At 41.2% G+C, this 72,089-nt stretch overlaps 1 long non-coding RNA gene across 1 annotated transcript; it reads right to left on the reverse strand.

Moving 5' to 3' along the window:
• Window positions 1–26,472: 26,472 nt before the first annotated feature.
• LOC142172810 (uncharacterized) lies at window positions 26,473–29,818 on the reverse strand. Its single transcript, XR_012701781.1, has 2 exons — window positions 29,280–29,818; window positions 26,473–26,848 (listed from the first exon to the last, which is right to left on the reverse strand). It is a non-coding gene; the product is annotated as an uncharacterized LOC142172810 (long non-coding RNA).
• Window positions 29,819–72,089: the final 42,271 nt, after the last annotated feature.

A 72,089-nucleotide genomic window follows, 5' to 3' on the forward strand; every position in this document is an offset into this window, starting at 1 on the left:
TCTTCCTTTGCTAACCAGTCCCACTGCTCTTGGGATGACTTGGCGAAATCTTCGAGATAAGGTCTTTTAGCCGGTCTCCCACATGCCACGTCACCTCTGAACCACTCGTGATACCCTGGAGCAATTTCCCCTTTGACCCTATCAGACACACAAATGTTTGCTATCAGATATTGACACTCACTCCAAATTTGACGAACTTCTTCCTCGGGGAATCGACCGTCAGGACTAATTTCGACCACCTGGGTACTTAGATATTCATCTCTTGGTAATACTTGATATCTCCCGAGTTGCCTCAGAATCCGATATAGTGCATAGGGCTGTATGCTTTTGAGTCCCATCAACAGAAAATGCGGTCGGGCTGCTGGCATATATATGACCTCTTCGACAGACAACCATCCAAGCACCCACTGTATCTGGCTAGCCTTGAGGTTCCAAAATAATAATGCCCAAGCCGTGACTCCTTCAGGTAGACTAGCCCCTTTGATTCTCGTACAAATTCTCCTATACAAGTTTTCTCAACCGAACCATAACTCAATAACTGAGAGCGTGGGCACAAATGCTCAGTCATCCACATTTGTAACAACACGTTACATCCCTCAAAAAATTTGCCCCCAGCTTTGCACGCAGTGAGAGCTCGGAAAATGTCAGCCACGATCATAGGTGCTAAAGTACTTTTCCCCATGGTTTGCAAAGTACTGACGACGCCCGCTACTTTCAAATCAATATTACCATCTTTCCCCGGGAATATTACGAGGACCAAAAAAGCTATCATAAATGCCACTCGTCTGTGTTCCTCCCATTTTTGTCGGCTATTTCTGCTGCAAAGCTTAAAGTCTGGATTATTGAACCTGCCCACATGGCCATATCTATCGTACACGAAGCGGAAGCTGTAGAAACCCTTTGCAAAATCTGGGTGATGAAATGTTCGGGGTATTTTCAAGGAATCCAGGAATCGGTGTATGGTAATGGCCCTAGGAGCAATCAAGTATTTGAATCTCAATGGAGCTTGATCACTTCCAATGTACCCCGCTATTTCTTCCAATGTTGGGGTGAGTTCAAAGTCTGAAAAATGAAATACATTATGTGCCGAATCCCAATGGGCGACCAATGCCCTGATAATATCCCCCCGAGGCTGAATGTTTAATAAATCCGGAAGGTCTTTCAAATATTTTCTCAATTCATCTTGCCCCTCTTTGCCTAAGTCATTCCACCATAATTGCAGCTCAAAAGGGACTTTGGTCATTATTGAAAAGGGCTCATTCACCATTGTGCTCATCCTGCACATTTATTAAAGTGTTTTAAGCAAAAGAAAACTTTTGTTTGACACAAAAAATAAACTGTCTATATTTGCGACTCAAGATTGCCTATTTATTGTCAAGCGAGGAACTTGACTTTCGAACATGGTCTTTCAGTGCTCCGGGAAAAGATTTTAAGGCTATTTATGACAAGACGACTATACTTAGCCTTTTTCATTTCGAGACAAAATATGAAAAAACGAAAACATAGGACCAAAGGTGGCTATTTACGCAGAATCAGCCTTCCAGCGTCCCGTTTGGGAACATTTTGCTAGTTTTGACAAAAACGGCATTATCTGGTTTATTCATGACAAATTTAAAATTTTGATACGTTCTGGTTATTTTTGCAAAAAGGGAAAGTTGGACCCGATGAGGGTTGCCTACGTATCTCACGCCCTGTGAGAATCAAACTGTGCGTAGTTCGGGTAAATTAACCGAACTATTTTAAACAGACTCTTTTCCATGTTTTTTTAGCGTAAGCGAATAGCAACTATTAAAAACAAAACCTTTTTTCAACAACTAAAACAACTTACGCTAAAAAAAACATGGAAACTAAAACAAGTTATTTCTGAGTTAAAAAAACGGACTCTCATTTTATTATTTTCAACAGAATAATGAAACAACTGATGCTTTCCAAGACTCTTTTTCTATAAATGATTCCTTTTTTTTTTTTTGAAAATTTCGGCAAAGTTTCGTCCGTAATTGGTCATTGATTTCTTATTTCTAAAATAATCAATTAACTCTCCAACTGCTATTTATTTCATTCTCTCTTTTTTTCCAATTTTCCAACACCCGAGATTCCGAAACCGGTCAACATGCAGGTTTGGAGCAAATAAATGCACAGCACAAGAGAATGCATCAGGATTGTCTTTTCATTTCAGGTTGCTAGTCCTAGACGGACCCAACCCCTGTGTTGAGTCCCTTAAGTCAAAATGCAACGTGATGCAAATAAGCATTCCTACTAGGGATCCAGCATAAAGTTATGTTATTCTATGTTCAAAACCTGGGTCAGTGTTCTAGACTGTGTACCCGAGCGGACAACTCGGATCGAGGAGGGGCAACTTACCGGGAACCAAAAGGCCATCCGGCTTCGTAACTTGTCCGACCTCTTTCTTATTTCAAGGTATGACACTAACAGAATAGGGAGTCTCAACCAGTAAGCACATCCTCGGAGGTGAAGAGAAAGGGTGTCGGCACAATTTATATACAGTTCAGATAATATCGAAGCGGTAACATTTAGCACACAACAAAAACATGTAAGAAAATCAGATATAATTAAATACAACAATTTTCTAAGCTCGAATTCTGAACCCTGAACCCGAGATTTTGGGTTCGCTCCCCAGCATAGTCGCCAGAGATGACACACCTCCTTTTTCTACCTACACCCCCGGAAGGGCGTAAAGGAGTTTTTCCATTTAAAGGACAATCGGAACGGAATTTAATTATTAATTATTCAGAGTCGCCACTTGGGAGATTAATGGTGTCCCAAGTCACCGGTTGAATCCCGAACCGGGAAAAAATATGACTCTGTTAACAGTCCGCGAACCAGAAATCCGAGTAAGGAATTCTATTAACCCGGGAGAAGGTGTTAGGCATTCCCCGGTTCCGTGGTTCTAGCACGGTCGCTTAATTATCGTATTTGATTTTATCTAATTTCAATACATGCTAGCTTATGTGCATTTTATTTTGAACCGCTTTTATTATAATTATTATTTTTTTAAAAAAAGAAAGAATTGCGACGTCGTGAAAACGCGATTCAATCCATGTCACAATCAATGCACCCGTGATTGTCCACGCATTTTGACTTCGTCAAGATTTGGATTTGGGTCGCATCAATGCGCACCCGAGTTTAAGAAGGTACTTTAAGTAAGTCGTGCTTAAAGATTCTAACGTATTGTTATTTTGGGGAAGGTGGTGAAATTCACTAAACAACCTTTCCAAATCTAAATTGTTATTGATTAAAGCCAGCACTTTGTCGAATTGGAATTTGAACACCCAGGAAGAAATGCTAATCAAGTGGGCTTTGAGCCCCTAAGGCCCAAAATCTTGCCATTGCACATGCTGCAGGCACAGGCCTTTAGAACGCTAGGCGTCAGGTATAAGGCAGGCCCAAAATTTTAATTAGCAGTCGTACAGCCCAGAGATCAAATCCTTGGGCACCCTTTGATTAAACTAATTTCTCAAGCCTTGATGCAACTAGGCCCTAGTTCGATTTATCATCTAACCCAAATCTGGGCTGCCTGCTAGTACGCCTGGCCCAAAAATGGCCCAGTATGAAGCTGTTGGTTGTACAATTCATATTAGTCCAAAATTAAAAGCAGTCATGTGTATTGAACTCAAAATCAATTACAACTTTGCAGTTTTACTTCAGCAGACTGTGGAACTTAAACAAACTGAAAACTACAATTTCATAAACATGAAGTGCACAGTCTAAACAGTCCACAGCCCTGACTACATACATGAATTTAAATACCAAGTGCTCCCTTACTAATTAAAATGATCAAACTCATGCTTGACAGTTCATCAGTCTCAATTATACAAATTAGTTATTGGCTCGAATCAACACCAACTAAATCAATTATTAACAGTCAGACAATTTAAACAAACTAAACTATGAAAAGGCAATCATCAGACAATGTTTCCAAAGGCAACAGAATTCCAGTAGCATTCTCATTTTCTCCACTTCAACTTGGAGTTACATAGATGCCAGTCAAGGAAATGTACCTGGGAAGTGAAATGGAAATAGGGAAAAGGAGAGGAATCAGCTACTTTCAACAGCAGCAGCAACAAACCCAGCAATGTTATCCCACAGAAATACAGGCAGATTGCTTTGAAAAACTAGAAATATAAGCAGACTCCCACAGATCAGTTTAACATACTTCAAACATACCCCTGACCCTCACATCTACACCTAAGCACCTTGGGAGTAAGGCTAAACCCAAAACCCAAAATTGAAATCCAAGACTAGTGATGAAACTGTGAAGTTATTTCGGATTTCTCCATTGTTGATGTTTTTGTTTTTCTGAATAATCTTAGAATTAAAATGCTAACTGAAATAAAAAAAAGCAAGGAAGAACTGAAATTGAAAACTCAGTGCTCAAGGCAGAAAATGGAGAGAAGACCCTTTTTCCCAAGACATTTCATACCCTTTTATAAGCAACCCCAAAGAGAATAGATTAGGTTCTGATTTGCCAATCAGTCCCTCCCTATTTTTAGTTTGGTCCCTCTAGTTTTATCTTGCTAAATAAGTAACTGCACTACAATTATTAAAATCTATACTTGTACCCCATTCTAGAAGGCCCTAAGGTATTCCTCTACCCATACAATACCTATACTGCTCTTCCCTATACCTTGATATTACTATTCCTATCAGAACTACCCTTTTCCATACCCAGATTACCCCTGAAAGCCTTTCAAAATCACTGAACCTACCCTCATCCTTAACAGCTATACCCAATACCCTAACCGAATCTGAAACTAACTAAAATTAATTAACTAGCATTCAGAAACTAACTAATTAGACTAACCAAAACCAATTCTGTTCAATTATACCAACTCAAACAGGCTAAACGAAATTAAACTGAGCTTAAGCTACCATGATTAATATTAAGTGAACTTTAAACTAATTCTTAAACCATGAACTTACAATCATTCAACCAAATATCAAACTCAGAATCAACAGTAATTAACAGAACTTAAGCTAATACAATTAAACCATAATATTAACAGAACAATTAATGAAACAAAACCGTAAAGAATACTTCAAACATGCGAGTAAAAAGAAGCAGTAAAAAAAACTCACAGAGGCAATAGGGACTCCGGCCAGTCAGAAATATCTGAATCCGTTCAGATTTTTGACACGTAACATCCCTAACCATGTGTTCTTACAAGAGAACACATGGTTAAGGATACTACAGTTCGAAATCAAAAGGATTTGGTTTTAGGGTTTGGCCAGAAATTCTTAGATCTAAGATTCGGGTCGTTTTACAGTGATTTGAAAGAAAACAACCATGGGTTAGTGTTGAGGAAGGGTCGGGGGTTGTGGGGTATGATTTTGGGCTGATTTGGACGAACTTGTTACTTGGCCGGAAAACTTCAAATTAAGATTCGAGGAGTTCCGGCCTTGTTCGAGGTGAACCAATGGGTGCAATGGAAAGAGGAGAGTGAGGGGGATCTGTGGTGTCAACCTCGGAGTGAACAGCGTAGTTTGTGTTCACCGCCGGCGAGGGATTTAGGGGCGGTGTGGATTAGGGTTTGAGGAGAAGGGGTGGGGTGAGGAAGATGAGGCAAAAGGGGGTAGGGGGGAAAAGGTTCGGACACTTAAATACTAAGAACCTCGTTAGTTCCAGACCGTTGGATTGATGAGATCCAACGGTCCTAATCCAGGGACCCCGAAACGACGCCGTTTCGTCTAGAAGGGGGCAGACCGGGTAGGGACTTGGGCTGGACTGAATTGAAATGTTTTTGAGGCGTTTGGGCCTGAAATGTTTCAATACATTTGGCCCAAATTTTGGGTCTTAAATAAGACCACTTTTTATACTCTTATTTTCTTTTTCATTTTCTTTTCTTGCTTTTACAATTTTTATAAATTTTTTTTAAATTTTTATACAGATGTAAAACTAACATGAAATCCTGATTGTTTTAAAACAAAGATTAATTAATTCCTAAAATTGTTCAAAAACTATTTCGTGACAAATTCACAATAAAAATCCTTAAAAATGCAAAAGTGAACTATTTTTTTGTGATTTTCATGCTTTGTTCTAAACAAATTATCCCTTAATTGATATTAAATATAAAAATTAAAACATAAATGCAAATGCATACTCTTTGTATTTTATATGAATTAACATGCGCAAATAAGATGCCAATAATTAATCACATGCCAATAAAAAATGCCACCAAAATTCACAAGAATTGTAAAAATAAAGAAAAATTATTCTGTTGGAATTTTGGGAATTATTCATATATAGGGCAAAAATCACGTGCTCACAACAACCAGTTGGGTCGTTACATCCTACCCCATTTAAACATATGTTCGTCCTCTAACGTGCCAAGAGTCGTTCCAAAGCCATCAAATTGCCGTGTAACCTTACCACGCACATACCCAGGGGTGATCCCACGTAACCCAATTTCATATAGGTCTGACAAAACAACATAACTGAAGATCATTACTTCAACCTTAGCCCGTAAACCACATACTTCAATTTCCAATATTCGGAATTTCTTATAAGATCTGAATCTCACCTCTACACACAGTATAAGTCTGAACAAGCTGCATCAAGCCATAACCATAACCCAAGATGTAATCACATGATATACCACATAACTCGTGTACTTGTAGCAATAACTTCTGACCATAATAACTACTCAAAACTGACGCGATGCCGGTAATAAACATCATATCAACATAATCTTGTTCTAAACCTTCGTACACTGCCGATGATGAAAGAAACACGCAGAAACTCATAACCACTTATCATATCAACAAGTCATGGAGCTCCCTCTCCTTCGACAAGAACTATAACCAATTTCTAAGCCGGTCAGCAACATTATCATTCCCAATATACTGCAAACAAATCCGATTGCACCCATTCTAGGTCCAATGACCTTAATTTATTAAGACCAACTATCCTATTGACATGCCACATCAATACTACCTAGAATCACAACCTGTGCAATCCGTGCACCAAATAAGCAATAACTTAAATGTATCCAAAATGAAAAATTGACTCAATTGAAAGAACCGCCCCGCAAACTTAACAAGTACCACCACAACCGCAATGATATGAACCCATCATACATGGTAGGACCAAGACTAACGAATCTAACACAAAGGATCATATCCCAACTTAACTTCGCTGTAACGCGTGACCCCATCCAAATACTGGTCCACATGAAATACCTCAAGCCATAATGTTCAAAATCAATAACCACACGCAATTTGTCATAAGTACCCAATGTGCATGACCATAACTACGGAGAAACGAATAACACAATATACCATAGTCCGGAGAGAACATAACCAAGATGCAGTCAACCATTTAACACCTTAATATCCATCTTGCTCGAATTCCTCTATAAGGCCCAAATATGACCGCACCTATAACCAACAGATCCCAACCCCTCATAGCATAGAAGGGTAACTCATAGAACATCTCAGAACATGAATAAGCTCAACTCTAACCGAATGACACATCCCTCAATAACAGTAGTATTGAGTCAACTAGTCCGACTCGGTGTAGAATACCACATCCTTATTGGGCATACCAATGGACCCCAAATCCACTCTGGTCACCCACAAATACACACATAACCATTCGAAATCCCACAATGACTTAACCATAACATATACTATCATCTAGCTAGCTTCGGCCACATCTTCACATTCCACAACCATGAAACAATATACTCCTGAGAACTCTAAGTCTCCAAATCCATAAAGCACACGAATCACCCTATTTGATCCCAACTCCATCGCCCGAATGTCTAACATATCTCTCATACACGATCATCCCACTAGGAATACTTTGATAATTCTTCCATGCCACATAGCAAAATTTGAATATGAGGAGTAGATTAACCAGGCGAGTACTTCAATACCAATGAAGCATCTGTAAGTCAAAACAAAATGCACCTTCTGAAATGCGCACCCATCTCAGGAAATACCAAGTAGTAATAACATTCATCTATACATCTGAAACCGTTCATGTTGTCTAAGAATTCACGATCTTCCCTTCAAAACTGAATTGTGACCTTACACATGCAAATATCTATCCTACACAACGCACTGCATCTATCATGGCATCATATGAAAAGAGCGAGAGTCTCATAATCAACACTGAGTCGCCAGGAGAATACATACCCGATCAATCAAAAACCTTCCATTTGACCTCATCCAATAGAAAATCCCATTACGCAATATGTTCATCACTCCAGTAGGAACTATCCACCTCGAACCATGGTAAAAATCATCGAGAACACTTTGGAATCCATTTGCATATAACCAAACCATCAGAACTGAATCTCTCTAACTCAACCAAGCCATGCAGGTTGCCAAAACCCAAGAGTATTGCCTCAAAATACCTGTAGAAACCTCACCATATCAAACATACCCAAAGAACCAATCATATCCATTACTGTGCTGATCCAACCTACTACTAAGATTTCCTACTTCTCCGAGTTTCTATTGGATCGCCTTCAAGTTGACACTTCTCCTTGCCAGAACACCACGATCCTTACCCAAAGCTCACCACAAGAGGTCTTATCGTAAACCACACTCCTTAAAACCCATAAGCAGCTATATTCCCCTTTAAGCAGCCCATAAGTACCACAATTGAGACACCCACACTGAAGAGACCTTTTGTGAGTCTAATGTCGTTTCCTTCACCTTTCTGATACTGAAATGTATAATCCACAATGATATAGAAATACTACGAGTCTCGATGCCATCCAATATTAATCCTAGATTCTAGCCATATACAAATCCGAAAAATTCTCAATTGCCACATATAAATCTTGAACCCATTAGAACCCTATCCGGAGTCATCCACTCGAAATTCCCTTACTCGATTAATCCTCGATCTTAACCTCTACAAGTCATAACTGATTCACCAGTATGCCTCCAACCGAAACTAATGCAACACATAACCTTGCAATCAAATCGTCGGTAGCAGATTCTCACATTTGGCTCAAATCCATAGAACAAAACACTCGATAACACATAATAACCATACTGTATTACTGCAATAATCCTGCACCAAAGTTTAACTTAATCCTTCATAAGCTCAAGTAACACAAACCTCTAATACCTCAAATCATCTGCAAATATCGCATTCATCTTCGTGATGGTCAGGTCAACTATCACCACCGATCGAAACTCAGACCAAACAAATATAACCCACTGGTAGAAAAGGAAGCCTCCACACAACATCATAAGAATCACACATTCGTAGATTACCTTGCAGGTTATAGCCCACATGCTTAGCCTCAAACTAACATCTCTTTAAACCCTTTCGCAGCCAAAACTACTACGCCATCACTTAATCTTCCTAAGTCTGAACTTATTAATAGGACATGAGTATCTAGTTCTTTCCACAAATGAAATAACATGAAAGAATCTCTCATAAATCTTCATAACTCAAGACTGTATGACATATCTATAGAAATCAAGCACTCAATAGTCCTTTTCACATCCCAAGCAAACTCTTTTCGTCATATCCAAACCATTTGAGCACATCTCGCAGTCACATCATACTCATCATGTAGACATCCAACCACTCATCGAGCCACAAATTCCACTAATAGTGACACTACCGGACATATAAGTCCAAAAACATGTGCTTACACAACTGAAATCCCCGTGCTCAAGCTACAGTCAAAACCCAACCTCAAATCCTCCAGATTGGCCCATCATTAGCACACAAAAATTGCATCTCGCACCTCATCCATGGAATCACAAGTCATCAATGTACAGCTGAGATCGGGCGCTCATATGCGTATACCAATGCAGGGAAGGAATTCAAAGAGTTACGCTTCAAACTGAATCAACGCCACACGATAAGGAGAGAAAGATGAGAAGTTTATCCTAAATGCCATGTAACCTCTCGAAGATAGATATGAACGTCATCATATCGATCTGCAAGACTCTTCTAGACACTTACTTATGACTTGTAGAACCTATGAACCTATAGCTCTGATACCAACTTGTCACGACCCAAAATCCAACTAGCCAGAACCTAACCCAACCCGCTAGGTAAGCCCATTTAACAACAATCCAATTTAATGATATTGATTAAGAGAAGAAATGACAATACAACTGCTTTTATACAAGCATTTTCCAAGGACTGATAGTACAAATCATGAGCATCTAAGATTTAGAGTTTACAAAGTTGGTATGAGTTAAAATACATCATCTGTTTAAAATATACATGAACCAATTAAAATTCTAAAGCTGCCAATATCAAGAGGCAGCTATGACCGGAACATAGGTACATCTTCAAATCCAGCTCCCTCCGTACATAGCAACATCAACATCTAACATCTGTATGCAAGGTGCAAAAGTGTAGTACGAGTACAACCGACCCCATATACTCAATAAGTAACAAACCTAACCTTAGGTTGAAAGTAGTAACGAGCTGGAATATAGGTTGAAGTCCAACACCAATAGCCAACAACAGTTCATAATATAATAATAACAGTGCTAAAAGAAGTAACTTAGAGATAAAATGCTCAGCTCTTTCACAGTTTCGAAAAATAGGCATGCTTTTCAAGTATATCAGTGAAAACCCAAATCTTTTACCGAAATCACAAAAATATGAGTAAGTTTCTAAAATTGTGGTTTTTCCCAAAGCTTTCAACAATAAATAAGATGTTTTATTTTTCAGATAGCATGAAGAAGGTACAATTCTATGCCTACATGACACTATGCAGGTGGAATCATGAATGTCACCAAAATCGGGTAGCATGAGGAAATGCATCTCCATGCTTGTATCTCAAATTCACATGCCAAACATAATACATCTTAGTGATGAACTCATGTACTCATATTCTCAGAGTACTGAATCTCATGGTCTCAATCTCTCACTCATCACGCTCGATACTCAACACCGTATAGGGTAGATCCATCCCAACCAAACATAAATAAAGCTCACGCTTAGTACTATATATGGCTAATCCAGCCTAGGGAAGATCCATCCCAAATATATATATCAGCTGACACTCAGTCACTCAGTACTGTATAAGGCCAATCTAGCCCAGGGAAAATCCATCCCTAAATATAAATGATTTGGGCAAGATCCATGCCCAGGGAAGATCCATCCCTCAATATAAATGTTAATTGTGCTCACTGGGGGTGTACAGACTCCAGAGGGGCTCCTTCAGTCCAATTGCTATAATAAGCAAAATCCATGCATATATCAATAAAACATGCTGCGACATACAACCCGATCCCATAAATATCACTCATAATCAGCCCTTCGGCCTCACTCAGTCATGAATCTCTTCAGTTTCTCGGGCTCACAATATCATGAAATTAACCCAAAAATGATGATGTGATGTATCAATAAATAGCAACAGAGACTGAGATATGATATGCAATGAATAAGTATGACTGAGTACAAAACTTCAATTTTAAATATATAATTCAATAGCAGAAATGAACTTAGTGGTTCCCAATAATACCAACATATTCCTAAGTGTGATTTCTAGCATGGGTCACAGCTCAGTTTCTCTAACACAGGGAAAACATAGAAAAATACAAGTTAATTGACCGCACAGCTCTACGGAGTCGATTAAGTCACAATTACTACGGTGCACGACCACACACCTATCTACTAGCATGTGCGACATCTCCAAAAAAATCACATAACACGTATAATCTGGGTTCATACCTTCAACTTAAAGTTTAGAAATGTTACTTACCTCGAACAAGCTAAATCTAATACCGAGCAAGCCAAACGATGCTCCAAAATGCCATCCTACACGTACCGACCTTCGAACGACTCAAAACTAGCTAAAAGCAACTCAAATACATTAATTAATGCATAAGAAAACAATTCCAAATGATAAATGTCGAATCCTTAATCAAAAGCCCAAAATTAGCAAAAAAGTCAAACCTGAGCCCGCACCTCAGAACCTGACAAAATTTATACAATCCGACTACCCATTCAATTACGAGTTCAACCATACTAGTTTCATTCAATTTTTTCTCTAAATTGGTGTTCAAAACTCAAAAATTTACTTTGTGAAACTTTAGACAAAACCCCCCAATTATTCTCTTGAAATCCTCAATCAAATGCCAAAAACAAAGATAGATTCATGAAATATAATCAAAACCGAGTAGAGAACGCATACCCCAATTCATATGGTGAAAATTGCCTCCAAAATCGCCCAAATCTAAGCTCCCCAACTCAAAATGTGTTATATCAACAAAATCCTCAATTTAATATTTTTCTACCTCGTTTCTTGTGTCAAACAATCATGAAACTCGCTTTTGATGCTTTCAATGGATTCCTTATTAAATTCCAGTCAAGTTATGCTCTTGACTCACTCTATCTGACCTTATATTGAAGGAGATATGTTGGTTTTAATATTTGGAAATAGTGCAGATTTTTAAATACGAATTCAATGACAATTTCGTAATTAATTTGAAAAAAATCTAGCAACCCAATTCTTAGTAAAATGATCATAAATTCCTCATACGATGTCGAAACTTGATGATTCCAGCTCTTATGGTTCCAAAATTATAATACGGATCTAATGCTTCAATCAAAACAGAGATTAGAGCTCATTGGCTTAATGCGGTACCATTATGCTTGAAGAAATGACGTCGAAACATAAAAAACGAGCGCAACACAACTCAAACCTATCCGAAGCTCATTCAAGCCCCTTGGGACCCCGTCCGAACATACCAAAAAGTCCTATAATAAAACACAGACTTACTCGAGGCCTCAAATCACGCATAACAACATCAAAACCACGAATCGCACCTCAAATCAAACTTAATGGACTTTGAATCTTTCAACTTCAATAACTCGTGTCGAACCTTATCAAATCAACTCGGAACGAACTCAAATTTTGCACACAAATTTCAAATGAAATAACAGAGCTATTCTAATTTCCGTAACCACAATCCAAATCTTATACCCTTAAAATCAACTCTCGGTCAAACTTATGAACTTTTCATTCCTTCAAATTTTCAATTTTTGCCAATTAGTGCCGAATCCTTCTAGAAATATCTAAATGCAAATTCGAGCATACGTCCGAGTCCAAAATTGCCATCCAGACTTAACAGAACCATCAAAACTTCGTTCTGAGGTCAAATTCACAAAAGTCAAACTTAATCACCTTTTCCAATTTAAAGCCTAAATCATGAAATTCATTCTTCCAAATCAATTCCAAATAACCTGAAAACTAAAACCGATGTTTCACACAAGTCATAATACATTATACAGAGCTACTCATGCTCTCAAGCTACCGAGTGAAGTGAAATGCTTGAAACAACCGGTCGGATCGTTACACTATATGCCACATATGCATGTCAAATGAATAATTTCAGGATGATATTCCGACGTACTCTCTTTCTCTCAACATACTCAAGTTGTCTGTCTCAAATGCCCTTTTCAGCACACACACACACCATCACTTAGCACTGTGCAGGTGTGTGGCATCAAAGCCCCCCACCAAAGCACATGTATGTATATCATTGCTCGCTGCTGTATGTCAGACTCCGGAGGGTGGATCCTGCCCAAGCGCTAATCAAAAGCCAATATTGCCTGTTGCGGCATGTAGCCTAATCAACAATAATAATAAAGCCAATAAGGTCTGCTGCGGCGTGTAGCCCGATCCACAATAATAATAATAATAATAATAATAATAATAATAATAATAATAATAATAATAATAATAATAATAATAATAATAATAATAATAATAATAATAATAGCAGCAGCAGTAGCAACAGTAGCAGCAGAAGCAGCAGCGGCAACAACAACAACATTAGTAGTAGTATTTGGAGTAGTAGTAGGAATAGTAGTAGGAGTAGTAGGAGTAGTAGTAGTAGGAGTAGTAGGAGTAGGAGTAGTAGTAGTAGTAGCAGCAGCAGCAGTAGTAGCAGCAACAACAACAGTAGCAGTAGCAGCAGTAGTAGCAGCAGTAGCAGTAGCAGTAGCAGCAGTAGCAGTAGCAGTAGCAGTAGCAATAGGAGTAGCAGTAGCAGTAGCAGTAGCTGTAGCAACAACAACAACAACAACAACAGTAGTAGTAGTAGTAGTAGTAGTAGTAGTAGTAGTAGTAGTAGTAGTAGTAGTAGTAGTAGTAGTAGTAGTAGTAGTAGTAGTAGTAGTAGTAGTAGTAGTAGTAGTAGCAGTAGTAGCAGTAGTAGTAGCAGCAACAACAGCAGTAGCAGTAGTAGCAGTAGTAGCAGTAGCAGTAGCAGTGGAGTTGCAGTAATAACAATAATAATAACAATAACAATAACAATAACAATAACAATAACAATAATAATAATAATAATAATAATAATAATAATAATAATAATAATAATAATAATAATAATAATAATAATAATAATAATAATAATAATAATAATAATAATAATAATAATAATAATAATAATAATAATGAAGGCAATATAGCGTGCTGCGGCATGCAGCCCAATCCACAACAACACTCTTAATACGGCTCAAAGGCCCACCTCAGTCATCAACATCTCAAGTCTCAAGGGCTTACAATCTCATATCACTCAGCCCAACAATACCAGATATGAGAGACAATGATAACATGCGATGTAACAATAAATGATGAACAGAGACTGTGATATGATACGCAAATGAATAATCATGACTGAGTGTATAATTACAGTTAAATCAGATAACCCAAAACAATAGAAATAGCCTCATCAGGTCTTAACCATATAATCACATAGCCTAAATATGCTTTATAACATGAATCATAGCTCAAATCAAACAAGTAGGAAAATACGGATAAAATAAGACATGATAGCAATATAATACAAAAGCCAACCAAGATCATAATTACTTCGGTGCACGCCCGTTATCTAGCATGTGCATCATCTCAACATATCACAAGTAAAATGGTTCCTAGGGATAATCACCCTTAATTCAAAGTTTAGAGATGTTATATACCTCGAGCAAGCCAAATCAAACACCGAGCAAGCCGAACAGTATCAAAAAATACCATTACACACGAATCAACCTCTGAATGACTCAAAACTTGCCAAAAACAACTCAAATACATCAAATAATGCCAAAGGAAATAAACTCAAATGATAAAGGTCGAATCTTTAATTAATTACTCAAAATCAACCAAAAGGTTAACCCCGGGCCCATACCTCGGAACCCGACAAAACTTATAAATTCTGATAACCCATGAGAATACGAGTCCAACCTAATTTTACTCGGATCCGACCCCGAATCGATATTCAAATCTCAAATATTCAATTTAGAAAAGTTTAGATAAAAACTCCCAATTTCTCTTTTGAAATCATCAATCGAATGGCAAAAATCAAAGATGGAATCATGGAATATAATCAAAACCAAGTAGAAATATTTACCGCAATCCATGTGGTGAAAATCCCCTCCAAAATCGCCCAAATCTGGGCTCTAAATCCCAAAATGTGATAAAATGAACCATGCCTCAAATATATTATGTTCTGCCCAGGAATTTCCGCATTTACGATTAAATTGCCATACCTGCAGCGTCGCTTTTACGACCATGACTTCGCTTCTACGGCAACCACTGAAACCCTAACTAATCACATCTACAGAAAACACCTCGCATCTGTGAGCCCCCAGATCTGGAAAAACCACCGCATCTGCGCACGCATCTAATTTCCTCCTACATTGCATATGCGGACAATCTAGTTCATCTGCGCTTCTACTTCTGTGGTCAATCTCCACATTTGCGGACACCGAACCCAGGCATCTTATTCTACCTTTGCGCCCCCATTACCGCTTCTACAGCTCCGCATCTGTGCCCAGATTTCCGCAGGTGGTCACACCGGGTATCAAAATCTTAGCAATGCTAACATGACCCGAAATGGTCTGAATCAATCTGAAACACCGAAAATATCCCCACTCATTGGTCCGTGATCTACATCTATGAATTGAAAGGTCCGAATGATCTACTTTAGGCCACTCGGGACCCCATTCGAACATACCAAAAAGTTTCAAAATATTTCACGGACCTATTTGAGGCCTCAAATCACACAAAACAACATCAAAAGCACAAATCACACCTCAAATCACACTTAATTAACTTTTGAACTTCCAACTTTCAAACTCGTGGCAAACCACATCAAATCAACTTGGAATAACCTCAAATTTTGCACACAAGTTCCAAAAAGCATAACAAATATATTCCAACTCCCGAAATAATGATTTGAACCCAATATCATCAAAGTCAAATCCTAATCGAACTTAAGAAAATTCTAAACATTCAAATTGCCAACTTTTGCCAAATAGTACTGAAACCTTCTAGAAACATCCAAATACAAATCCAGGCATATGCCTTATCCAAAATCACCATCCGTACCTAACAGAACCATCAAAATTCTGGTTCGGGGTCAAACATAAAAAAGTCAAACTTGGTCAACTCTTTCAACTTAAAGCTTTCTAGTTGAGAATCATTCTTCCAAATCAATTCCGAATCACCCGAAAACCAGAACGACGATACACACATGTAATAATAGATCATACAAAGTTACTCATGACCTCAAACCACATAAATGAGGGCAAATACTCAAAACGATCGGTCGGGTCATTACAAACATATAGCAACTAATTGACAGATTACAAGTAAGCATTAATAACAAGTAAGGAATAAATAATAAGTAAGGACATTTAGAAAATCAAAGAATGTATGAAATATACCATAGAATAAATAAAGATATAAAGTAAATAGCCAACCCGTATGCTTGAACTTATGGCAACACATATGCACTCGTCACCTCGCACATACGTCATCCCAACACTTAGTTCACGCAACAAATAGACCAAACAAGTTCAAATTCTCTCAAGTCAAAGTTAAACACGACAGTTATCTCTTTCCACAACCGAATCAATAATCCACCATGACTTTTCCTTTAGAATAAGCCTCCAAACCAGCCGAATCTAGCCAAAATACCCAAAATAAGCTTTAGAAACTACCCACGAGTGAAAAAATTCAATCTTTAACTAAATTAAAAAAGTCAACAAAAGTCAACCACAGACTCGCATGGTCAAAATATGAGATTCGGACCAAAACCATATTACACATTTGCCCCCGAACCCAATTATGTGATTTATTTCGAAATTCGACCTCAATTTGAGGTCTAAATCTCAATTTTACAAAATTCCTAAATTCTTCCAAAAACTCCTAACTTCTACCATGAAATTCATAGATTTAAGGTTAAAAATCAATGAGTGATTATGAAAATACATCAAAACTAGTGAAAACGCACTTACCAATGAAGTTGGGATGAAAATCTCTTCAAAAACCTCTCTAGTCCGAGCTCTAGGTTTCATAAATGGTGTAGAATGACAAATCCCGAATTAGAGTTTATTTAAGTAGGCGTCAGGTGTTCTCCATGTTTGCGAAGCACACATGCCCATTGGCTTTCGCATTCGCGAAGTCCTCAATGCATTCATGAAGGCATTTACTCAACTAAGCCTTCGCGTTTGCGACCTAGGGATCGCATTCGCGATGAAGAACTCCCCAGCTTTCCCTAGCCATCCAGATGCTACACGTTCCTGAGGGTTTGGTTGCATGCGCAAAAGGTAATCCCCCCAAAACTATGCATTCACGATCAATCTCACACGTTCCCCAATACTAACTAGTGCCCAACCCAAAATTCACTTTCTCGATCGCGATAGAGACTTTGCGATCGCGAAGCACTGAACACCAGCAAAAAAACTTTACAAAGGCACAAGACAAAAATGATCCAAAACTCACCTGAGCCCCCGAGCTCCAATCCGAACATGCACAAAATTGTAATAACATGATATAAACTCTTACTCTACCTCAAATCATCAAAATAACATCAAATAACAAGAATCGGTCATCAAAACACCTATTTTCAACTTGAAAACTCATTTTTAACAATCTTTCATGTAATGCGCCGAAACGCGCTCGAGTCACCCGGGGCCCCAACTAAACATGCATACAAGTCCAAAAATATCATGTGTACCTACCAAAATCGTCAAAATACCGATCCAAGGTCATTTTACCAAGAATAATGTCTGTGGTCAACTCAAGTTATTTTTAAAGCCAAAAATCACATTTTCTTTAAAATTCCATGTAAGAACTTTTCGAAAAACAACACAGACTATGCGTGAAAGTCATATAACATCAAATAAAGCTATGATAGGTCTCGAAACACGGAAATAAAGGCTAGTTCTCAAAATGACCTATCAGGTTGTTACTTTCTCCACCTCTAAAGGAAACATTCGTCCTCGAACAGATATGGAAAAGTACATGTACTGGTAAAAAGGAGTAGGTATACACTCTGCATATCATACTAGGACTCCTACGTAGTCTCCTCGATCGACTGACCCCTCCATTGCACATTCACAGAAGGAAAACTCTTGGATCTTAACTTTCAAACCTGCTAGTCTAGAATAGCCACCAGCTCCTCCTCATAGGCCAAACTCTAATCAAACTAAATCCAATACATGTTACATGTCTTCATGGTACTTTCAAAAAGTAGAGACGTGAAAGACTGGACGTCCTGCTAGACTGGGGGCAATGCAATCCTATAAACAACCTCCCCAACTCCCTCGAAGATCTTGAAGGGGAGAATAAACCTCAAGCTAAACTTTCTCTTCTTCCGAAATTGCATCACGTCCTTTATAGGCGTTACTCGGAGAAGAACCTTCTCACCCACCATGTAAGCTACATCTAGAACCAATCAGTCTATATAACTCTTTTGCCTAGACTGAGCTGTACATAGTCGCTCCTGAATCACCTTAACCTTTTTCATAACATCATGGACCAAATCAGTGCCCAACAATCTAACCTCTCTAGGCTCAAACCAATCAATCAGTGAACGAGATCGCCTCCCATATAGCACCTCGACTGGAGCCATTTGAATACTCGACTGATAACTGTTGTTGTAGGAAAACTCTGCGAGCGGTAGAAACTTGTCACATTAACCTCTAAAATTAATAACACAAGCACGTAACATGTCCTCTAAGATCTAATAGTGTGCTCGGACTTCATGTCCGTATGAGGATGAAATGCGGTACTCCAGCTTGACCCGTGTGCCCAAATCGAGCCAACCGCTCTGAAGAATGGGAAGTCATTATCGGAATGAAGTGTGCGGACTTAATCAACCGCTCTATAATAACCCAAAACTGTGTCATATTTCCTCAAGGTCCATGGTAATCCTACCATAATATTCTTAATAATGCACTCCCACTTCAACCTCGGTATCTCTAATCTCTGAGTCATTCCACCCGGTTTCTGATGCTTGTACTTCACTTGATGACAATTCAAACACTGAGATATATAAGCAACAATGTCTTTCTTCATTCTCCGCTACCAGTAATGCTTGTCCCAAGTCACGATACATCTTCGTGACACTCAGATGAATGGAATAGCATGAAATGTGAGCCTACTCAAGGATCAACTCTCTCAACCTATCAATATTCAGAGCACAAATCCGGCCCTGAAGACGCATAACACCATCATCTCCAATCACAACCTCCTTAGCACCTCCCTGTTTCAACGTTTCTTTCAATACCAAAAATGGAGGATCATCAAACAGGCACGCCTTGATACGCTCCAACAATGATGACTGTGCCATAACACAAACAAGAATCCTGCTTGGCTTTGAAACATCCAATCTCACAAACTGATTGGCCAAAGCCTGGACATTCATAGCTAGTGATCTCTCCACTAGCGGTAAATATACCAAATTGTCCATGTTCTCAGCCTTCCTACTCAATGCATCGGCCACTATATTGGCCTTCCTTGGATGATATAATATAGTGATTTCATATTCTTTCAACAACTCGAACCATCTCCGTTGTCGCAAATTAAGGTCCTTCTGCTTGAACGTGTGCTGGAGACTCTGATGGTCAGTATAGACCTCATAGGGAATGTCGTATAGATAATGCCTCCAAATCCTCAGTGCGAGAATAATGGTTGAGAACTCTAAATCATACACAAAATAACTCTTCTCATGAACCTTCAACTGTCAATGAAATTTTGATCTTCTGAAAGCTCATCTCACACTCGTCAGACTATCTGAAAAGAGCACCCTACTAGGTCAACTTGGTCAATGGGGCTGCGATAGATGAAAACCCTTCCACGAGTCGTCGATAATAACCCGCCAAACTCAAGAAGCTCTGAATCTCTATAGAAAAAGTAGGTCTAGGCTAGTTCTGAACTTCCTTTCTTCTTAGGGTCTACCTTAATTCCCTCGGAAGATACAACATGACCCAAAAAGGCAACCAAGTCAAACTAGAGCTCAAACTTTGAAAACTTGGCATATAACTGATGATCCCTTAAAGTCTCAAGTACAATCTGTAGCTGTTGCTCATGCTCCTCTCGACTGCGGGAGTAAATCAAAATATTATCAATAAAAACAGTAACAAAAGAATCCAGATAGGTCTTGAACACCCGGTTCATCAAATCCATGAAGGTTGTTGGGGCGTTAGTCATGACATCACTAAGAACCCGTAGTGACCATATCGAGTCCGAAAAAAGTTGTCTTAGGGACATCCAATGCTATAATCTTCACCTGATGGTAGCCAGATCTCAAGGCAATTTTGGAAAATACCTTGGCACCCTGAAGCCGGTCAAATAAGTTATCAACCCTCGGCAATAGATATTTGTTCTTGATAGTGACCTTGTTCAACTTCTAATAATCTATACACATCCTCATCAATACATCATTCTTCTTCACAAATAACACAAATGCACCCCAAGGCGAGACACTCGATCTAATAAATCCTTTGTCAAGAAAATACTATAACTACTCCTTCAATTCCTTCAACACAACTGGGGCCATAGGATATGGTAGAATAGAAATGGTTGAGTGCCCATACCCAAGTCAATGCAGAAATTGACATCTCTATCGGGTGGTATCCACGGAAAATATATAAAAAGCACCTCAGGGAACTCTCACACAACTGGTACCGAATCTATGAAAGGAACCTCCGCAATAGAATCACGGATATAGGACAAATATGCCAGACAACCCTTTCCAACCATACGCGGAGCTTTCACGTATGAAATAACCCTGCTAGTGGAATGACCAGAAGTCCCTCTCCATTCCAATCGAGGCAGCCCCGGCATGGCTAATGTCACAGTCTTCGCGTGACAATCAAAAATAGCATGATAAGGTGAGAATCAATCCATGCCTAAGATCATGTCAAAATCCACCATATCAAGTAATAAAAGGTCAACCCTAGTCTCATAGCTCGTGATAGTTACCAAACAAACACGATAGACCCGATCTACCACAATAGAATCCCCAACATGCATATACATATAAACATGAGCACTCAAAGAATTTCGAGACATATCCAAATATGAAGCAAAATAGGACGACATATATGAATAAGTGGAAATCGGATCAAAATAGAACTGAAGCATCTCTATGGAAAACTGGAACAATACATGTGATGACCGCATCTAACGACTCTATCTCAGGTCTAGTTGGGAATGCATAAAAATGGGGATGAGCACCACCATTATGACCTCCACCTATCGGATTACTTATAACTAGATGGCCTCTACCTGTAATAGCCTGACCACCACCTCGAGTTGCCTGACCATCCACCTCCAGGAGACAAAGCAGGTGATGAAGCAACTGGTGCTAGAATCATGGCACGAGTATCCTGTTGTGGTCTATTGCTCCTCAATCTAGGATAGTACCTCCTGATATGACCTATATCGCTACACTCAAAACAACCCCACAACAGGTATAACTGCTGAGTTTGAGACAATCCCTGATGACCTGGATGACCACCGTAGTAACTTTGTAGTGGTGGTGCACTGAGAGATGAATGTGCACTGAATACTAGCTACTCTGAACGAGACCCATATGCAGTGTGACCACCTAAATAACCATGAGACACTTGAAGTGCTGAATGAACATTCCTGATAGGATGGCCTCTACCAAATGAACCATTTCCTTCAGATGAGACACAACTGAAACACAAGAAAGACGAGGTCTTCTTAGATACTGCCTCTCTGCCCTGACTATGAATCCTCTCGATCTGCCTCGCAATCTCTACAACCTGAGTGAAAGAAATATCATCCTCAGTCTCTCTGGCAGTCTGCAACCTGATACCATAAGTAAGGCAATCTATAAATCGCCTCACCTTATCCCTATTAGTAGGGATCAAGATAGCTCCATGGTATGATAGATCCACAAATCTAGTCATGTACTAGGTAACTCTCATGCTACCCTACTGTAGGCGTTCAAACTAGGTGCGTAGATATTCTCTCTGAGTAAAAATGATAAACTTCTCCAAATATTGCTGTGAGAATTGCTCCTAAGTAAGAGATGGTGAACCTGATGGTCTACCTCGAACATACTCCTGCCACCATCTCTTGGAAGAGCCAGTCATCTAAAACACTACGAAGTCAACTCCATTGGACTCCATTATGCCCATGTTGCGCAACATCTCATGGAAATGGTCCAAGAAATCCTTTAGGTCCTCAGAAGGTGTACCACCAAAATAAATAAGGAATAGCTTGGTGAACATGTCCAACATCTTCAACCCCTCTGTTGATATAGTGGATCCCTTTCCGGACTGTATATCAATAATGGGTTAAACTACTCCTACTGTTGGAGCTGCCAAAGTGTGATCTATGGGAGCCATCTGCTCTAGAATGTGAGTAGCGAGTGTCTAGGCTCCTCCCCTAGCCTGAGAGATGGCTGGTGCTACAAAAATTCACCAGCCTGTGCCACGCTCTCCATAAGACCTACTAGGAGGACTAGAGCATCCTGAAGTACGGGAGTGGTAGTGAACCCCTCTAGGACCTGAGCTGGTCCAACTGGAAGGGCTGGAATAGGGACCTCCTCCTCATGCTCGATCTATGTCTATACAAGAGGCATTGTTATACATGATCTAGGTTGAGCTATGCCTTTGTCCCTACTTCGGACTCAGCCCTGGTCAATACCCCTAGTAGCGGTAGCAACCTGGGGCTCCGGGGCCTGACCAACTGTGGATATTGTGCATGTTCTCACCATCTGTGAGAGAACAAGAATAGAATAATTTAAACTTCAGTGATAGAATAAATTCGCACGATAAAGCAAGAAAGAAGTGACATTTCCTAAAGCACTATAACATGTAAAAGATAAGTACAGACGTATGCGTACTGATCCTCCACACTCTACTAAGTTTGCTCATGACTTATGAGACCTAGGAATTTCTAGTGCTCTGATACCAACTTGTCACTATCCAAAATCCCAACCACATGGCCGTGATGGTGTCTAACATTCACTTTCTAGGAAAGTCAACATAAGCTAAATAATTAACAATTTTAATAGTTTAAAAGAAGAATAATAATGATTAACAATTGATATAATCTGAAATACATATGATAAATCAATTAATAACACAGTCAATACTAATCCCAGAACCCGGAGTTACAAGTGCATGAGCAACTAGAATACTACAAATATGGTTTGAATGAAATACAACTGTTTGAAGAAAAATAAACAGCAAAGACATAATAAAAGGGGAATTCATGGACTACAAACACCAATCAGCTCTACCTCAAGTTTCCTAAGCAATTCAGAACCGAGCGAACTCCTCTACGCAGGGCTGGTACCAACATTGAGATCTACATAAGAAGTGCAGAAGTATAGTATGAGTACAACCGCTCCCATGTACTTTGTAAGTGTCGAGTCTAACCTCGACGAAGTAATGACGAGGCTATGACTAGACACTCACAATAAACATGTACGAGTAATAAATAAAAGGCAGCAGAATATAAAGAAAACTGATAAACTCATAAGAATGGGACTGGAGGGCCAACTAATAGATGGACCCATAATAATATCATCTCAAAATACTCATATCACATTACCAGAATAGAACATTACAGCTACAAACATTACAACATATCATACTCTATTGTAGCGCACAACCCGATCCTACATTAACACAATATTTGTTGCAGCGTGCAACCTGATCCCATATAACAAAATATCTATTGCAGCGTGCAATCTAATCCCAATATCATATTAATATCTATCGTGGCATGTAACCCGTTCCCATTATAAATTTATTAGTCATGAATAAGTCAACACAACCCAATTCTGTAATCTCAGCACAAAGGAAATAAAGCATACAAACATGCAGGAACTACCAGTACAAACCCAGAATAACCAATACCTAGTATTCACAAACCTCAGCAAGTCATCAATACAAGAATAGCTAAAGGACTCCCGCGATCGAACACAATATAATAGAGTGTACAAGTAAAGTACTAAAATAAAAGAAAATAAAGACATGAATCAATGAAGATATGCAATTAATACAGGTAGGAGCATATAGCAGGTAAGCAGGTACTGATTGAAGGATGAATTAACCAAAACACGTAGCATCTAATTGACAGATAACAAATAAGGCATGAATAACAAGTAAGGACATCTAGCAAATCAAAGCATGTATGAGATACAACATAGAATAAATAAAGATATAAAGGTCATGCTTGAACCCATGGCAACGCATATGCACTCATCACCTTGCATATATGTCATTCCCACACATATTTTACGTACCAAATAAACCAAACAAGTCCTAATTGTTACATATCGTATTTTTGTACGTTAAAAGTTTCGTCTTAAGTTAATTGACGTAGACTCAGGGATGAGATTATCTTGAGATTAACGTATTTATGCTATTTATAACAAGCAATAAGTAAGTGCTATGAAGGGTAAAAGGTATACGAACTAAAGAAAAAGGGAGTCGTTGAAGGTTGCCGATTTGGGATAAAATACGGGTCGAGCAAAAATACCCGATATTTATGGACTAGTACTATACAAGGTACCATATGACCATGATAGTATGATGTATAAAATATATTAAAAATGAGTAGTATTTTTAGGTAATTTGAGATAATTCTTAATTATGCGGGTAGCTGGTTAATTACCGGGTAACGAGACATTACCTAATTACTTAATAAGTGGATAAAGATTAATAATTCCTACCCCCACCCCTCCAAAAATGTGGCAACCAGTCACTTTCCAAACAATGACTCTTAGTCATTTTTGGATTAGGTGGCAACAAAATAGATAACTAAAGACATAATACTTCTTGAAAACGTGACCAACACTACAATTCCTTGGTAAGCTTTGCACTTTAGTAACTAAATTACTTAGAAAAGTCTTACAAATTCCTTCATAACAGAACATTAGGAACTTTTACAATTCAAGTTCCTACAAAGACATTAGCATTCTTGCAATCCAAAACGTTAGCCATTAAGTAAGCACTACAACCAGACGTGAAGAAAGATTTCTTCATTTATAACGCTACAAGTGATTTCTTCAACCAACAAGATTTCTTGGCACAGTAGCAATGTATAATTTTGTGATTCTAAAGGAGTACGGTGCAACCTTTTCCAAGAATATCATACGGATTTTTCCCTACTCCAGGTATGTTAAGGCTATCCCTTCTTTCTTTTTGGCATGATCCAAATAATACAAATAAAACGAGCAAAATACACAACTTTCATAAATAACTCTATTCATAGAAATACTAGAGGTGTCTATATTCTTGATTCCCCATGTGAATTATTATTATATCTTCTTTTCATGGGTATCAGAAAAACACATATTTGATAAAGTTTGCACGAAAGGTATACTGATTTTTATGGCATTGTGAAAAAATCTTATTAACGTATTTCTTATGCATTTCATGCATTGCATTCATTTACACTAACCCATGATCAGATGGTGTCACACCTCTTTTTTACCTACACTCCCGGAAAGGGTGTAAGAGAGTTTTTTCAATTTAAGTGACAATCGAAATGGGATTATTTATATTAAATCAAAGTCGCCACTTGGGATAATTTATGGTGTCCCAAGTCACCGGTTTTAAATCCCGAATCAAGGAAGTCGACTCTTATTTACGGTCTGCGAACACAGAAATCCGGGTAAGGAATTCTGTTAACCCGGGAGAAGGTGTTAGGCATTCCCAAGTTCTGTGGTTCTAGAACGGTCGCTTGGATCATACTTGGCTTATTAGGATTGTCTAATTACTCATTTTAGAACCTATATGCTTTTACCTTTTACCGCTTTTTAATTAAGAATATTATCTTGAAATGGGTCACGCGTACGTGTACCCATTTGTTTGGCTTGTCCAAAATCGTGTCACGCGAATGTGTCCACAATTAATAACACTTTATTATTATTAAGAAAAATTTAGCCGAAGTTGCGCGAACGCATACTCCGAATTAGTTTTTAGAATCGTAATTATGTTACGCGAACGTATACACAATCACAGTGGTATATTAAACGGGCCTAAAGAAAACTACGAACAATTGTCGACTTTTATATCTGAATCATAAGATTAATACAAGGGCCATGGGTGATTAAATTGGATGGCACACTGTCACGACCCAAACTGAAGGGCCATGACTAGCACCCGACCACACTTGCCGAGCACCAACGTACATTTCATCTAACCTTCATTATTATCTTTTAAGGCTGACGAGATCAATATAAATGGTAGACCTAGATCATGGACAACTAGCAATAAAATATGACGGCATGAACATACATAGCAGGGGATGACCAGACAATCAAGAAACTACGTATAAGGTATGAGCTACCACGCTACTATGAAAGACTATACAACAAAAACTAGCCGACAAGGCATACCAAACTATACATGAGCCGACACCTGTCTATGAGCCTCTAAAAGAACATAAGTGTTGCAACATAGCCGGAACAGGGCCCCGACATACCCATAATGTCTATAACAAAAATTGCATACCAAGACCAAGGCAAGTCCGGAGAAGGGATCGCCAATCACCGCTGAACTGGACAGTCTACTGTGGTGGGGGAGCTGCACTTGTCTGTCTATCAGGACCTGCAGCACGACATGCAGCGTCCACAAATAAAAGGACGTCAGTACGAATAAAGTACTGAGTATGTAAGGCAAGGAACCATAAATGCGATCAGTAATGTAAGCAAGGATAGAGAATATACAACCTGTAACATCTTAGTACCTCTGAGGGCTACTTACATGAAATGCATGATACATATGTATAAATACATAAACCTTTAAAGCATTCGCCTCTATGGGCATCATCATCATCATATCGTACCCGGCCATAATAGGCTCGGTAGAATCGTACCCGGCCACGTGGAGCTCGGTAAAACCCAACTGATCAGTGGTTGCACAATAGGTGTCATACCCGGCCAACTATAGCGTGGCTCGGTAGAGTAAAATAGATACATATATATAATGCATGCTCGACTCATGGAATCACATTCTAAACCTTTCGGAGTGACGTAAGGTCGGTATCCTCTATACACGTTATTAGGACTAACTCTTCACTATGAACCTTATAAGATTTAGGAAGTACGAACAACATTGATAACATAAGAATAAGAGAAGTAACATTAACATCAATCGTTCCATAAGAGGGAAAACAATGTAAGTATTGTTAGCTTCTAAGAGTAGAGTATCTTGGAAGCTCGTTCATTACATTATGTACAATCGGAGTCGTGCAAAAGAAGGAAAGGGATAGCCTCACATACCTTGTATATACTGCCCCAATCTCAAGCTATGCAATTGTCAAAACTCCTTAGTCTACAAGAAGAGAAACGATACTATCGTTATCATTTAAGCGTCATAACTATTGATTTGTGTTGTTTGCCCTTTTTTGGGTCTTGAATCTTGAGAGAACCTTGAGAGGATGTTCCTAGGGTTCTAAGGTCTGAAAATAGTGAAAAGAAATGACTTAAAACGGGTTGGAGGCATCCTATATAGGTCCAAATATCTTAAACTGACTTAGTGGGCCCCATAGAGAGGTGCTTGGCGCAGTCTCGCAAAAACGCGAATATCGCTCTACTCCGAGATTGTATCGATGAACGGTTTAATGCGTTGGAAACTAGACTCATAGATATTTAATTTGGTTGGTAGATCACCCTGTAATTCCTTGTAAATTATGAGAAAATATTAGAAACATTTGACCTAATGTTTAAGTAAAATTATGAACCTAAGTTGCGACAACTTTTGTCGACTTTTGTTTCATAACTCGTTTGACTTCAAGACTTATGATACGGATATTATATGATTAAAATACCTTAATAAATGACCTCTTGAGTGTATTAAGAACCGCTAGATTACCTGAAAATACGAGTTACAACATCCTTGATTCGTTTAACTTCTAATACTGGTTAATCACCCTTATACACTCTTGTATCACTTAAGACCAATAGGATTGACTTCTTATCATCTCAAAGATAATTCCTTCTTGGATTTATGTTAACTAATATATGGCGTGAACTAACACATGTGGATATGGGTTGTAACACACACCTCGGTCTATTTTTAAGAAACTATATTTAATTTAAGCGGACTATTAATAAAAAATTATTATTAAGAAAGTTTGATCGAAGTTGTGCGAACGCATACTCCGAATTATTTTAGAAATCGTAATTATGTCATGCGAACGTGTATACAATCACGATGATAGATTAAGAGCGAAGCCAAGAGAATACTAATGATATGAATTACTTGTAAAACAACAGATGAAAAGCATACTTCCTCATCTCAAATAGCGTCGAATACTATCATATAATTAAAAATCCTACTGCAGCAAACTTATCATGATCCAAACTACAAATCTCGGAAATTAAAACTTGGAAATTAGTAAAAGCAATGGTATTTTCAGTTCAAGAGACAATACTGGAAAGCAAATATCTACATGATAACATAAAATAAAGCAATCACGTATAAAATGAGATTGATGTTGCTTAATAAGAAAATAAGCTCTAATTTTTGAATTGAAGAGATCAACTCTATTTTACTTATTTTGAATCGTTCATCTAGCTAGATCATGGACTGTATTTCCATCAACAAGATTGAGGAATGTTCTTTATTTAGTTGATAACTCCAAACTAATTGACACAGAAATCGGCCAACAATCCAAAATGCTGAAATGCACTGCTGGCCCAAGGATATTTCTGTACGTGCAAATCTTCAAGAATGCCTTAGCGTCCCTATATCTTTCTTTTTGACTTTAATTTAATAAAATGGGAATACAAAGCCACACTAAACATAAGCAATTCAGTTATTACCATTATCCATGAGCAATGACAGAATAGCAAAACTAGGTAAATTTATCTTCTTTATATAATAATAGCAAAGTTTGAAGCTCCAGAAACAAAACTAGGTAATATTCACAAAGAATAACAATTCCAAAAGCTACAGAGCAATATTTAAAAGGGAATCGAACAACTGTAGAAGCTACAAAAAGCAGATTTGAAACAGAAATGTGAAATCGACAAACCTAGCATCTGCACCAATGACTAAACATGGTAGGACTCAACGTCGACTTCCAAAGCCTCAACGATGACCTCTAACACGGAAACGGACAACGACTTCAACAAAGAACCGATGGAAATAGTCATCCAAAATCCATTGGGAAAACTCGAAACTCGCCGGAAGAGGACTCGAAATGAGCTTTTGGACATTTACTGCTTTCAGCTTTTACTTATTTTGTTTTCTTTACTGTTCTCGATTTGTCTTTCATTTTGGACTGAAGGTCGTCAGATCCAAAATGAAGAAGCCAAGGTCTGTCTATCTTTTCATGATGGAGAAGGTGAAGGTTTCAGGCGGTGAGGGAGCGGTGGATTAAACTTCAGGGGTGTTGGAATGGAGGAGTTCTCTTTCAGTTTCTTTCGTGTGAAAGCTGAAGAAGAAGACGTTATGGGGGGGGTCCCTGTTTTGCGGCGCCTGACCTCTCTTTGTGAGCTTTTTAGGCGTTCTTTCCTCCCTCCCCAGCTCATTGTAGGCATTACCTATAATATAGGTCTAGGTTTAGGTGTATTTTTGTGTATTTTCCAATTAGTCTCTAGGTCCTTTTGTGTTAAGTCCTTAGGGTCTTTTTATTTATTTTTGTCCCAAAGAAGAGTCTAAAAGGGTCCCTAGACTACACAATGTCTTTTAAAATAAGATAGAAATACTACACAATGCAAAAATTAATCCTAATTAATTAAACTAAACATGAAACTATTTTTGTGTTTTTCGAAATTATATAAAGATAAAAATATTTTTTTTAAAATTTATGAAAAATACATAAACTAAAATATTTTTGTAATTTCCATTTTTCTTGTAATAAATAAAGTAAAAGGGACAAAATAAGTTGAAATAGCTATATTAGGCCTTAATTAAATATTTACGTGCTAAAATATAAAAAAATTTGGAGAGGGTCAAAAATCACATGTCTACAGTTGCCCCTCTTTGACTGGAAAGACGAAGTATTTTTAGACAAAGAACGACTAGACAAGTTTTTTGACCCGACCCTTATTTGGAGAGACTAAAACTAAGAAAAAGGGGAATGTGACCGAGCCCTGGTATCTGAGCTGCCTACATATCCTTGGCTATAATGGAATCAGGCCACGTGTAGTTCAGAGATGAGTAAGATGATGGAGTATGCCAAGGTGGAGAGCCAGTCGAGGTGCCGTTCCGCCAAGGTCCCGGTCCATGGTTCCGTTATTACATTAAAATCATCGTAAAAAAACTAACTAAGCCAGTCAAATACAAGTTACAAGATTCCTATCAATATCTTCAAACTTGATCTTGTGATTCTTGTTGCCTTGTTGACTTGTATTCTCCCAGTGAAATCCCTTTGTTGCCGACTTGAATTGTAATCTGAGATGTTTTCCCTTTCTCCAAGTGGATGCCTGTTTGCTGAAACTTGAATGTATTCCCTTGTTCTCCATGTGGGCTCCTAATTGCGGAAGCTTGAATGTATTCCCTTGTTCTCCAAGTGGGCTACTGATTACTGAACTTGAAATGTAATCCCTTGTTCTCCAGGTGGGCGCCTGATTGCTGAAACTTGAATGTATTCCCTTGTTCTCCAGGATGGCTCCTGATTGCTGAAGCTTGAATGTATTCCCTTGTTCTCCAGGTGGGCTCCTGATTGCTGAACTTGAAATGTATTTCCTTGTTCTCCAGGTAGGCGCCTGATTGCTGAACTTGAAATGTATTCCCTTGTTCTCCAAGTGGGTGCCTGATTGCTGAACTTGAAATATATTCCCTTGTTCTCTAGGTGGGCGCCAGATTGCTGAACTTGAAATGTATTCCCTTATTCTCCAGGTGGGGGCCTGATTGCTGAAACTTGAATGTATTCCCTTGTTCTCCAGGTGTGGGCCTGATTGCTGAAACTTGAATGTATTCCCTTGTTCTCCAGATGGGCGCCTGATCGCTGAACTTGAAATGTATTTCCTTGTTCTCCAAGTGGGCGCCTGATCGCTGAACTTGAATGTATTCCCTTGTTCTCAAGGTGGGCGCCTGATTTCTTAAACTTGAACGTATTCCCTTGTTCTCCAGGTGAGTGCCTGATTATTGAAACTTGAAATGTATTTCCTTGTTCTCCAGGTGGGCGCCTGATTGCTGAACTTGAAAATGTATTTCCTTGTTCTCCAAGTGGGCGCTTGATTGCTGAAACTTGAATGTATTCCCTTCTTCTCCAAGTGGGCGCCTAATTACTTAATCTTGAATGTATTCCCTTGTTCTCCAGGTGGGCGCCTGATTGTTGAAACTTGAATGTATTCCATTGTTCTCCAGGTGGGCGCCTGATTGCTGAAACTTGAATATATTCCCTTGTTCTCCAGGTGGGCGCCTGATTGCTGAACTTGAAATATATTCCCTTGTTCTCCAGGTGGGCGCCTGATTGCTGAAACTTGAATGTATTCCCTTGTTCTCCAGGTGGGCGCCTGATTGCTGAAACTTGAACGTATTCCCTTGTTCTCCAGGTGGGCGCCTGATTGCTGAACCCTTGTTCTCCAGGTGGACGCCTGATTGCTGAAACTTAAATGTATTCCCTTGTTCTCCAGGTGGGCTCCTGATTGCTGAACTTGAAATGTATTTCCTTGTTCTCCAGGTAGGCGCCTGATTGCTGAACTTGAAATGTATTCCCTTGTTCTCCAAGTGGGTGCCTGATTGCTGAAACTTGAATGTATTCCCTTGTTCTCCAGGTGGGCGCCTGATCGCTGAACTTGAAATATATTCCCTTGTTCTCCAGGTGGGCGACTTATTGCTGAACTTGAAATATATTCCCTTGTTCTCCAGGTGGGCGCCTGATTGCTGAACTTGAAATGTATTTCCTTGTTCTCCAGGTAGGCGCCTGATTGCTGAACTTGAAATGTATTCCCTTGTTCTCTAAGGTGGGTGCCTGATTGCTGAAACTTGAATGTATTCCCTTGTTCTCTAGGTGGGCGCCTGATCGCTGAACTTGAAATATATTCCCTTGTTCTCCAGGTGGGCGACTTATTGCTGAACTTGAAATATATTCCCTTGTTCTCCAGGTGGGCGCCTGATTGCTGAACTTGAAATGTATTCCCTTGTTCTCTAGGTGGGCACCTAATTGCTGAAACTTGAATGTATTCCCTTGTTCTCTAGATGGGCGGCTGATCGCTGAAGTTGAAATGTATTCCCTTATTCTCCAGGTGGGCGCCTGATTGCTGAACTTGAATGTATTCCCTTGTTCTCCAGGTGGGCGCCTAATTGCTGAAACTTGAACGTATTCCCTTGTTCTCTAGGTGAGTGCCTGATTATTTAAAGTTGAAATGTATTTACTTGTTTTCCAGGAGGGCGCCTGATTGTTGAACTTGAAAATGTATTTCCTTGTTCTCCAAGTGGACGCTTGATTGCTAAAACTTGAATGTATTCCCTTGTTCTCCAAGTGGGCGCCTAATTTCTTAAACTTGAATGTATTCCCTTATTCTCTAGGTGGGAGACTGATTGCTGAACTTGAAATATATTCCCTTGTTCTCCAGGTGGGCGCCTGATTGCTAAACTTGAAATGTATTCCCTTGTTCTCCAGGTGGGCGCCTGATTGCAGAAAATTGAATGTATTCCCTTATTCTCCAGAAGGGCGCCTGATCGCTGAACTTGAAATGTATTCCCTTGTTCTCCAGGTGGGTGCCTGATTGTTGAACTTGAAATGTATTCCCTTGTTCTACAGGTGGGTGCCTGATTGCTGAAACTTGAATGTATTCCTTGTTCTCCAGGTGGCGACTGATCGCTGAACTTGAAATGTATTCCCTTGTTTTCCAGGTGGGCAACTGATTGCTGAACTTGAAATGTATTCCCTTGTTCTCTGTGTGGGCGCCTGATTGTTGAAACTTGAATGTATTCCTTTGTTCTCCAGGTAGGTATCTGATTGCTGAACTTGAAATATATTCCTTGTTCTCCAGGTGGGCGCCTGATTGCTGAAACTTGAATGTATTCCCTTGTTCTCCAGGTGGGCGCCTGATTGCTGAAACTTGAACGTATTCCCTTGTTCTCCAAGTGGGCGCCTGATTACTGAACCCTTGTTCACCAGGTGGGCGGCTAATTGCTTAAACTTGAATGTATTCCCCTGTTCTCCAGGTGGGCGCCTGATTGCTGAAACTTGAATGTATTCCCTTGTTATCCAAGTGGGCTCCTGAATGCTGAACTTGAAATGTATTCCCTTGTTCTCCAGGTGGGCTCCTGATTGCTGAAGCTTGAATGCATTCCCTTGTTCTCCAAGTGGGCGCCTGATTGTTGAAATTTAAAATGTATTCCCTTGTTCTCCAGGTGTGCGCCTGATTGCTGAAACTTTACTATATTTCCTTGTTCTCTAGGTGGGTGCCTGATTGCTGAAACTTGAACGTATTCCCTTGTTCTCCAGGTGAGCGCCTAATTGCTGAACTTGAAAATGTATTTTCTTGTTCTCCAGGTGGGCGCCTGATTGCTGAAACTTGAATGTATTCCCTTGTTCTCTAGGTGGGCGCTTGATTGCTGAAACTTGAATGTATTCCCTTGTTGTCCAGGTGGGCGCATGATTGCTGAACTTGAAATGTATTCCCTTGTTCTCCAGGTGGGAGCCTGATTGCTGAAACTTGAATGTATTCCCTTGTTCTCTAGGTAGGCTCCTGAATGCTGAACTTGAAATGTATTCCCTTGTTCTCCAGGTGGGCTCCTGATTGTTGAAGCTTGAATGCATTCCCTAGTTCTCCAGGTGGGCTCCTGATTGCTGAACTTGAAATGTATTCCCTTGTTCTCCAGATGGGCTCCTGATCACTGAACTTGAAATGTATTCCCTTGTTCTCCAGGTGGGCGCCTGATTGTTGAAATTGAAAATGTATCCCTTGTTCTCTAGGTGGGCGCCTGATGGCTGAAACTTTACTATATTTCCTTGTTCTCTAGGTGGGCGCCTGATTACTGAAACTTGAACGTATTCCCTTGTTCTCTAGGTGGGCGCCTAATTGCTGAACTTGAAAATGTATTCCCTTATTCTCCAGGTGGGCGCCTGATTGCTGAAACTTGAATGTATTCCCTTGTTCTCCAGGTGGGCGCCTGATTGCTGAACTTGAATGTATTCCCTTGTTCTCCAGGTGGGCGCCTGATTGCTGAAACTTGAATGTATTCCCTTGTTCTCCAGGTGAGTGCCTGATTATTGAAACTTGAAATGTATTTCCTTTTTCTCTAGGTGGGCGCCTGATTGCTGAACTTGAAAATGTATTTCCTTGTTCTCCAAGTGGGCGCTTGATTGCTGAAACATGAATGTATTCCCTTGTTCTCCAAGTGGGCGCCTATTGCATAAACTTGAATATATTCCCTTATTATCAAGGTGGGCGCCTGATTGTTGAAACTTGAATGTATTCCTTTGTTCTCCAGGTGGGCGCCTGATTGCTGAACTTGAAATATACTCCCTTGTTCTCCAGGTGGGCGCCTGATTGCTGAAACTTGAATGTATTCCCTTGTTCTCCAGGTGGGCGCCTGATTGCTGAAACTTGAACGTATTCCCTTGTTCTCCAGGTGGGCACCTGATTACTGAAACTTGAACGTATTCCCCTGTTCTCCAGGTGGGCGCCTGATTGCTGAACCCTTGTTCTCCAGGTGGGCGCCATATTACTGAACCCTTGTTCTCCAGGTGGGCGGCTGATTGCTGAAACTTGAATGTATTCCCTTGTTCTCCAAGTGGGCGCTTGATTGCTGAAACTTGAATGTATTCTCTTGTTCTCTAGGTGGGCGCCTAATTGCTGAACTTGAAAATGTATTCCCTTGTTCTCCAGGTGGGCGCCTGATTGCTGAAACTTGAATGTGTTCCCTTGTTCTCCAGGTGGGCACCTGATTGCTGAACTTGAATGTATTCCCTTGTTCTTCAGGTGGACGCCTGATTGCTGAAACTTGAACGTATTCCCTTGTTCTCCAGGTGAGTGCCTGATTATTGAAACTTGAAATGTATTTCCTTTTTCTCCAGGTGGGCGCCTGATTGCTGAACTTGAAAATGTATTTCCTTGTTCTCCAAGTGGGCGCTTGATTGCTGAAACTTGAATATATTCCCTTGTTCTCCAAGTGGGCGCCTAATTGCTTAAACTTGAATATATTCCCTTATTCTCCAGGTGGGCGCCTGATTGTTGAAACTTGAATGTATTCCCTTGTTCTCCAGGTGAGCGCCTGATTGCTGAACTTGAAATATATTCCCTTGTTCTCCAGGTGGGCGCCTGATTGCTGAAACTTGTATGTATTCCCTTGTTTTCCAGGGGGCGCCTGATTGCTGAAACTTGAACGTATTCCCTTGTTCTCTAGGTGGGCGCCTGATTGCTAAAACTTGAATGTATTCCCTTACTCCAGATGGGCGCCTGATTGCTGAACTTGAAATATATTCCCTTGTTCTCCAGGTGGGCACCTGATTGCTGAAACTTGAATGTATTCCCTTGTTCTCCAGGTGGGCGCCTGATTGCTGAAACTTGAACGTATTCCCTTGTTCTCCAGGTGGGCGCCTGATTGCTGAACCCTTAATCTCCAGGTGGGCGTCTGATTGCTGAAACTTGAATGTAACCCTTGTTCTCCAGGTGGGCTCCTGATTGCTGAAACTTAAATGTATTCCCTTGTTCTCCAGGTGGGCTCCTGATTGCTGAACTTGAAATGTATTTCCTTGTTCTCCAGGTAGGCGCCTGATTGCTGAACTTGAAATGTATTCCCTTGTTCTCTAGGTGGGTGACTTATTGCTGAAACTTGAATGTATTCGCTTGTTCTCCAGGTGGGCGACTGATTGCTGAACTTGAAATGTATTCCCTTGTTCTCCAGGTGGGCGACTGATTGCTGAACTTGAAATATATTCCCTTGTTATCCAGGTGGGCGCCTGATTGCTGAAACCTTGTTCTCCAGGTGGGCGCTTGATTGCTGAAACTTGAATGTATTCCCTTGTTCTCCAGGTGGGCGCCTGATTGCTAAAACTTGAATGTATTCCCTTGTTGTCCAAGTGGGCTCCTGAATGCTGAACTTGAAATGTATTCCCTTGTTCTCCAAGTGGGCTCCTGATTGCTGAAGCTTGAATGCATTCCGTTGTTCTCCAGGTAGGCTCCTGATTGCTGAACTTGAAATGTATTCCCTTGTTCTCCAGGTGGGCTCCTGATCACTGAACTTGAAATGTATTCCCTTGTTCTCTAGGTGGGTGCCTGATTGTTGAAATTGAAAATGTATCCCTTGTTGTCTAGGTAGGCGCCTGATTGCTGAAAATTTACTATATTTCCTTGTTCTCTAGGTGGGCGCCTGATTGCTGAAACTTGAACATATTCCCTTGTTCTCTAAGTGGGCGCCTAATTGCTGAACTTGAAAATGTATTCCCTTGTTCTCCAGGTGGGCGCCTGATTGCTGAAACTTGAATGTATTCCCTTGTTCTCCAGGTGGGCGCCTGATTGCTGAACTTGAATGTATTCCATTGTTCTCCAGGTGGGCGCCTGATTGCTGAAACTTGAACGTATTCCCTTGTTCTCCAGGTGACTGCCTAATTATTGAAACTTGAAATATATTTCCTTTTTCTCCAGGTGGGCGCCTGATTGCTGAACCTTAAAATGTATTTCCTTGTTCTCCAAGTGGGCGCTTGATTGCTGAAACTTGAATGTATTCCCTTGTTCTCCAAGTGGGCGCCTAATTTCTTAAACTTGAATGTATTCCCTCATTATCCAGGTGGGCGCCTGATTGTTGAAACTTGAATGTATTCCCTTGTTCTCCAGGTGAGCGCCTGATTGCTGAACTTGAAATATATTCCCTTGTTCTCCAGGTGGGCGCCTGATTGTTGAAACTTGAATGTATTCCCTTGTTCTCCAGGTGGGCGCCTGATTGCTGAACTTGAAATATATTCCCTTGTTCTCCAGGTGGGCGCCTGATTGCTGAAACTTGAATGTATTCCCTTCTTCTCCAGGTGGGCGCCTGATTGCTGAAACTTGAACGTATTCCCTTGTTCTCCAAGTGGGCGCCTGATTGCTGAAACTTGAACGTATTCCCTTTTTCTCCAGGTGGGCGCCTGATTGCTGAAACCTTGTTCTCCAGGTGGGCGCCTGATTGCTGAACCTTTGTTCTCCAGGTGGGCGGCTGATTGCTGAAACTTGAATGTATTCCTTTGTTCTCTAGGTAAGCGCCTTATTGCTGAAACTTGAATGTATTCATTTGTTGTCTAAGTGGGCTCCAGAATGCTGAACTTGAAATGTATTCCCTTGTTCTCTAGGTGGGCTCCTGATTGCTGAAGCTTGAATGCATTACCTTGTTCTCCAGATGGGCTCCTGATTGCTGAACTTGAAATGTATTCCCTTTATCTCCAGGTGGGCTCCTGATCACTGAACTTGAAATATATTCCCTTGTTCTCCAGGTGGGCGCCTGATTGTTGAAATTGAAAATGTATCCCTTGTTCTCTAGGTGGGTGCCTGATTGCTGAAACTTTACTATATTTCCTTGTTCTCTAGGTGGGTGCCTGATTGCTGAAACTTGAACATATTCCCTTGTTCTCTAGGTGGGTGCCTGATTGCTGAAACTTTACTATATTTCCTTGTTCTCTAGGTGGGCGCCTGATTGCTGAACTTGAAAATGTATTTCATTGTTCTCCAGGTGGGCGCCTGATTGCTGAAACTTGAATGTATTCCCTTGTTCTCCAGGTGGGCACCTGATTGCTGAACTTGAATGTATTCCATTGTTCTCCAGTTGGGCGCCTGATTGCTGAAACTTGAACGTATTCCCCTGTTCTCCAGGTGAGTGCCTGATTATTGAAACTTGAAATATATTTCCTTTTTCTCCAGGTGGGCGCCTGATTGCTGAACTTGAAAATGTATTTCCTTGTTCTCCAAGTGGGCTCTTGATTGCTGAAACTTGAATGTATTCCCTTGTTCTCCAGGTGGGCGCCTGATTGTTGAACTTGAAATATATTCCCTTGTTCTCCAGGTGGGCGTCTGATTGCTGAAACTTGAACGTATTCCCTTGTTCTCCAGGTGGGCTCCTGATTGCTGAAACTTGAACGTATTCCCTTGTTCTCCAGGTGGGCGCCTGATTGCTGAAACTTGAATGTATTCCCTTGTTCTCCAGGTGGGCGCCTGATTGCTGAAACTTGAACGCATTCCCTTGTTCTCCAGGTGGGCGCCTGATTGCTGAAACTTGAATGTATTCCCTTGTTCTCCAGGTGGGCGCCTGATTGCTGAACTTGAAATATATTCCCTTGTTCTCCAGGTGGGCGCTTGATTGCTGAAACTTGAATGTATTCCCTTGTTCTCCAGGTGGGCGCCTGATTGCTGAAACTTGAACGTATTCCCTTGTTCTCCAGGTGGGCGCCTGATTGCTGAACCCTTGTTCTCCAGGTGGACGCCTGATTGCTGAAACTTAAATGTATTCCCTTGTTCTCCAGGTGGGCTCCTGATTGCTGAACTTGAAATGTATTTCCTTGTTCTCCAGGTAGGCGCCTAATTGCTGAACTTGAAAATGTATTCCCTTGTTCTCCAGGTAGGCGCCTGATTGCTGAAACTTGAATGTATTCCCTTGTTCTCCAGGTGGGCGCCTGATTGCTGAACTTGAATGTATTCCCTTGTTCTCCAGGTGGGCGCCTGATTGCTGAAACTTGAACGTATTCCCTTATTCTCCAGGTGAGTGCCTGATTATTGAAACTTGAAATGTATTTCCTTTTTCTCCAGGTGGGCGCCTGATTGCTGAACTTGGAAATGTATTTCCTTGTTCTCCAAGTGGGCGCTTGATTGCTGAAACTTGAATGTATTCCCTTGTTCTCCAGGTGGGCGCCTGATTGCTGAACTTGAAATATATTCCCTTGTTCTCCAGGTGGGCGCCTGATTGCTGAAACTTGAATGTATTCCCTTGTTCTCCAGGTGGGCGCCTGATTGCTGAAACTTGAACGTATTCCCTTGTTCTCCAGGTGGGCGCCTGATTGCTGAAACTTGAATGTATTCCCTTGTTCTCCAGGTGGGCGCCTGATTGCTGAACTTGAATGTATTCCCTTGTTCTCCAGGTGAGTGCCTGATTATTGAAACTTGAAATGTATTTCCTTTTTCTCCAGGTGGGCGCCTGATTGCTGAACTTGAAAATGTATTCCCTTATTCTCCAGATGGGCGTCTGATTGTTGAAACTTGAATGTATTCCCTTGTTTTCCAGGTGGACGCCTGATTGCTGAACTTGAAATATATTCCCTTGTTCTCCAGGTGGGCGTCTGATTGCTGAAACTAGAATGTATTCCCTTGTTTTTTAGGTGGGCGCCTGATTGCTGAACTTGAAATGTATTCCCTTGTTCTCCAGGTGGGTGCCTGATTGCTGAAACTTGAATATATTCCCTTGTTCTCCATGTGGGCGCCTGATTGCTGAAACTTGAACATATTCCCTTGTTCTCCAGGTGGGCGCCTGATTGCTGAACCCTTGTTCTCCAGGTCGGCGCTTGATTGCTGAAACTTGAATGTATTCCCTTGTTCTCCAGGTGGGCGCCTGATTGCTGAAACTTGAATGTATTCCCTTGTTGTCCAAGTCGGCTCCTGAATGCTGAACTTGAAATGTATTCCCTCGTTCACCAGGTGGGCTCCTGATTGCTGAAGCTTGAATGCATTCCCTTGTTGTCAAGGTGGGCTCCTGATTGCTGCACTTGAAATGTATTCCCTTGTTCTGCAGTTGGGCTCCTGATCACTGAACTTGAAATGTATTCCCTTGTTCTCTAGGTGGGCGCCTAATTGTTGAAATTTAAAATGTATTACCTTGTTATCATGGTGGGCGCCTGATTGCTGAAACTTTACTATATTTCCCTGTTCTCTAGGTGGGCACCTGATTGCTGAAAATTGAACGTATTCCCTTGTTCTCCAGGTGGACACCTAATTGCTGAACTTGAAAATGTATTCCCTTGTTCTCCAGGTGGGCGCCTGATTGCTGAAACTTGAATGTATTCCCTTGTTCTCTAGGTGGGCGCCTGATTGCTGAAACTTGAATGTATTCCCATGTTGTCAAGGTGGGCGCCTGATTGCTGAACTTGAAATGTATTCCCTTGTTCTCCAGGTGGGAGCCTGATTGCAGAAACTTGAATGTATTCCCTTGTTTTTTAGGTGGGCGCCTGATTGCTGAACTTGAAATGTATTCCCTTGTTCTCCATGTGGGTGCCTGATTGCTGAAACTTGAATATATTCCCTTGTTTTCCAGGTGGGCGCCTGATTGCTGAACCCTTGTTCTCCAGGTGAGTGCTTGATTGCTGAAACTTGAATGTATTCCCTTGTTCTCCAGGTAGGCGCCTGATTGCTGAAACTTGAATGTATTCCCTTGTTGTCCAAGTGGGCTCCTGAATGCTAAACTTGAAATGTATTCCCTTGTTCTCCAAGTGGGCTCCTGATTGCTGAAGCTTGAATACATTCCCTTGTTCTCCAGGTGGGCTCCTAATTGCTGAACTTGAAATGTATTCCCTTGTTTTCCATGTGGGCTCCTGATCACTGAACTTGAAATGTATTTCTTTATTCTCCAGGTGGGCGCCTGATTGTTTAAATTGAAAATGTATCCCTTGTTCTCCAGGTGGGCGCCTGATTGCTGAAACTTTACTATATTTCCTTGTTCTCTAAGTGGGCGCCTGATTGCTAAAACTTGAACATATTCCCTTGTTCTCCAGGTGGGCGCCTAATTGCTGAACTCAAAAATGTATTCCCTTGTTCTCCAGGTTGGCGCCTGATTGCTGAAACTTGAATGTATTCCCTTGTTCTCTAGGTGGGCGCCTGATTGCTGAAACTTGAATGTATTCCCTTGTTCTCCAGGTGGGCGTCTGATTGATGAACTTGAAATGTATTCCCTTGTTCTCCAGGTGGGTACCTGATTGCTGAAACTTGAATGTATTCCCTTGTTCTCCAGGTGGGCGCCTGATCGCTGAACTTGAAATGTATTCCCTTGTTCTCCAGGTGGGCGACTGATTGCTGAACTTGAAATGTATTCCTTTGTTCTCCAGGTGGGTGCCTGATTGCTGAACTTGAAATATATTCCCTTGTTCTCCAGGTGGGCGCCTGATTGCTAAAACTTGAACGTATTCCCTTGTTCTCCAAGTGGGCGTCTGATTGTTGAACCCTTTCTCTCTAGGTGGGCGGCTGATTGCTGAAACTTGAATGTATTTCCTTGTTCTCCAGGTGGGCGCCTAATTGCTGAAACTTGAATGTATTCCCTTGTTGTCCAAGTGGGCTCCTGAATGCTGAACTTGAAATGTATTCCCTTGTTCTCCAGGTGGGCTCCTGATTCCTGAAGCTTGAATGCATTCCCTTGTTCTCCATGTGGGCTCCTGATTGCTGAACTTAAAATGTATTCCCTTGTTCTCCAGGTGGGCTCCTGATCATTGAACTTGAAATGTATTCCCTTGTTCTCCAGATGGGCGCCTGATAGTTGAAATTGAAAATGTATCCCTTGTTCTCTAGGTGGACGCCTGATTGCTGAAACTTTACTATATTTCTTTGTTCTCTAGGTGGGCGCCTGATTGCTGAAACTTGAACGTATTCCCTTGTTATCTAGGTGGGCGCCTAATTGCTGAACTTGAAAATGTATTCCCTTGTTCTCCAGGTAGGCGCCTAATTGCTGAAACTTGAATGTATTCCCTTGTTCTCCAGGTGGGCGCCTGATTGCTGAACTTGAATGTATTCCCTTGTTCTCCAGGTGGGCGCCTGATTGCTGAAACTTGAACGTATTCCCTCATTCTCCAGGTGAGTGCCTGATTATTGAAACTTGAAATGTATTTCCTTTTTCTCCAGGTGGGCGCCTGATTGCCGAACTTGAAAATGTATTTCCTTGTTCTCCAATTGGGCGCTTGATTGCTGAAACTTGAACGTATTCCCTTGTTCTCCAAGTGGGAGCCTAATTGCTTAAAATTGAATGTATTCTCTTATTCTCCAGGTGGGCGCCTGATTGTTGAAACTTGAATGTATTCCCTTGTTCTCCAGGTGGGCGCCTGATTGCTGAACTTGAAATATATTCCCTTGTTCTCCAGGTGGGCGCCTGATTGCTGAAACTTGAATGTATTCTCTTGTTCTCCAGGTGGGCGCCTGATTGCTGAAACTTGAACGTATTCCCTTGTTGTCCAAGTGGGCTCCTGAATGCTGAAATTGAAATGTTTTCCCTTGTTCTCCAAGTGGGCTCCTGATTTCTGAAGCTTGAATGCATTCCCTTGTTCTCCATGTGGGCTCCTGATTGCTGAACTTGAAATGTATTCCCTTGTTCTCCAGGTGGGCTCCTGATCATTGAACTTGAAATGTATTCCCTTGTTCTCCAGATGGGCGCCTGATTGTTGAAATTGAAAATGTATCCCTTGTTCTCTAGGTGGGCGCCTGATTGCTGAACTTGAAATATATTCCCTTGTTCTCTAGGTGGGCGCCTGATTGCTGAAACTTGAACGTATTCCCTTGTTCTCCAGGTGGGCGCCTAATTGCTGAACTCAAAAATATATTCCCTTGTTCTCCAGGTGGGCGCCTGATTGCTGAAACTTGAATGTATCCTCTTATTCTCCAGGTAGGCGCTTGATTGTTGAAACTTGAATGTATTCCCTTGTTCTCTAGGTGGGCGCCTGATTGCTGAAACTTGAAAGTATTCCCTTGTTCTCCAGGTGGGCGTCTGATTGATGAACTTGATTGTATTCCCTTGTTCTCCAGGTGGACGCCTGATTACTGAACTTGAAATGTATTCCCTTGTTCTCCAGGTGGGAGCCTGATTGCTGAAAATTGAATGTATTCCCTTGTTTTTAGGAGGGCGCCTGATTGCTGAACTTGAAATGTATTCCCTTGTTCTCCAGGTGGGTGCCTGATTGCTGAAACTTGAATATATTCCCTTGTTCTCCAGGTGGGCGCCTGATTGCTGAAACTTGAACGTATTCCCTTGTTCTCCAGGTGGGCGCCTGATTGCTGAAACTTGAATGTATTCCCTTGTTGTCCAAGTCGGCTCCTGAATGCTGAACTTGAAATGTATTCCCTCGTTCTCTAGGTGGGCTCCTGATTGCTGAAGCTTGAATGCATTCCCTTGTTCTCCAGGTGGGCTCCTGATTGCTGAACTTGAAATGTATTCCCTTGTTCTGCAGGTGGGCTCCTGATCACTGAACTTGAAATGTATTCCCTTGTTCTCTAGGTGGGCGAATGATTGTTGAAATTTAAAATGTATTACCTTGTTATCATGGTGGGCGCCTGATTGCTGAAACTTTACTATATTTCCCTGTTCTCTAGGTGGGCGCCTGATTGCTGAAAATTGAATGTATTCCCTTGTTCTCTAGGTGGGCGCCTGATTGCTGAAACTTGAATGTATTCCCTTGTTGTCCAGGTGGGCGCCTGATAGCTGAACTTGAAATGTATTCCCTTGTTCTCCAGGTGGGAGCCTGATTGCAGAAACTTGAATGTATTCCCTTGTTTTTTAGGTGGGCGCCTGATTGCTGAACTTGAAATGTATTCCCTTGTTCTCCATGTGGGTGCCTGATTGCTGAAACTTGAATATATTCCCTTGTTTTCCAGGTGGGCGCCTGATTGCTGAAACTTGAACGTATTCCCTTGTTCTCCAGGTGGGCGCCTAATTGATGAACCCTTGTTCTCCAGGTGGGCGCTTGATTGCTGAAACTTGAATGTATTCCCTTGTTCTCCAGGTGGGCGCCTGATTGCTGAAACTTGAATGTATTCCCTTGTTGTCCAAGTGGGCGCCTGATTGCTGAAACTTGAATGTATTCCCTTGTTGTCCAAGTGGGCTCCTGAATGCTGAACTTGAAATGTATTCCCTTGTTCTCCAGGTGGGCTCCTGATTCCTGAAGCTTGAATGCATTCCCTTGTTCTCCATGTGGGCTCCTGATTGCTGAACTTGAAATGTATTCCCTTGTTCTCCAGGTGGGCTCCTGATCATTGAACTTGAAATGTATTCCCTTGTTCTCCAGATGGGCGCCTGATTGTTGAAATTGAAAATGTATCCCTTGTTCTCCAGGTGGGCGCCTGATTGCTGAAACTTGAATGTATTCCCTTGTTGTCCAAGTGGACTCCTGAATGCTAAACTTGAAATGTATTCCCTTGTTCTCCATGTGGGCTCCTGATTGCTGAAGCTTGAATACATTCCCTTGTTCTCCAAGTGGGCTCCTAATTGCTGAACTTGAAATGTATTCCCTTGTTTTCCAGGTGGACTCCTGATCACTGAACTTGAAATGTATTTCTTTGTTCTCCAGGTGGGCGCCTGATTGTGTAAATTGAAAATGTATCCCTTGTTCTCCAGGTGGGCGCCTGATTGCTGAAACTTTACTATATTTCCTTGTTCTCTAGGTGGGCGCCTGATTGCTGAAACTTGAACATATTCCCTTGTTCTCCAGGTGGGCGCCTAATTGCTGAACTCAAAAATGTATTCCCTTATTCTCCAGGTGGGCGCCTGATTGCTGAACTTGAAAATGTATTCCCTTGTTCTCCAGGTGGGCGCCTGATTGCTGAAACTTGAATGTATTCCCTTGTTCTCTAGGTGGGCGCCTGATTGCTGAAACTTGAAAGTATTCCCTTGTTCTCCAGGTGGGCGTCTGATTGATGAACTTGAAATGTATTCCCTTGTTCTCCAGGTGGGTGCCTGATTGCTGAAACTTGAATGTATTCCCTTATTCTCCAGGTGGGCGCCTGATCGCTGAACTTGAAATGTATTCCCTTGTTCTCCAGGTGGGCGACTGATTGCTGAAATTGAAATGTATTCCCTTGTTCTCCAGGTGGGCGCCTGATTGCTGAACTTGAAATATATTCCCTTGTTCTCCAGGTGGGCGCCTGATTGCTAAAACTTGAACGTATTACCTTGTTCTCCAGGTGGGCGTCTGATTGTTGAACCCTTGTTCTCCAGGTGGGCGGCTGATTGCTGAAACTTGAATGTATTTCCTTGTTCTCCAGGTGGGCGCCTGATTGCTGAAACTTGAATGTATTCCCTTGTTGTCCAAGTGGGCTCCTGAATGCTGAACTTGAAATGTATTCCCTTGTTCTCCAGGTGGGCTCCTGATTCCTGAAGCTTGAATGCATTCCCTTGTTCTCCATGTGGGCTCCTGATTGCTGAACTTGAAATGTATTCCCTTGTTCTCCAGGTGGGCTCTTGATCATTGAACTTGAAATGTATTCCCTTGTTCTCCAGATGGGCGCCTGATAGTTGAAATTGAAAATGTATCCCTTGTTCTCTAGGTGGACGCCTGATTGCTGAAACTTTACTATATTTCTTTGTTCTCTAGGTGGGCGCCTGATTGCTGAAACTTGAACGTATTCCCTTGTTATCTAGGTGGGCGCCTAATTGCTGAACTTGAAAATGTATTCCCTTGTTCTCCAGGTAGGCGCCTAATTGCTGAAACTTGAATGTATTCCCTTGTTCTCCAGGTGGGCGCCTGATTGCTGAAACTTGAATGTATTCCCTTGTTCTCCAGGTGAGTGCCTGATTATTGAAACTTGAAATGTATTTCCTTTTTCTCCAGGTGGGCGCCTGATTGCTGATCTTGAAAATGTATTTCCTTGTTCTCCAATTGGGCGCTTGATTGCTGAAACTTGAACGTATTCCCTTGTTCTCCAAGTGGGCGCCTAATTGCTTAAAATTGAATGTATTCCCTTATTCTCCAGGTGGCGCCTGATTGTTGAAACTTGAATGTATTCCTTTGTTCTCCAGGTGGGCGCATGATTGCTGAACTTGAAATATATTCCCTTGTTCTCCAGGTGGGCGCCTGATTGCTGAAACTTGAATGTATTCTCTTGTTCTCCAGGTGGGCGCCTGATTGCTGAAACTTGAACGTATTCCCTTGTTCTCCAGGTGGGCGCCTGATTTCTGAAACTTGAAATGTATTCCCTTGTTCTCCAGGTGGGCGACTGATTGCTGAACTTGAAATGTATTCCCTTGTTCTCCAGGTGAGCGCCTGATTGCTGAACTTGAAATATATTCCCTTTTTCTCCAGGTGGGCGCCTGATTGGTGAAACTTGAACGTATTCCCTTGTTCTCCAGGTGGGCGCCTGATTGTTGAACCCTTGTTCTCCAGGTGGGCGGCTGATTGCTAAAACTTGAAATGTATTCCCTTGTTCTCCAGGTGGGCTCCTGATTCCTGAAGCTTGAATGCATTCCCTTGTTCTCCATGTGGGCTCCTGATTGCTGAACTTGAAATGTATTCCCTTGTTCTCCAGGTGGGCTCCTGATCATTGAACTTGAAATGTATTCTCTTGTTCTCCAGATGGGCGCCTGATTGTTGAAATTGAAAATGTATCCCTTGTTCTCTAGGTGGGCGCCTGATTGCTGAAACTTTACTATATTTCTTTGTTCTCTAGGTGAGCGCCTGATTGCTGAAACTTGAACGTATTCCCTTGTTATCTAGGTGGGCGCCTAATTGCTGAACTTGAAAATGTATTCCCTTGTTCTCCAGGTAGGCGCCTGATTGCTGAAACTTGAATGTATTCCCTTGTTCTCCAGGTGGGCGCCTGATTGCTGAACTTGAATGTATTCCCTTGTTCTCCAGGTGGGCGCCTGATTGCTGAAACTTGAACGTATTACCTTGTTCTCCAGGTGAGTGCCTGATTATTGAAACTTGAAATGTATTTCCTTTTTCTCCAAGTAGGCGCCTGATTGCTGAACTTGAAAATGTATTTCCTTGTTCTCCAATTGGGCGCTTGATTGCTGAAACTTGAACGTATTCCGTTGTTCTCCAAGTGGGCGCCTAATTGCTTAAAATTGAATGTATTCTCTTATTCTCCAGGTGGGCGCCTGATTGTTGAAACTTGAATGTATTCCCTTGTTCTCCAGGTGGGCGCCTGATTGCTGAACTTGAAATATATTCCCTTGTTCTCCAGGTGGGCGCTTGATTGCTGAAACTTGAATGTATTCTCTTGTTCTCCATGTGGGCGCCTGATTGCTGAAACTTGAACGCATTCCCTTGTTCTCCAGGTGGGCGCCTGATTGCTGAAACTTGAATGTATTCCCTTGTTCTCCAGGTGGGCGCCTGATTGCTGAACTTGAAATATATTCCCTTGTTCTCCAGGTGGGCGCCTGATTGCTGAAACTTGAATGTATTCCCTTATTCTCCAAGTGAGCGCCTGATTGCTGAAACTTGAACGTATTCCCATGTTCTCCAGGTGGGCGCCTGATTGCTGAACCCTTGTTCTCCAGGTAGGCGTCTGATTGCTGAAACTTGAATGTATTCCCTTGTTCTCTAGGTGGGCGCCTGATTGCTGAAACTTGAAAGTATTCCCTTGTTCTCCAGGTGGGCGTCTGATTGATGAACTTGAAATGTATTCCCTTGTTCTCCAGTTGGGTGCCTGATTGCTGAAACTTGAATGTATTCCCTTGTTCTCCAGGTGGGCGCCTGATCGCTGAACTTGAAATGTATTCCCTTGTTCTCCAGGTGGGCGACTGATTGCTGAAATTGAAATGTATTCCCTTGTTCTCCAGGTGGGCGCCTGATTGCTGAACTTGAAATATATTCCCTTGTTCTCCAGGTGGGCGCCTGATTGCTAAAACTTGAACGTATTACCTTGTTCTCCAGGTGGGCGTCTGATTGTTGAACCCTTGTTCTCCAGGTGGGCGGCTGATTGCTGAAACTTGAATGTATTTCCTTGTTCTCCAGGTGGGCGCCTGATTGCTGAAACTTGAATGTATTCCCTTGTTGTCCAAGTGGGCTCCTAAATGCTGAACTTGAAATGTATTCCCTTGTTCTCCAGGTGGGCTCCTGATTCCTGAAGCTTGAATGCATTCCCTTGTTCTCCATGTGGGCTCCTGATTGCTGAACTTGAAATGTATTCCCTTGTTCTCCAGGTGGGCTCCTGATCATTGAACTTGAAATGTATTCCCTTGTTCTCCAGATGGGCGCTTGATTGTTGAAATTGAAAATGTATCCCTTGTTCTCTAGGTGGGCGCCTGATTGCTGAAACTTTACTATATTTCTTTGTTCTCTAGGTGAGCGCCTGATTGCTGAAACGTGAACGTATTCCCTTGTTATCTAGGTGGGCGCCTAATTGCTGAACTTGAAAATGTATTCCCTTGTTCTCCAGGTAGGCGCCTGATTGCTGAAACTTGAATGTATTCCCTTGTTCTCCAGGTGGGCGCCTGATTGCAGAACTTGAATGTATTCCCTTGTTCTCCAGGTGGGCGCCTGATTGCTGAAACTTGAACGTATTCCCTTATTCTTCAGGTGAGTGCCTGATTATTGAAACTTGAAATGTATTTCCTTTTTCTCCAGGTGGGCGCCTGATTGCTGAACTTGAAAATGTATTTCCTTGTTCTCCAATTGGGCCCTTGATTGCTGAAACTTGAACGTATTCCCTTGTTCTCCAAGTGGGCGCCTAATTGCTTAAAATTGAATGTATTCCCTTATTCTCCAGGTGGGCGCCTGATTGTTGAAACTTGAATGTATTCCCTTGTTCTCCAGGTGGGCGCCTGATTGCTGAACTTGAAATATATTCCCTTGTTCTCCAGGTGGGCGCCTGATTGCTGAAACTTGAATGTATTCTCTTGTTCTCCAGGTGGGCGCCTGATTGCTGAAACTTGAACGTATTCCCTTGTTCTCCAGGTGGGCGCCTGATTTCTGAAACTTGAAATGTATTCCCTTGTTCTCCAGGTGGGCGACTGATTGCTGAACTTGAAATGTATTCCCTTGTTCTCCAGGTGAGCGCCTGATTGCTGAACTTGAAATGTATTCCCTTTTTCTCCAGGTGGGCGCCTGATTGCTGAAACTTGAACGTATTCCCTTGTTCTCCAGGTGGGCGCCTGATTGTTGAACCCTTGTTCTCCAGGTGGGCGGCTGATTGCTAAAACTTGAATGTATTCCCTTGTTCTCCAGGTGGGCGCCTGATTGCTGAAACTTGAATGTATTCTCTTGTTCTCCAGGTGGGCGCCTGATTGCTGAAACTTGAACGTATTCCCTTGTTCTCCAGGTGGGCGCCTGATTTCTGAAACTTGAAATGTATTCCCTTGTTCTCCAGGTGGGCGACTGATTGCTGAACTTGAAATGTATTCCCTTGTTCTCCAGGTGGACGCCTGATTGCTGAACTTGAAATGTATTCCCTTTTTCTCCAGGTGGGCGCCTGATTGCTGAAACTTGAACGTATTATCTTGTTCTCCAGGTGGGCGCCTGATTGTTGAACCCTTTTCTCTCTAGGTGGGCGGCTGATTGCTGAAACTTGAATGTATTTCCTTGTTCTCCAGGTGGGCGCCTAATTGCTGAAACTTGAATGTATTCCCTTGTTGTCCAAGTGGGCTCCTGAATGCTGAACTTGAAATGTATTCCCTTGTTCTCCAGGTGGGCTCCTGATTCCTGAAGCTTGAATGCATTCCCTTGTTCTCCATGTGGGCTCCTGATTGCTGAACTTGAAATGTATTCCCTTGTTCTCCAGGTGGGCTCCTGATCATTGAACTTGAAATGTATTCCCTTGTTCTCCAGATGGGCGCCTGATTGTTGAAATTGAAAATGTATCCCTTGTTCTCTAGGTGGGCGCCTGATTGCTGAAACTTTACTATATTTCTTTGTTCTCTAGGTGAGCGCCTGATTGTTGAAACTTGAACGTATTCCCTTGTTATCTAGGTGGGCGCCTAATTGCTGAACTTGAAAATGTATTCCCTTGTTCTCCAGGTAGGCGCCTGATTGCTGAAACTTGAATGTATTCCCTTGTTCTCCAGGTGGGCGCCTGATTGCTGAACTTGAATGTATTCCCTTGTTCTCCAGGTGGGCGCCTGATTGCTGAAACTTGAACGTATTCCCTTGTTCTCCAGGTGAGTGCCTGATTATTGAAACTTGAAATGTATTTCCTTTTTCTCCAGGTGGGCGCCTGATTGCTGATCTTGAAAATGTATTTCCTTGTTCTCCAATTGGGCGCTTGATTGCTGAAACTTGAACGTATTCCCTTGTTCTCCAAGTGGGCGCCTAATTGCTTAAAATTGAATGTATTCTCTTATTCTCCAGGTGGGCGCCTGATTGTTGAAACTTGAATGTATTCCCTTGTTCTCCAGGTGGGCGCCTGATTGCTGAACTTGAAATATATTCCCTTGTTCTCCAGGTGGGCGCTTGATTGCTGAAACTTGAATGTATTCTCTTGTTCTCCAGGTGGGCGCCTGATTGCTGAAACTTGAACGTATTCCCTTGTTCTCCAGGTGGGCGCCTGATTGCTGAAACTTGAATGTATTCCCTTGTTCTCCAGGTGGGCGCCTGATTGCTGAACTTGAAATATATTCCCTTGTTCTCCAGGTGGGCGCCTGATTGCTGAAACTTGAATGTATTCCCTTATTCTCCAAGTGAGCGCCTGATTGCTGAAACTTGAACGTATTCCCATGTTCTCCAGGTGGGCGCCTGATTGCTGAACCCTTGTTCTCCAGGTAGGCGTCTGATTGCTGAGATTGCTGAACCCTTGTTCTCCAGGTGGACGCCTGATTGCTGAAACTTAAATGTATTCCCTTGTTCTCCAGGTGGGCTCCTGATTGCTGAACTTGAAATGTATTTCCTTGTTCTCCAGGTAGGCGCCTGATTGCTGAACTTGAAATGTATTCCCTTGTTCTCCAGGTGGGTGCCTGATTGCTGAAACTTGAATGTATTCGCTTGTTCTCCAGGTGGGTGCCTGATCGCTAAACTAGAAATGTATTTCCTTGTTCTCTAGGTAGGCGACTGATTGCTGAACTTGAAATATATTCCCTTGTTATCCAGGTGGGTGCCTGATTGCTGAACTTGAAATGTATCCCCTTGTTCTCTAGGTGGGCGCCTGATTGCTAAAACTTGAATGTATTCCCTTGTTCTCCAGATGGGCGCCTGATCGCTGAACTTGAAATGTATTCCCTTATTCTCCAGGTGGGCGTCTGATTGCTAAACTTGAATGTATTCCCTTGTTCTCCAGGTGGGCGCCTGATTGCTGAAACATGAACGTATTCCCTTGTTCTCCAGGTGGGTGCCTGATTATTGAAACTTGAAATGTATTTCCTTGTTCTCCAGGTGGGCGCCTGATTGCTGAAACTTGAATGTATTCTCTTGTTCTCCAGGTGGGCCCCTGATTGCTTAAACTTGATCGTATTCCCTTGTTCACCAGGTGGGCGCCTGATTGCTGAAATTTGAATGTATTCCCTTATTCTCCAGGTGGGCGACTGATTGCTAAACTTGAAATATATTCCCTTGTTCTCCAGGTGGGCGCCTGATTGCTGAACTTGAAATGTATTCCCTTGTTCTCCAGGTGTGGGCCTGATTGCTGAAAATTGAATGTATTCCCTTGTTCTCCAGATGGGCGCCTGATCGCTGAACTTGAAATGTATTTCCTTGTTCTCCAGGTGGGCGCCTGATTGCTGAACTTAAATGTATTCCCTTGTTCTCCAGGTGGGCGCCTGATTGCTGAACTTGAAATGTATTCCCTTGTTCTACAGGTGGGCGACTGATTGCTGAACTTGAAATGTATTCCCATGTTCTCCAAGTGGGCGCCTGATTGCTGAACTTGAAATGTATTCCCTTGTTCTCCAGGTGGGCGCCTGATTTTTGAAACTTGAATGTATTCCCTTGTTTTCCAGGTGGGCGTCTGATTGTTGATGTTGAAATATATTCCTTTGTTCTCCATGTGGCGCCTGATTGCTGAAACTTGAATGTATTCTCTTGTTCTCCAGGTGGGCGCCTGATTGCTTAAACTTGATCGTATTCCCTTGTTCACCAGGTGGGCGCCTGATTGCTGAAACTTGAATGTATTCCCTTGTTCTCCAGGTGGCGTCTGATTGTTGAAACTTGAATGTATTCCCTTGTTCTCCAGGTGGGCGCCTGATTGCTGAACTTGAAATATATTCCCTTATTCTCCAGGTGGGCGCCTGATTGCTGAAACTTGAATGTATTCCTTTGTTCTCCAGGTGGGCGCCTGATTGCTGAAACTTGAACGTATTCCCTTGTTCTCCAGGTGGGCGCCTGATTGCTGAAACTTGATTGTATTCCCTTGTTCTCCAGGTGGGCGCCTGATTGCTGAAACTTGAATCTATTCTCTTGTTCTCCTGTTGGGCTCCTGAATGCTGAACTTGAAATGTATTCCCCTATTCTCCAGGTGGGCTCCTGATTGCTGAAACTTGAATGCATTCCCTTGTTCTCCAGGTGGGCTCCTGATTGCTGAACTAGAAATGTTTTCCCTTGTTCTCCAGGTGGGCTCCTGATCACTGAACTTGCAATATATTCCCTTGTTTTCCAGGTGGGCGCTTGATTGCTGAAACTTTACTATATATCCTTGTTCTCTAGGTGGGCGCCCGATTGCTGAAACTTGAACGTATTCCCTTGTTCTCCAGGTGGGCGCTTAATTGTTGAACTTTAAAATGTATTTCCTTGTTCTCCAGGTTGGCGCATGATTGCTGAAACTTGAATGTATTCTCTTGTTCTCCAGGTGGGCGCATGATTTTCGAAACTTGAATGTATTCCCTTGTTCTCCAGGTGGGCGCCTAATTGCTGAAAGTTGAATGTATTCCCTTGTTGTCCAGGTGGGCGCCTGATTGCTGAACTTGAAATGTATTCCCTTGTTCTCTAGGTGGGAGCCTGATTGCTGAACTTCAAATGTATTCCCTTGTTCTCTAGTGGGCGCATGATTGCTAAAACCTGAATGTATTCCCTTGTTCTCCAAGTGGGCGCCAGATCGCTAAACTTGAAATTTATTCCCTTGTTCTCCAGGTGGGCGCCTGATTGTTGAACTTGAATGTATTCCCTTGTTCTCCAGGTGGGCGCCTGAATGCTGAAACTTGAACGTAATCCCTTGTTCTCTAGGTAAGTTCATGATTGTTGAAACTTGAAATGTATTCCCTTATTCTCCAGGTGGGCGCCTGATTGCTGAAACTTGAATGTATTCCCTTATTCTCCAGGTGGTCGCCTGATTGCTGAATATGAAATGTATTCCCTTGTTGTCCAGGTGGGCGCCTAATTGCTAAAACTTGAATATATTCCCTTGTTCTCCAGGTGGGCGCCTGATCGCTGAACTGGAAATGTATTCCCTTGTTCTCCAGGTGGGCGCCTAATTGCTAAAACTTGAATATATTCCCTTGTTCTCCAGGTGGGCGCCTGATCGCTGAACTGGAAATGTATTCCCTTGTTCTCCAGGTGGGCGCCTAATTGCTGAACTTGAATGTATTCCCTTATTCTCCAGGTAGGTGCCTGATTGCTGAAACTTGAACGTATTCCCTTGTTATCCAGGTGGGTGCATCATTGGTGAAACTTGAAATGTATTCCCTTGTTCTCCAGGTGGGCGCCTTATTGCTGAAACTTGAATGTAGTCCCTTGTTGTCCAGGTGGGCGCCTGATTGCAGAACTTGAAATGTATTCCCATGTTCTCCAGGTGGCCGCCTGATTGCTGAACTTGAAATGTATTCCCATGGTCTCCAGGTGGGTGCCTGATTGCTGAAACTTGAATGTATTCCCTTGTTCTCCAGGTGGGCACCTGATCGCTGAACTTGAAATGTAATCCCTTGTTCTCCAGGTGGGTGACTGATTGCTGAACTTGAAATGTATTCCCTTGTTTTCCAGGTGGGCGCCTGATTCCTGAAACTTGAATGTATTCCCTTGTTCTCCAGGTGGGCGCCTGATCGCTGAACTTGAAATGTATTCACTTGTTCTCCTGGAGGGCGCCTGATTTCTGAACTTGAATGTATTCCCTTGTTCTCCAGGTGGGTGCCTGATTACTGAAGTTTGAAATGTATTTCCTTGTTCTCCAGGAAGGCACCTGATTGCTGAACTTGAAAATGTATTTCCTTTTTCTCCATGTGGGCGCTTGATTGCTGAAACTTGAATGTATTCCCTTGTTCTCCAGGTGAGCGCCTGATTGCTGAACTTGAAATATATTCCCTTATTCTCCAGGTGGGCGCCTGATTGCTGAAACTTGAATGTATTCCTTTGTTCTCCAGGTGGGCGCCTGATTGCTGAAACTTGAACGTATTCCCTTGTTCTCCAGGTGGGCGCCTGATTGCTGAAACTTGATTGTATTCCCTTGTTCTCCAGGTGGACGCCTGATTGCTGAAACTTGAATCTATTCTCTTGTTCTCCAGTTGGGCTCCTGAATGCTGAACTTGAAATGTATTCCCCTATTCTCCAGGTGGGCTCCTGATTGCTGAAACTTGAATGCATTCCCTTGTTCTCCAGGTGGGCTCCTGATTGCTGAACTTGAAATGTTTTCCCTTGTTCTCCAGGTGGGCTCCTGATCACTGAACTTGCAATATATTCCCTTGTTTTCCAGGTGGGCGCCTGATTGCTGAAACTTTACTATATTTCCTTGTTCTCTAGGTGGGAGCCCGATTGCTGAAAATTGAACGTATTCCCTTGTTCTCTAGGTGGGCGCCTAATTGTTGAACTTTAAAATGTATTTCCTTGTTCTCCAGTTGGGCGCCTGATTGCTGAAACTTGAATGTATTCTCTTGTTCTCCAGGTGGGCGCATGATTTTCGAAACTTGAATGTATTCCCTTGTTCTCCAAGTGGGCGCCTAATTGCTGAAAGTTGAATGTATTCCCTTGTTGTCCAGGTGGGCGCCTGATTGCTGAACTTGAAATGTATTCCCTTGTTCTCTAGGTGGGAGCCTTATTGCTGAACTTCAAATGTATTCCCTTGTTCTCTAGTGGGCGCATGATTGCTAAAACCTGAATGTATTCCCTTGTTCTCCAAGTGGGCGCCAGATCGCTAAACTTGAAATTTATTCCCTTGTTCTCCAGGTGGGCGCATGATTGTTGAACTTGAATGTATTCCCTTGTTCTCCAGGTGGGCGCCTGAATGCTGAAACTTGAACGTAATCCCTTGTTCTCTAGGTGGGTTCATGATTGTTGAAACTTGAAATGTATTCCCTTGTTCTCCAGGTGGGCGCCTGATTGCTGAAACTTGAATGTATTCCCTTATTCTCCAGGTGGGCGCCTGATTGCTGAACATGAAATGTATTCCCTTGTTGTCCAGGTGGGCGCCTAATTGCTAAAACTTGAATATATTCCCTTGTTCTCCAGGTGGGCGCCTGATCGCTGAACTGGAAATGTATTCCCTTGTTCTCCAGGTGGGCGCCTAATTGCTGAACTTGAATGTATTCCCTTATTCTCCATGTGGGTGCCTGATTGCTGAAACTTGAACGTATTCCCTTGTTATCCAGGTGGGCGCATCATTGGTGAAACTTGAAATGTATTCCCTTGTTCTCCAGGTGGGCGCCTTATTGCTGAAACTTGAATGTAGTCCCTTGTTGTCCAGGTGGGCGCCTGATTGCAGAACTTGAAATGTATTCCCTTGTTCTCCAGGTGGTCGCCTGATTGCTGAACTTGAAATGTATTCCCTTGTTCTCCACGTGGGTGCCTGATTGCTGAAACTTGAATGTATTCCCTTGTTCTCCAGGTGGGCACCTGATCGCTGAACTTGAAATGTAATCCCTTGTTCTCCAGGTGGGTGACTGATTGCTGAACTTGAAATGTATTCCCTTGTTCTCCAGGTGGGCGCCTGATTGTTAAAACTTGAATGTATTCCCTTGTTCTCTAGGTGGGCGCCTGATCGCTGAACTTGAAATGTATTCCCTTGTTCTTTCAGGTGGGCGCCTGATTTCGGAACTTGAATGTATTCCCTTGTTCTCCAGGTGGGTGCCTGATTACTGAAGTTTGAAATGTATTTCCTTGTTCTCCAGGTGGGCGCCTGATTGCTGAACTTGAAAATGTATTTCCTTTTTCTCCATGTGGGCGCTTGATTGCTGAAACTTGAATGTATTCCCTTGATCTCCAAGTGGGCGCCTAATTGCTGAAACTTGAATGTATTCCCTTGTTCTCCAGGTGGCGTCTGATTGTTGAAACTTGAATGTATTCCCTTGTTCTTCAGGTGGGCGCCTGATTGCTTAACTTGAAATATATTCCCTTATTCTCCAGGTGGGCGCCTGATTGCTGAAACTTGAATGTATTCCCTTGTTCTCCAGGTGGGCGCCTGATTGCTAAAACTTGAATGTATTCTCTTGTTCTCCAGGTGGACGCATGATTTTCGAAACTTGAATGTATTCCCTTGCTCTCCAGGTGGGCGCCTAATTGCTGAAACTTGAATGTATTCCCTTGTTCTCCAAGTGGGCGCCTAATTGCTGAAACTTGAATGTATTCCCTTATTCTCGAGGTGGCGTCTGATTGTTGAAACTTGAATGTATTCCCTTGTTCTCCAGGTGGGCGCCTGATTGCTGAACTTGAAATATATTCCTTTATTCTCCAGGTGGGCGCCTGATTGCTGAAACTTGAATGTATTCCCTTGTTCTCCAGGTGGGCGCCTGATTGCTGAAACATGAATGTATTCTCTTGTTCTCCAGGTGGGCGCATGATTTTCGAAACTTGAATGTATTCCCTTGTTCTCCAGGTGGGCGCCTAATTGCTGAAAGTTGAATGTATTCCCTTGTTGTCCAGGTGAGCGCCTGATTGCTGAACTTGAAATGTATTCCCTTGTTCTCTAGGTGGGAGCCTGATTGCTGAACTTGAAATGTATTCCCTTGTTCTCCAGTGGGCGCCTGATTGCTAAAACCTGAATGTATTCCCTTGTTCTCCAAGTGGGCACCAGATCACTGAACTTGAAATTTATTCCTATGTTCTCCAGGTGAGCGCCTGATTGCTGAACTTGAATGTATTCCCTTGTTCTCCAGGTGGGCGCCTGATTGCTGAAACTTGAACGTATTCCTTTGTTCTCTAGGTGGGTTCATGATTGTTGAAACTTGAAATGTATTCCCTTGTTCTCCAGGTGGGCGCCTGATTGCTGAAACTTGAATGTATTCCCTTATTCTCCAGGTGGGCGCCTGATTGCTGAACTTTAAATGTATTCCCTTGTTCTCCAGGTGGGCGCCTAATTGCTAAAACTTGAATATATTCCCTTGTTCTCCAGGTGGGCGCCTGATCGCTGAACTGGAAATGTATTCCCTTGTTCTCCAGGTGGGCGCCTAATTGCTGAACTTGAATGTATTCCCTTATTCTCCAGGTGGGTGCCTGATTGCTGAAACTTGAACGTATTCCCTTCTTATCCAGGTGGGCGCATGATTGGTGAAACTTGAAATGTATTCCCTTGTTCTCCAGGTGGGCGCCTGATTACTGAAACTTGAATGTATTCCCTTGTTGTCCAGGTGGGCGCCTGATTGCAGAACTTGAAATGTATTCCCTTGTTCTCCAGGTGGCCGCCTGATTGCTGAACTTGAAATGTATTCCCTTGTTCTCCAGGTGGGTGCCTGATTGCTGAAACTTGAATGTATTCCCTTGTTCTCCAGGTGGGCGCCTGATCGCTGAACTTGAAATGTAATCCCTTGTTCTCCAGGTGGGTGACTGATTGCTGAACTTGAAATGTATTCCCTTGTTCTCCAGGTGGGCGCCTGATTGTTAAAACTTGAATGTATTCCCTTGTTCTCCAGGTGGGCGCCTGATCATTGAACTTGAAATGTATTCCCTTGTTCTCCAGGTGGACGCCTGATTTCTGAACTTGAATGTATTCCCTTGTTCTCCAGGTGGGCGCCTGATTGCTGAAACTTGAACGTATTCCCTTGTTCTCCAGGTGGGTGCCTAATTACTGAAGTTTGAAATGTATTTCCTTGTTCTCCAGGTTGGCGCCTGATTGCTGAACTTGAAAATGTATTTCCTTTTTCTCCATGTGGGAGCTTGATAGCTAAAACTTGAATGTATTCCCTTGTTCTCCACGTGGGCGCCTAATTGCTGAAACTTGAATGTATTAACTTGTTCTCCAGGTGGCGTCTGATTGTTGAAACTTGAATGTATTCCCTTGTTCTCCAGGTGGGTGCCTGATTGCTGAACTTGATATATATTCCCTTATTCTCCAGGTGGGCGCCTGATTGCTGAAACTTGAATGTATTCCCATGTTCTCCAGGTGGGCGCTTGATTGCTGAAACTTGAACATATTCCCTTGTTCTCCAGGTGGGCGTCTGATTGTTGAAAATTGAATGTATTCCCTTGTTCTCCAGGTGGGCGCCTGATTGCTGAACTTGATATATATTCACTTATTCTCCAGGTGGGCGCCTGATTGCTGAAACTTGAATGTATTCCCTTGTTCTCCAGGTGGGCGCCTGATTGCTGAAACTTGAACGTATTCCCTTGTTCTCCAGGTGGGCGCCTGATTGCTGAAAGTTGATTGTATTCCCTTGTTCTCCAGGTGGGCGCCTGATTGCTGAAACTTGAATCTATTCTCTTGTTCTCTAGTTGGGCTCCTGAATGCTGAACTTGAAATGTATTCCCCTGTTCTCCAGGTGGGCTCCTGATTGCTGAAGCTTGAATGCATTCCCTTGTTCTCCAGGTGGGCTCCTGATTGCTGAACTTGAAATATTTTCCCTTGTTTTCCAGGTGGGCTCCTGATCACTGAACTTGCAATATATTCCCTTGTTTTCAAGGTGGGCGCCTGATTGTTGAAATTGAAAATGTATTCCCTTGTTCTCTAGGTGGGCACCTGATTGCTGAAACTTTACTATATTTCCTTGTTCTCTAGGTGGGCACCCGATTGCTGAAACTTGAACGTATTCCCTTGTTCTCCAGGTGGGCGCCTAATTGCTAAACTTTAAAATGTATTCCCTTATTCTCCAGGTGGGCGCCTGATTGCTGAAACTTGAATGTATTCTCTTGTTCTCCAGGTGGGCGCATGATTTTCGAAACTTGAATGTATTCCCTTGTTCTCCAAGTGGGCGCCTGATTGCTGAAAGTTGAATGTATTCCCTTGTTGTCCAGGTGGGCGCCTGATTGCTGAACTTGAAATGTATTCCCTTATTCTCTAGGTGGGAGCCTGATTGCTGAACTTGAAATGTATTCCCTTGTTCTCCAGTGAGCGCCTGATTGCTAAAACTTGAATGTATTCCCTTGTTCTCCAAGTGGGCGCCAGATCGCTGAACTTGAAATTTATTCCCTTGTTCTCCAGGTGGGCGCCTGATTGCTGAACTTGAATGTATTCCCTTGTTCTCCAGGTGGGCGCCTGATTGTTGAAACTTGAATGTATTCCCTTGTTCTCTAGGTGGGCTCATGATTGTTGAAACTTGAAATGTATTCCCTTGTTCTCCAGGTGGGCGCCTGATTGCTGAAACTTGAATGTATTCCCTTATTCTCCAGGTGGGCGCCTGATTGCTGAACTTTAAATGTATTCCCTTATTCTCCAGGTGGGCGCCTAATTGCTAAAACTTGAATATATTCCCTTGTTCTCCAGGTGGGCGCCTGATCGCTGAACTAGAAATGTATTCCCTTGTTCTCCAGGTGGGCGCCTAATTGCTTAACTTGAATGTATTCCCTTATTCTCCAGGTGGGTGCCTGATTGCTGAAACTTGAACGTATTCCCTTGTAATCCAGGTGGGCGCATGATTGGTGAAACTTGAAATGTATTCCCTTGTTATCCAGATGGGTGCCTGATTGCTGAAACTTGAACGTATTCCCTTGTTCTCCAGGTGGGCGCCTGATTGCTTAACTTGAAAATGTATTCTCTTGTTCTCCAGGTGGGTACCTGATTGCTGAAACTTGAATGTATTCCCTTATTCTCCAGGTGGGCGCCTGATTGCTGAAACTTGAATGTATTTCCTTGTTCTCCAGGTGGGTACCTGATTGCTGAAACTTGAAATGTATTCCCTTGTTCTCCATGTGGGCGCCTGATTTCAACAAAATAGACAAAAACAAAGATACCTTCTACCCCAATTTGGTAGCTGGGCACATATGTGAGTGTCAAACTGAATCATATTACCAAATATTACCAAGAATTTGAAAGCTAGGTCCCGTTATCCAGGAGGGTCCTGACAGCTCCTAGTTAAACGACAGTTTTAAATCTAAATTATATCTTCTAAAGGTATTACTTTCGCTACATCTTATTTATCTAAGAAAGTGTTAAAGCTACATCTCATTATCCAGGAAGGTCCTGAGAATCAAAAATTAAGTTTTATCTTAAGAGTGACTATTTTACGGCTAAATTATATTACCATACAACAGGACTTACGCTACGTCTTATTATCTGATGGAAATTCTAAAGCTAGGTCCCATAATTCAGGAGGGCCCTGAAAACTCCTAATTGAATCTTATCTTAAACATGCAAACTTTGAAACCATCTTATATTTCTTGGGGTACATTTATGCTAGATTTTACTACTCATGATTGTTTTGAACTTTAAACTAGGTCCCATTTTTCAGGAGGGTCCTGCGAACTTCGAATTAAATCTCAATATCCAGGCGGGACCTGAGAGTTTACGATCAAACCTATCTGGTGCTTACCTTTTCTTGCGGTGGGTTTCTCCGAAACAAATGAAATTTCCTGCCCCTGTTTCAAATCAAAGAAAAATCTTGTCAGTTTAAAAATATGGCGGTTGGTTTGTGGCCTTGACTTTGAGTGCGGTTGCTCCTTCACTTCTCATGATAACTGATTTCCACTCGAAGACCTTGCTTGTTCCTTGACTTATCACTTTCTCTGTCATCCTTATCACAGAAAATACCTCTTCTCCATTCAGACCCAATACCCTCTATCTGTTGCATTACTCATGAACTGACATTTACCAACTTTTGTGTCTCACATGAATCCCAAAGCACGTCAATTACCGTCCGCTCAATATGCATGTTGTTCTTTCCTGACTTAACCCACTAGCATTGGCCTTGAAGTCTATTGCTCCTTCACTTGCCATGATAACTTTGATTTTCACTTGGAAGACCTTGCTTGTTATTGGTTAACCACTTTCTCTGTCAATCTTATCACAGAAAATACCCTTAATCTATTCGCCTAACACCCTCCATCTGTTGCATTGTCCATGAATTGATATGTACCAAACCTTTGTGTTTCACCGAAAATACCTTTGATTCGTTCACCTAACACCCTCCATATTGTTGCATTGTTCATGAATTGATATGTACCAAACCTTTGTATTTCACAAGGATCCCAAAGCATGTTGATTATTACCAGCTCAATGCGCTTGTTGTTCTTTTCTAACTTATGACATTTTGATGTGTTGGCCAGACCCCGTTTTGTGCAATTGGACAGCTGGTGGAAAATTTTGAAGTCATTTCTCACTTGTTTTAACCGCACAGACTCAGGAAGAGGAAGTGAATAAGACAAAAGAACAGAGTAAAGGACGATAGAAAAAGATGATTCCTAACGAGAAAACTACAAAGCAGAAACCTATCAGTTGTGGATACCAACTCTAATGACCATGACATGCACCTGTGGCCTATTCTGTCAAGTAAGCCTAATGTTCAACTCTTGTTGTACCTTTAAACCGTGAAACTAGGCTTCAATGCTCCGATTATCCAATCTGATTCACAATCCTTATTCGACTTGTAATGCCCGGAGAGTTTTCACCATCAAGTCTCTCTCATTTGTTCTTTCTCTCAACTTACCGTCGCCTCAAGGTTCCATGAAGGCTTTCACTAATAAGACTCTCTCATTTTTTATTTCTGTCAGCTTTCATTGCCTTACGATGCCCGTGAGGGTTTTCACCAATAAGACTCTCTCATTTTTCATTTTTCCTTGCTTGGACCGGAGTGTTGCCCCTGATATTATTCAATTGTACTCTCTTGACTTGGCGTCTCTCGAAGACTGATCGAAAGGTCTTTCTTTGGACGGTAATGTGGGCTTTTGGATAGGGTTAGGAAGAAAGGGTATCAAAGGCTCGAAACAAATCAAATGGGTTCAAAATTACAACTTTCGAAATTAGATTTCCTACAACAACCACAACTTTTGCCCTAGTTTCTTTGCTTGGGGACTTTTGGATTTTTATTTTGATGGGACCGAACCGTGAGGCTGCCTACGTATCCTTAAAAGGAATCAGGTCGAACGTAGTTCATGTTATAGGAATTACTTTATTTGTTGTGATTTTTCTTTTCTTTTTCTTTTCTCTTCTTTCCTTTTTTTTCTTTTTGTTGTTGTTTTTCTTCTCTTTTTTTCTCTTTTTTCTCTTTTTTTTTCCTTTTTTTCTCTTTCTTCTTCTTTTTCTTCTCTCTCTTTTCATTCTTTTTCTTTTCTCTTTTTCCTTTACTCATCTTTCACGCTTGTGTTTCTGATCTTTGCCACTGATTACGAAAGAGGGGTATGAAAGAAAATAAATAAAGCTCAAAAGGGTAATGACAGATAAAGTGTTTAGATAGCAGAACAAAATGCCTTCGTCATTCCAATCTCCAAAACATGCCAAGTGCAAACTACATAATTAAACAAACCAAGGAAAACATTTGTAACATCTTTTGATTGTACTAGACTTGATAACTATATTCACACATTCGCCTTCTACATCTGTTAATTAACAAGCCCCATTGGACAACACCCTCACTCTTATTACCACGAATGGCCCCCTACAAATTTGGGGCAAACTTGCCATTATCTTCATCCGATGCAGCATGATGCATTTCAATAGTGTATTTTTATGTTCTACTTGCCCTAGTTTCACACAAGTCGGGCTTGAAGTGACCTCAAAATGCTTTCACTTATTTCCCTCCAATGTCCCTACATCTTCAACATTGTTTCATTGCTTCGTGACTAAACTGACTTTTTAAAACCAGGTTGAGAATGACGCGTGCATGTCATGTCACTAGAGTTAACAGGAAAAGAACTATGAAAAGAAAAGAGAACTAAACGAAAATGACTAGAAATTACAGAAAACAGAAAATTGCATTAGACAGATGGTGAAAGGGTTTGGACAACAAAAAAGACAAACTAAACTGGGGTTACAAACCTAGAAAACACTAAGTGAGATAATTCGACTAAAGGAACTAGACAAAATAAAGGATAGAAGAATTTGAGTCACAAGACGATGTCTGGATTACAACCCTGCAATAACCCGGACAACAGAAATGACAACAAACTAAACCACCAAAAACTCCTCTCCGACTGACCAAGAAATGGAGTGTCTTTCCAATTACCAAGCATGGTATCTTAGCCACTAAATTCTGCATCAGCAATACTAGGACCTCCACAAGTCTTCATCACATTGTTCTTAACAAATGGCTTTTGGATTCCTTTTGCTGGCTCGTTCTTAAAATCAACCCCTGATAGTGCTGAAAGCTTAGTAGCACATGGGCCACCGAGGCTCCCAGAAGAATTCTCATATTTCTTTTCAAAATAAACCATACCCACCATATGCGTCTCATTATGCACAGACGATGGACTTTGGCTAGTGTCTGCTGCATCTGGATTTTGCACGACAATGTTGCCTGCATCAATAAGCTTCTGAATCGCATTCTTCAGATTCCAACACTTCTCTATGTCATTCCCCGGGGCATCCGAGCAATATGCACGCCTTTGAGAAAAATCAAACTTCTTTGGAAGAGGGTCTGGAATTTTTATCTGGGTCGGCTTCAACATGTCCAATTTCCTTAGCCTATGGAACAGACTGGCATATGACTCTCCCAATGGAGTGAAGGTCTTCTTCTTCCGTAACCTCTCGTCTTAAAGGCTTGATTGGGCCGGAAACCTGATCCAGGCAGTTTTTGGTAGGCTCATGTGGGTATATAGGCATTTTGTGGAGCTGGGTACTGGGAAAGTGATGTACGACTTTGGGAGTTTTGTGGAGAGAGGTGGCATTGGGGAGGATCATCTAGTGCATAAGGATATCCATGGGGACGATGTCGAGGCTGGAAGTGTTGATCGGGAAAGCCCATTGGATCATCTTTTCTGTTTCTCTTTCTTCCACCCAAGCTTACTAGGATGTTCTGAATGTTTTCGAACAACTCATGATTTTGCCTAACTTGATTCCCTCTTCTATAGCTCCCCCATTTTTAACACATCATTGAAAGGCTTCCCCAGGGCCGGGATCAAATGACTGAAGTAGGTGGGCCCCTGGGCTTGTAGGAAAAGCTCAACTATTTCTTCTTCACCAATCGGGGTATTGACTCGAGCAGCCTGCTCCCTCCATCTAAGCCCAAACTCTCTTAAGCTTTCCTCCGGCTTCTTTCTCATTCTAGATATGAAGGAGCAGTCTGGGGTAACGCCTGATTTGTATTGAAAGTATTGAACAAAATCTTGAGCCATGTCACCCAATGTTGGCCACTTACCAACATCTTGACGTGCATGCCAGTTCAAAGCTGCCCCAGTCAGGCTCTCACTGAAATACGCCATCATCAAGTCATTTTTCTCTCCAACACCTCTCATTTCACTGCAATAAAACTTCAGGTGGGCTACCGGATCCCCACACCCATCATACAAGTTAAATTTTGGCACTTTAAACCCCGCGAGCAGGCGAACGTCAGGGGACATAGACAGTTCTTTGTAAGCCATGCTTCCCTGGTCTCCCATTCCTTGCTTGTTCTCTAAGGACTGTTCTATGCATTTCAGCCTCCTGGGTGCCCCATCTTTCCCTTTTCTTCCTGTGAACCTTTCATTTTCAACATGAGGCTCATCCCTTGGGCCCTGTTTGTATGAGTAGGGAACCTTGTGGGCAACCTCTGAGGGGTAATATTGGGCATCATGAGCTTGGAGATAAGCGGGTGGATCTGGAGAGTATGGAGGATCATCTGACATTGTGTCCGGAGTTTGGGTAAGGGCAGCATCTAGGAAGCTAAGTGGTGGCGGGGGTGGTGCCTTCCCAGTCATCCAAGCCTGATACATGTCAGTCATGTGTTGTTTTAACATCTTTATCTCTTCAACCAAGCGATTGTCCTGTTCAACCAACTGCTTTCGAGCGCCAGTATCAACCAACTCAGTTCTGTTGTTGTCTGCCATTGCCTTTTGATTTTATATTGTAGAGAAGAGCTATCACTTTAAAACCACAAACCAACCACCTTTCTGCTATAAATATAACAAAATGAATTCATCACGTTAGCGTTAGGACATTTAACATAATATAATTTCACTTTATGTGCAATGCACCTAGCCACAGTTATCGGTTCTAAAATGACTTCGAGGGTACAAAGGTTAGTTGGCATCATCCCAATTTGTTCATTTCAACTTCTCTTTTCTTCGCTTTTCTAGCACTTGCTGGCTTGCCCATTTTCCTTCATTTCTCTCTTTTTTTAAATCATCACTCTTTCTTTCTCTCATATCTCACATCCCACAATTTCACCTCTTTTTTTGTTTCCTTCTTTTTTTTCCTTTCTTTTTTTTAATAATAATAAAAAAATAATTCGATCGAACCCTATGTAGGTTGCCTACGTATCATGACACCACATGAATCAGATCTTTACGTAGTTCTGGAAGATCATGAGTAAAGTAAACAAACTAACTTTCTCACCATTTTTTTCTTAATGACTATTCTGACGAGATAAGGGAAATAAAAGAAAAAAATCTTTTTTATTTTATTTTCTAGACTCAATGTTCTATAACCTATTCTAAACTCAAGCTTAACGGATTTTTTTTTGAAACAAAGACTATGGGAAATTATTAAGGAAAAATCTTAGAAGAGAGAAAAAAATGATTTTGATTCACTTTTTTTTATGAAAGAAATCTAAACAATTAACCAAAGAAAAATATTTTGAATTTTCATTTGATATCCTGATGCAACATTTCGAAACAAGCAATGAATAAGATAAAATAAAATATTTTTGGATTTCAATTTTGATTGCCTAAAGGAAGAAACTTTAAACAAAAGATAAAGTATGTTCTTTTTTTTCTTCTATGTACAATATCCTAAAGTTCTAATGAAAATAAAAAGATTTTTTTTTTATTTTTTTCATTATTTTTCCAAAGAAGAACCTCAAAAGAAAATCTTTTTGGATTTTTGAAATTAATACTTTAAAGAAAACTTCTTCTTTTTTTTAACGAGGTACTAAAAGACAATTCTTCTTCTTTTTGTTTTTTGAATTTTATTTTAAGTTTTAGGTATTAATTGCCTAAAGGAAAAGCCACCTCAATTGATTTTTTTTTAATTTCTAGGAGTAGTATTTCTAAAGAAAATTCTAACAGAAATATAAAAACGCAAAATCTTTTTTTTTTTTGGATTTTTGATTTATAACACACTTTTTTCAAATGCAAAATAGAAAGTACAATAATAATAAAAACCTCAACATTATTATACAAAACTAGAAGGTAAAAAGACAACATAAAAAGAAAAACATACTCAAAAGATAAAAAAAAACAGAAAATCTTCTTTTAATCCAATCCTGAATGAGCGATCCTGACTAGATGGTCCTGGGGCTCTGTCATGCTCAAATTCCGGTAAGTAAATCAACACTTGTATGAGAAAATTAAAACTAAATAAGTTAAAGACCTAGAACGCTATGTGACACAATAACCCTTCCTGTTGGACACATGCAAGACATGATTGAGGCTATTTTTGCAAAATGGCTTATTTGGCCAAAAGATGGCTAGAAGTGCAAAATTTGGCTAAGACCCCGCAAATTCAAGAACCTAAGATTTGCTAGGAAGACCAGACCCTATGTGGGTTGCCTAAGTATCACGCCCCGAATGACGAGAATCAGGTATCCGTAGTTCGGGCAGATTGGATGCGGCCGAGAATTAAAAAACAACTAATTTAGAGAAAACATATTTTTTGCCATTTCCTTGAAAATGATGAAACATGCAATATCTTTTTTTTTTGATTTTCTTTTTCCTTCTTTTTTTTTGATTTTTGATTTTTCGAAAAATGATGCAAAAGTGCAAAATCTTTTTTTTTTTAATTTTCAAGTTCTTTTTTTTCCTTAACAAAATGTGACAGAAAACATAATTAGGCCTCACTCACTTTATCTTCACACTTCAACCTCTTTTTCTTTTTCTTTTTCTTTTTCATTTGCCCTCACTATCATTGGTCCGCCAAATGACCCTTTTACCCTTGAAGAAATGTAACATGTAGCATATAGGATGCATCAAGATGGTCTGTTATTTTGGGTACACCTGTCCTAGACGGACCTAACCCCTGTGTTGAGTCCCCTAAGTCAAATGCACGTGATGCAAACAAGCGTTCCTACTAGGGATTCGACATGAAGCTATGTTTTTCTAGGTTTAAATCCTGGGGTTTTGTTCTAGACTTGGGTACCCGAGCGGACAACTGGGGTCGAAGAGGGGGCGACGTACCGGGAGCACTGAAGTCTATCCGGCCTTGTCGCTTGCCCAGCCTCGTTCTATTTGGTATAATTTCTACAGAAAAAGCGGGCCACGCGAATGTGTGCACCATTTTCAGAAGACTCAGAGGGGTGGCGTAAGAAGACAGTTATATACAATTCAAACAATATTAAAGCGGTAAACATATAACATTTAGCACAAAAAGGTTCACAGAATACAGTAATATTAACAATAATTAAAGCCAAGTAAAAATCATTAACAAGCTCGAATTCTTGAACCCTGAACCAGAGATTCTGGGTTCGATCCCCAGCAGAGTCGCTAGAGCTGTCACACCTCCTTTTTACCTACACCCCCGGAAAGGGTGTAAGGGAGTTTTTCCAATTTAAGTGACAATCGAAATGGGGATTATTTATATTAAATCAGAGTCGCCACTTGGGATAATTTATGGTGTCCCAAGTCACCGGTTTAAAATCCCGAATCGAGGAAGTTAACTCTTATTTACGGTCTGCGAACATAAAAATCTGGGTAAGGAGTTCTGTTAACCCGAGAGAAGGTGTTAGGCATTTCCGAGTTCCATGGTTCTAGCACGGTCGCTCGGATCATACTTGGCTTATTAGGATTGTCTAATTACTCATTTTAGAACCTATGTGCTTTTACCTTTTACCGCTTTTTAATTAAGAATATTATCTTGAAATGGGTCACGCGTACGTGTACCCATTTGTTTGGCGTGTCAAAAACCGTGTCACGCGAACGTGTCAACAATTAATAACACTTTATTATTATAAAGAAAAATTTAGTCAAAGTTGCGCGAACGCATACTCCGAATTAGTTTTTAGAATCGTAATTATGTTACACGAATGTATACACAATCACGGTGGTATATTAAATGGACCTAAAGCAAACTACGGACAATTGTCGATTTTTATATCTGAATCATAAGATTAATACGAGGGCCATGGGTGATTAAATTGGATGGCACACCTCGGTCTATTTTTAAGAAATTATATTTAATTTAAGCGGGCTATTAATAACAAATTATTATTAAGAAAGTTTGATCGAAGTTGCGCGAACGCATACTCCGAATTATTTTAGAAATCATAATTATGTCACGCGAACGTGAACACAATCACGATGATAGATTAAGAGCGTAGCCAGAAGAATACTAACGATATGAATTACTTGTAAAACAACAGAATAAAAGCATACTTCCTCATCTAAAATAGCATCGAATACTATCACATAATTAAAAATCCTACTGCAACAAACTTATCATGATCCAAACTACAAAGCTCGGAAATTAAAACTTGGAAATTAGTAAAAGCAATGGTATTTTCAGTTCAAGAGACAATACTGGAAAGCAAATATCTACATGATAACATAAAATAAAGCAATCACGTATAAAATGAGATTGATGCTGCTTAATAAGAAAATAAGCTCTAATTTTTGAATTGAAGAGATCAACTCTATTTTACTTATTTTGAATTGTTCATCTAGCTAGATCATAGACTGTATTTCCATCAATAAGATTGAGGAATGTTCTTTATTTAGTTGAGAACTCCAAACCAATTGACACAGAAATCAGCCAACAGTCCAAAACGCCGAAATGCACTGCTGACCCAAGGATGTTTCTGTACGTGCAAATCTTCAAGAATGCCTTAGCGTCCCTATATCTTTCTTTTTGACTTTAATTTAATAAAATTGGAATACAAAGCCACACTAAACATAAGCAATTCAGTTATTACCATTATCCATGAACAATGACAAGAATAGCAAAACTAGGTAAATTGAACTTTTTCATATAAGAAAAGCAAAGTTTGAAGCTCCAGAAACAAACTAGGTAATATTCCCAATGAATAACAATTCCAAAAGCTACAGAGCAATATTTAATAGGGAATCAAACAACTGTAGAAGCTACAAAAAGCAGATTTGAAACAGAAATGTGAAATCGACAAATCTAGCACTGACACCAATGACTGAACATGGTAGGACTCAACGTCGACTTCCAAAGCTTCAACGACGACCTCTAACTCGGAAACGGACAACAACTTCAACAAAGAACCGATGGAAACAGTAATCCAAACTCCATTGGGAAAACTCGAAACTCACCGGAAGAGGACTCGAAATGAGCTTTGGGACACTTACTACTTTCAGCTTTTACTTATTTTTTTTTCTTTACTGTTCTCGATTTGTCTTTCGTTTTGGACTGAAGGTCGTCGGATCCAAAATGAAGAAGCCAAGGTCTGTCGATCTGGTCGTGATGGAGAAGGTGAAGGTTTCAGGCGGTGAGGGAGCAGTGGATTAAGATTCAGGGGTATTGGAATGGAGGAGTTTTCTTTCAGTTTCTTTCGTGTGAAAGCTGAAGAAGAAGACGTTATGGGTGGGGGTCCTATTTTGTGGTGCCTGACCTCTCTTTGTGAGCTTTTTAGGCGTTCTTTCCTCCCTCCCCAGCTCATTGTAGGCATTACCTATAATATAGGTCTAGATTTAGGTGTATTTTTTGTGTATTTGCCAATTAGTCCCTAGGTCCTTTTGTGTTAAGTCCTTAGGGTCTTTTTATTTATTTTTGTCCCAAAGAAGAGTCTAGAAGGGTCTTTAGACTACACAATGTCTTTTAAAATAAGATAGAAATACTACACAATGTCAAAGCTAATCCTAATTAATTAAACTAAACATGAAACTATTTTTGTGTTTTTTGAAATTATACAAAGATAAAAATATTTTTTTTAAAATTTATGAAAAATACATAAACTAAAATATTTTTGTAATTTCCATTTTTCTTGTAATAAAATAAAGTAAAAGGGTCAAAATGAGTTGAAATAGCTATATTAGGCCTTAATTAAATATTTACGTGCTAAAATATAAAAAATCTTGGGGAGGGTCAAAAATCACATGTCTACAGATGGCGTTACATATACGTACATATGTAAATATATGTGTATGGGATATTGGAAAAGGTTACGGCATTATATACGCACCACCAGCTGATCAGTTGGTATATGTTGATGATGTTGCCCACAGTGGCCGAGACGATATGATGGGATGCCCTCAGAGGCTTGATGATATTATGTACACCTATACCTATGCAGATAAGACATTTATACGCACGTGCATGACATTATGAATATTTCAGAATTTACAAAGTTATTCAGACTTACAAATGGATTCCTTTAATCTATGTTTCATCTATGTCTTTTATGTGCTAATTTTCATGCCTTACATACTCACTACATTATTCGTACTGACGCCCTATTTCTCGGGGCCTGCGTTTCATGCCCGTAGGTGCAGGTAGGCAAGTCAATGGTCCCCATTCTTAGGATCCTTGATCAGCGAGAGTTGGCGTGCTCCACTCGATCCGGAGCTGCTTTTGATTTTGGTATGATATGCTTGTATCTATATATGGGTACGACATGGCTCAGTCCTATCTTTGTAAAGGTGTATTTCTATTAGAGGTCTGTAGATAGTGATGTATAGTTGGATAGTATGCGGCCTTGTCGGCTTCCAGCTTTGGGTATATAGTTATCTATAGTACCCTTGCCGGCTCGCCCCACTATATTTCCGCATGTATATGTACATATGTCTTTCTGGCAGGTTTCCCTTGCATATTTTATTCATGTTTATATATTAAACATATGCTTAAGGGTGTTCGACGTGTATGACTCGGGCACCCATCGCGGCCCATTAGTTTGGGTCGTGACACTAATTACCCAAGTCAAAGCTGTGAGCACGTGATTTTTGCCCTATATGAATTATTCCAACAAATTCAAAACAAAATAATTTCTTTCAGTGTTTGCAATTTTGTTGGATTTTGTGGCATTTTCTGTTAAGTATTTGTATTTGTCTGTGCACGTTTATTTTATTTAATTCATGAAAATACAAAAATATCACGCACTGCATTTAGGATTTAATTTTATATTTTTAGATTAATTAGTAAATTAGGTTGTTTTATAAAAATGAAAATCCCAAAAATAGTTCATTTGGCATTTTAACTTTTAAATTTGAATTGCATAGTTTTTCTTTAAATTTAGGATTTAATTAATTATTGTAAATACCATGATGAGTGATTAATCTAATTGGGTAGGTTAATTTAGTTTAAAAATTATTAATTAATTTAGGTTTTATTTCATTTTTGAAAAGAAAAGAATTTCAAAAAGAAATTAGGAAAAATCAAAGGAAAATAAAAAGAGTTGAAGACCCTGATTTGGGCCATTTGAGTTCAAAACCCCCCAGGCCCAAGTCGCCCAAACCCTCTCACCCAGCCCAACCACTCTAACCCGGTCCGGTTTCCCGCCCAAACTAAACGGCGTCGTTTCAATAAGTATTGATCTGAGCCGTTGATCCCCCCTTGATCAAACGACTCAGAACTGAAGCCCCAGGGGTATTTAAATGTCCGAAAACCCTTCCCCCCCCCCTCAGAAATCCTTCTGCTCACCACCCTCACCAGAAACACCCCGAAACCCTAGCTAAGCCGCCCCCAAATCCCCGGCCTCTGGTGCCGGCGCCACCTCCAAACGCCACTAAAACACACCATATAGTGTACTCACTCCCCTCTTTCCAAATCCATACGCCATTACCCTCGAATATTGCCCCAGTTCCTCGAATCTTAGATCAGAAACGAATCCCAGAAATCCCAAGTCAAGTTTTGGTTCGTGCCGAATCCGATTTTTTCGTGTGTTCTTCGTAAGAGCACACGATTAACATCAGATTTGGCCGGAAAATACGAGGATCTGAAGACCCAGGCTCCCCTGCTTATTTTCCGAACTTTTCTTAGGTATTCTTCTTTTTTTTCTTTTGGTTTAATCTGTCCTTGGTTTGTTTTTAAATTTTCTGTTTCTTCTCTTCTCCTCGAATCATTCTTCATTTGTTCCGGAGTCTATTCATTCATGCATGAGTAATTGGAGTCTTGTTAGGTTAGTTTTAAAATTGTTAGTTTTAGTTAAGTTTAGTTAGTAAACCATTTAGGCTAAAGTTTAATTGTTTTGTGTTATTTGGTAATCAGATAACTGCTAATTG

The sequence above is a fragment of the Nicotiana tabacum genome, chromosome 18 (assembly GCF_000715075.1).
Source record: "Nicotiana tabacum cultivar K326 chromosome 18, ASM71507v2, whole genome shotgun sequence".
NCBI lineage: Eukaryota > Viridiplantae > Streptophyta > Magnoliopsida > Solanales > Solanaceae > Nicotiana > Nicotiana tabacum.